The 72,089-nt window shown below is 35.6% G+C and overlaps 3 protein-coding genes and 1 long non-coding RNA gene across 12 annotated transcripts; 2 read left to right on the top strand and 2 right to left on the bottom strand.

Annotated features, from left to right (window-relative positions):
- Nucleotides 1-23,570: 23,570 nt before the first annotated feature.
- Nucleotides 23,571-28,017, bottom strand: asb1 (ankyrin repeat and SOCS box containing 1). Its single transcript, XM_042764234.1, is given in 6 exon segments — nt 23,571-24,208; nt 25,253-25,581; nt 25,583-25,633; nt 26,365-26,667; nt 27,224-27,365; nt 27,828-28,017. Coding segments are annotated over 6 exon segments (1,110 nt in total). The 5' UTR covers nt 27,982-28,017; the 3' UTR covers nt 23,571-24,077.
- A 3,159-nt stretch (nt 28,018-31,176) lies between these two features.
- On the bottom strand, nt 31,177-53,210 carry traf3ip1 (TNF receptor-associated factor 3 interacting protein 1). 9 transcript variants are annotated; one of them, XM_042764224.1, is made up of 17 exons: nt 52,900-53,204; nt 51,529-51,597; nt 48,578-48,739; nt 46,704-46,832; nt 46,050-46,481; nt 45,697-45,777; nt 45,535-45,555; nt 44,739-44,762; nt 44,438-44,513; nt 44,268-44,288; nt 43,522-43,606; nt 42,991-43,080; nt 42,132-42,264; nt 42,006-42,042; nt 41,808-41,881; nt 33,534-33,757; nt 31,177-33,121 (listed from the first exon to the last, which is right to left on the bottom strand). In XM_042764224.1, the coding sequence occupies exons 1-17, from the start codon at nt 53,020-53,022 to the stop codon at nt 32,956-32,958; spliced, it is 1,947 nt and encodes a 648-aa protein (XP_042620158.1). In that variant the 5' UTR covers nt 53,023-53,204; the 3' UTR covers nt 31,177-32,955. The 9 variants fall into 9 exon arrangements, with proteins under 9 accessions (XP_042620158.1, XP_042620159.1, XP_042620160.1 ...); XM_042764225.1 differs by having other exon boundaries at nt 42,991-43,077; nt 52,900-53,201; XM_042764226.1 differs by lacking the exon at nt 45,535-45,555 and having other exon boundaries at nt 52,900-53,203.
- A 2,949-nt stretch (nt 53,211-56,159) lies between these two features.
- Nucleotides 56,160-59,947, top strand: LOC109096841 (anterior gradient protein 3-like). The gene is made up of 8 exons (XM_042764223.1): nt 56,160-56,304; nt 56,873-56,992; nt 57,093-57,156; nt 57,244-57,296; nt 57,788-57,864; nt 57,951-58,014; nt 59,451-59,534; nt 59,782-59,947. The coding sequence occupies exons 2-8, from the start codon at nt 56,896-56,898 to the stop codon at nt 59,847-59,849; spliced, it is 507 nt and encodes a 168-aa protein (XP_042620157.1). The 5' UTR covers nt 56,160-56,304; nt 56,873-56,895; the 3' UTR covers nt 59,850-59,947.
- Nucleotides 59,948-66,521: 6,574 nt separating this feature from the next.
- On the top strand, nt 66,522-71,277 carry LOC109096845. The gene is made up of 3 exons (XR_006160862.1): nt 66,522-67,539; nt 67,813-67,926; nt 69,781-71,277. It is a non-coding gene; the product is annotated as an uncharacterized LOC109096845 (long non-coding RNA).
- Nucleotides 71,278-72,089: the final 812 nt, after the last annotated feature.

Here is a 72,089-nt window from a genome sequence, read left to right as displayed (position 1 = left end):
CTTTTTTGAAACAACTGGATAAAGTGTACACTTAAACACAGGGCATTTATTTAGACAGTGCTTTATTTCAGCAATTTATTTGGTTAATTTTATTTGTGTATTAAAAGTTCATTTAGGGATAAAAAAAAGGGAAAGTATGGTGGTTTTAAGTAATATAAACAAAATTGCAATAAGGATCAATGAAAATGTCATTAAACTCCAGTGGTAAACAAACTCTAGGTTAGAGAAATGTGCCCATCAGCTGGCATTTAAGAATTATTTTTTGAAAAGTAATCTGTGGTTTTGGTGGAGCTCTCTAAAATATCTCATTTAAAAGAGTAATGACTGCTCTTGATAGTTTTCCTTATAATGCTTTCCAATACCAGGATGCCAAGTATTGCATTGTGAAATGCTAGATATTTCTTTTGTTATATGAGGCCAAACTACAGGAAACAAACAAACTTATTATAAGATAATTTTTGCTTTTAAAACAGAAACACCTGTAATGAGTGTTTTGTGTATTAAAAGAACGATGTGACAATGCATGTATTAAATCTACAGTATATTGAAGAAGATTCTTTTAATGACTTCCAATGAATAATTCATTCCAGAGGAAAAACACACTTTTTTATAACGCCAGGCTGACATCTGAGAGCAATTTGGAGGTCTGCATGGTTTCAGTGGAAAGGATAAGTTTGCGGAAGTAAGTGGCAGGTCTCAGAGTGGGGTCTCTGGAGCCATTAGGGAGCTGTGCCAGCTTGTTTGCACTTGCATGCCTAAGATATGGCGAGGCATTTGCATGAAAGGCACAGATGCAGTAAAGCGAAAAAAGCCAAACATTGTGTAAACCTAACCTAACAGTGTTTCTGCAGCTCTGTATCACAGCATCAACCAGCACATACAGTGGAAAGTGGGGTAAGCCATTTTTTTTCTTGTACTTAAGTTGTTTTCTAGATAAAGAAAAATTAGTTATAGGCAAAACTAATAGTCAAAGTCAAGTCAAAGTATATTTGTATTGCGCTTATCACAATATGCCACGTTTTAATGCAGCTTTACAGAAAGTCATACTGTTTTATCAATAATGCAATTTTAGGGCTGGGCAATATGACGACAAAAGTGATCCTCCAGATTTAGATCTAGCTATATTGTAATTATAGTGTTGTCTATCACATTTATCAGTGCCACAGTGACCGCAAATGCAATTAAGAGATTTAAACATTGGTCGGTTTTCTTCTATTAAGAGATTTAAATATTGGTGGGTTTTGTTCAAAGCAAGAGTAAGCAATTCTCACTACTAAAAAAGTAATACAAAAAAGATAGGATGTTGCAGGTTGAAAAGTCTGATGCTTGATATTTATTATCAACTGAAATTATCCTCTGCATCATGTAAAGCTGTATTATGGTGTAATATTTGCATTTTCCATACTTTATGAATTCCCATTACTTCTCTAGGCCTTGACAAATGTAAAAAATTCTTAATATTTTAAGTTTTTCATGATTGTGGCCTGTTGGAAGCATATTAGCTGAGGCACTGGCTCAGCTTACCCCACAATCCCCTGCACATGAACAATAATAAATGATAATAATCATCATATGCTCATTTCAAATTGCCCTGCTCTTCTTAGTGTTAAAACAGACTACAATTTGCATGCTCATATAGTTTGCATTGTTGTTAGGACAAGTAATTTTGCTTCAAATATGCTGCAGTCTCCCCACAGACTCTTTCTTCAAGACCAACTCAAAGAAGCGTTCTCAACAGAAGCCAAACAACCATAATCGCTCATCACCACAACCCTCAAGGTCTGGGAAAAGGTCACGTCTATTGTGGTAAGACTTTAATTAAACTTGGTGAGAAGTTGTATACGACAAACTATACAAGCATGACAGAAAGAGCTGCTGTTTTTGTACAGCATTAGATCACTGCAGGAGAAATCAAGAGTGGACGATCAAGTCATTACACAGAAGAAAGCTAATTAAGGCCAGGTCTGCTACAAATTTAAGGTTCACATGCTCACTGATTAATTGCCTTCAATTAATGATGATGAAACTTAGTCCTCACAGCATTTCATCGTCTTGCAGGATAACTTTGTCTAATGAAGAACCAAAGGAAGCACAGCAATTATTGACATATCTCTGTAGACAAGAAATGGAGAATGTTATGTTAAAATAATCTTAACATTATTTTATAATGTTCTATATAATATATCTTAATATTTAGTTGGACTTTCCCATTGTACACTAAAAATGATTGTAATTTAACAGTAAAAGACTGTAAAAATGCTGATTAACAGCGAGTTCCCTCATACTATATGGTGAAAAACTGTAATAGATCTTGTGGGACATTTTATGCAGTTTTACAGTAAAATGAAATATCAAAAATTTTATTTTTAGCTAGTTGCCAAGCCAAGTTTTCCTTAATGTACTAACATAAAAATTACTAAAACTACATAGACATATTAAAAAAAAAATCACTGAAATTTTAAAATAAAATAAAAATTAATTACAAATATGAATAAAAACTGTAATAGTATTTAATTTTCCGTAATACTAATATTTAAGGTTTTTTGTCAAAAATTTATTTTCTATCAGCTTTATTTCAATAAAGAATTTTTTTTACTAGTTTTAGTTAACCATAACAACAGTTAGTAGTTGTTTCTTGTTGTAGTTATTTCTGTAAAAAAAAAAAAAAAAAAAAAAAAAAAATCCCATAATTCACTGTGACACTTTGCATTTAATGGTTTTTCATTGAAATAAATGTTTCTTCCTAGTTTTCTTATCATTTATGTACATTAGGGTTTTATGTGTTGTTAATTAATGCTTATTGCATTATTTTAATGTCATGATGATGTACGACAGTGTACACCTTCTAGAAAACAGATTTTAGTAATTTGGTATATGAACATTATTTCAGTTAATGAAATAATGTTTTTTTACTGTAAATTTAAGATAAAGGTAAAACTTTTTTTATATATATAAATTTGTCAAATTCTAGTAACCACAGCTTCCACTTCTTACCAGAAAATGAATGGATTTTGATCAAATATACTAGAATTCTCTCTTATTCACCCAGTCATGACAGACTCCAGACACTCAAAATATTTCCAACATTAGCACAAGTGCTTGCTTGAGTTTGTGCTGTTATATTTCAGTTTTGCATGTCAAAATGAGGACGTCAGAAAGCCTAGTCGGTGGTGTCAATCATGAAAGCCTTACATCATACAGTCTGCTATAAAAGTTAATGTTACACAATCTGACTTTTACTCAAGATCTCACTAGAGTCATGAACATTTTGACAAGTAACATCGTAAAAAAAAAGAGAAAAAACGCCTAGTGTACACCCAGCGTTAGATGACACAGGACTTGTTTTTATATTTAAATCATAAGCAGTCTGTCAGCAGTGAAAACATGCTATAAACTTATTACAGGGTTTAAGGTCTTCTGTTCATGTACTACACAGACCTTCACACAAGATCAGGTCTTCTGCTCTGAGACTCACAATCTGTTCAGAAGGTGTTCCTTTTCCTGTGTTTCAGTTGTTGCCAACACTGACAGGTTTTAATCCCACTGCAAAAAAAGAAAATGGATTCTAAGAAACAGATCACAAAAGGTAAACAAGGATCAAAAACAATGAGTCATTTCACATGATGCTCAGAGCGTGTCTTGCATACACAGATTTTTGACAGATTTTTTTTATTCTGTCCCAGAAACAAATACTTAATCAGGAAAAGCCTTTTTGATCGACATCTAAAGCAATCAAGCAGTCCTTTTTTTGTGTTTTGTTTAGTGGCAGTTTAATCAGAAATAGTTGATAGCACAATAATAGACCTATGTCCTCCATCCCGGATACTTTGGACCCTCTTCAGTTTGCTTATCGCCCCAACAGATCCACTGATGATGCCATCTCTCACATCCTGCACTCTTCTCTCACACACATTGACAGCAATAACAGGAACTATGTAAGGCTGCTATTTATCGACTATAGCTCAGCTTTCAATACTATAGTCCCCATCACGCTAGCTTCTAAACTCATGGACCTCGGCCTGAATTCTTCACTATGCAACTGGATTCTTGATTTCCTCACCGGCAGACCTCAAGTGGTGAAAGTAGGCCAGTTCACCTCTAACTCCATCACCCTGAACATAGGAGCTCCACAGGGCTGTGTCCTGAGTCCCCTGCTCTACTCTCTCTACACACATGACTGCGTGTCTTCCCACAGCTCCACATCTATTATTAAATTATCCTGATGATACTGTGGTTCTGGGCCTCATTCACAACAATAATGAGACAGCATACTTGGATGAGGTAGAGAAATTAACATCATGGTGCCAGGACAATTGTCTCTCTCTGAATGTGAGCAAAACTAAAGAGCTGATTGTTGACTTCAGGAAGAGACAGCAGCAGCCCTATACTCCTCTTATGATCAGCGGGACCCCTGTGGAGAGGGTGAGCAGCTTCAAGTACCTCGGTGTAAACATCTCCGAGGACCTGACTGACTTGGACTACACACATTCAAACACAGGTTAATAAAGCCAGGCAAAGACTGTACCATCTGAGACAGCTGAGAAAATTCAGGGTTTCACCTGCAATCCTGAAAACTTTCTATTCAGGGGCCATTGAAAGTGTATTGACTCAGTGTATCTCAGTGTGGTATGGGAACAGCTCCAGTCATGACTGCAAAGCCCTGCAGAGAGTTGTGCGCTTAGCTGAGCGCATCACAGGGTCTGCTCTCCCCTCTCTGCAGGACATCTACCTCAAACGCTGCAAAAGCAGAGCTGTTAAAATCATCAAGGACTCCATTCACCCCAGTAACCATCTTTTCACTTTGCTGCCATCTGGTAAGCGTTTCCGTAGCCTGATGTCAAAAACTGAGAGACTTAGGAGGAGTTTCTTCCCCCCAGGCCATCAGGCTCCTAAACTCAAAACCAGCCTCTTAACATCTTCATGTCTCCACTTAATATTCACTTTATCAGTAAGACATTCATCATTCACTACCTCACATTGACATACTGTAAGTGTCAACCTGTTTGCACATTTGCCTCTTGTACATTCCTGTGTATCTTATTATTTAAGACTACAGTTTACTTTCATGCACATTATTTTCCACTATATATTTAATTCTACAGTATACATCTCTTTATATATTTTATATTTTATTCTTATATTTTTATTGTTTACTTTTATTTCATTCTTTCATAGTTATATTTATGTATATTTTCATCTGTGTTGTATTCTTTAATAATTGCACTGTCCATGGAGCGGACCTGACTCACATTTCACTGCTGGTTATATATGCTCTATATAATTGTGTATGTGACAAATAAAAATCTTGAATCTTGAATCTTGAATCTTGAATGTTGATATTTTTAATTTTGTTTGTGAGATGTGTTAGTTTTGGATTTTTTATATTGAATATTGAATGGTTCGTGATATTGAACACATTTCCATCCACCCGAAGGGCACAGGCTAAACTCAACAGTGAATCCAAGTACTTTCTGTACATCTGTGGGTGATTTTACATGGCAGCAGACCTAAAAGTTTACGTCTTGCCAAAAACCTGCATGAATTTCAGCGAAGAGCGTACAGTAAGTGTGTGTCGACGTGTGATGAGATATTGTAATAAAATGCTAATCCTGTGCTGGCTGTAGACTCATCGGGCTTTTGGCAACAGGGCTTTTTTCTACAGCACGACATGCTCTGCTGACTGGTCAAATGGGAATGTATGTGCGTAGCCTGCTTTAATGGTGACATTTATGTGAAGTCTATAATAATTCAATTTCAAGAAAATGGAAGGAAAACAAAGAAACTCTTCAAAAGAAACCGCAAGCGCAAAGAATGCTGCCGAAATGACACTTAAGAATTATTTGCAGTCACATTACATCAGAAGTGACAGCTTACGTGGACACAATAGAAAGAAAACCAACTACAAATGAATAATATTGCACTTTATAACTCACAAAATAAAAAAAAATGGCCTGCTATTTTCTCTGCTGTATTTAAAAAAGAAACTGGATTAACATTATTATTTCTCCAGTATATAGTATTAATAATGTATTACACTGTATATATTATGGGTGCATGTAGGCTATGTGAATTAATTCTTGATGAAGATCAGAACTACTCACTTCTGTTGTATCTCGGCAGGGTTGAAGGAAGCCTATGGAGTGCCTGAGGGAGTGAAGGAGAGAGGACTTGGCATCACACCGGCAGAACGTGGAGCAACACCGCTTGGCAAGGCATTGCTCTTTCGGGGGCAATGAAAAATAATTTCCTCCTGAAAAAGCAGCACGAGGGAATACTTCTTGGACTGGACATGAAGAATATGAGCCATGCCGAAAGAATGCACGCTTGACTGTGACCGCCAGACTTCAATGTCAAAGACAGACAGCAATACTGCACATGCATGCCGTGAAATGTTTACTTAACCTTGATTAACGTATGAAGAATTCCTCTTCACCAGCTTGCACAGAGAGTCAGTGCATCTCAATGTCTGTCAGCCTGAAACACTGGAAGAATATTAAAAACCTCAAGATTATACCATATATTTACACATATTTAATCTGTGACCTTCCATACAGCCTAAAAAAGAGACTGTGGTAGTTTTGTGTGTATTCTTTTTTTAAGGTGTTTTACATCTCATATTCACGTCTGGATTATCCTGGGCTGCGTTTGATCACACTGAATGGGTAAATATATAGTTGGGTTCATAAAAACATGTTATTTTTAATATTTAGTTTCCAAACTTCTTTTTTTTATATACTCAAAATTAAAACAATTTAAGCAAAAATAAGAATAAGTCCTAGAATTCAGATTTTTTTTCTTTTTTTTTTCTAAATTCTAAGTTTACATCTTGCGATTCTGTTCACAGAATCACAGAATAAAAAAAGGGAACTGGAACTTTTTTTTGATCTCACAATTCCAAATTTTCTTCTCAGAACTGTGAGCTTCTATCTCAGAACTGCAAGGAAAAAAAATCCAAATTGTGAGATATAAACTTAGAATTGCGAGAAAAAGTCTGAATTGTGAGATAAAAAGACCTCAACAAGACCAAACAAGCCTTTGTAATAGTGCAAGTAATCCAAACATTTAGAAAAAACTCCTCCACATATGCTTTTGTTCTAGTGTCTTTATTCTTTGTCTGGTCTCTATGTAAACCGTAACCGTTAACTTCAATACACATGGTAATAGCATCTTGGTTTATGTTTCTGAGTTATGCTAGATTATCCTAGTGTTCAGCAAATGTTTTGTTATATAAAACCGCTGCATTCGGGTTCTCCATCTCTGTGCAGGAGCATTATGTTACAATCTTGCCATCCATTGTCATTAAGTCAGAGTTGGATCAAAGTCTTTGTATCTTGTCAAGACTAAAAGTTTTTGATGTGAACCATAGGCTTTGCTGCAATCAGCCAGTCTGGGGAAAAGGCGGCACACATTTAAGACAAACACACACACACTTCACCTGAAATTGTCATTTGAGAGTCCTCTTGGAGATCAGCTGCCCTCACCCACATACAGAAGAATATTAAAAGTATTGACCTCCACCTGCCCTCCCTTCCCCTAAACATTCACCAAACACTGCTCTCTCTCATGTCCTGGGCTGCTTTTGAGGACCGTATTTCTAACCTAAATGATCTTGTATGGAAATACGTCTGTCTGAAGTAACAGACCTGTCTGTGATGGTAACTGGCTTTGACAGAGCAGATATGAACGCCTGGTAAAGTCTCAGAGTTCTGCCTGTAGTTAAATCAGATGAACCCTTTAATGCTGGAAAATCACAGAAAGATATTCTGCAACATTTTAATAAAAGACCTATCCATGATCCCTGGAAGGACAGCCGTGTGTCACCAGAGCGTGACTTTGGAAAAAAAACACCCACAGCAATTAGGAAAAATGGGATAGCAGACTGTCCTTGCTGATCGTGGAAGAACGCAATGATCTTTTCAGACCACGTCCAACAAGGTTTGGTCCAAAACGACCTAGACCCTAGAAACCAGCGCTCTTTCTCAGAGCCTGTATAACCACGCAATATTCCCAGAAGCTCAAAGCCCATATAATATCAAAGACTTCAAACGCAACATGAAAGGTGTAGATATCTTCTCAACTACAGTCCCTGCCAGGCTAGAAGGAAAATGGGGCAATCTGGTTCGTATTATTTGATAAGCATCCCATTTTCAGAGGTATTTTAATAGCTGAGAACTATTTCTTTTCAAGGTTGGGACGTTAACTCCATACGGCCACAAAGGGGGCCCCGGCACAGCAAAGTTTGCAGGGGTTACTATATCTTTTATTATGTAACGACACCACTCAGCAGGAAACCTGGTTGACGCTTTATGCCACTGCCATGGCTGGGCAGGATCAGCTTTTCCCCTTCCATCGTACTGCTGCTGTTCATTACACCGTCTCCTTTCAGCACTCCATATGGGCGTCAGGGACAAATACGAATGTTTGAATTGATGTAAAGGTGAAGTCTTTTTTTAAAAAATGTAGTTAAATGTATTCTTTAAAAAATATATTCAAAAAATGTTAAAATGTAAGGTCTAAAAATAAAAAGAAAAAAATAGTGTGCATAACAGTTTCAAAATAAAAAATAATATTTTAAAATAATATTTTTAAACATGAATATTATTACATTTTTGGGGGATTATTCAACATCTGAAAAAAAAAAAAACATTTTCTGGAAAGAAAACACTTACACAAGATCAAGAGGGTCTTTAAGGTGATGTAATTTCCTGTTTATATAAAAATAATATATAAAATGTTGTATAGATAGAATGAATTTTTGATCAAAATAAATGCATCCTTGGGGAGCATAAGAGAATGTTTCTTTTAAAAACTAATAACACTGACCTGTAGTGTACATGCAATATGATGAGGTCACAGTGGGATCATGTGAGAACAGAGTAGCATACAGCAAACTAGCGTGATGATGCCTATTGTTTTTTCCATTTAAAAACAGTAGTAGGCAATATACATAGTTCACAGTCTTCAGTAAGTAGTGTAAAATCAGGCTGTGAGGTATTCTAGCTGTAATACAAAGCATTTTCTAAACTCCTGCACTCTGTCTGTTTGGTCAATGGAGGATCTGCACAATTGTGGCAGCAGTGATCAAAATATATTAGCATCAACCACTCCATTCCTGACAATGGACCATCTTCATTACCGTCCCATTCTTACAATGAAACGTCTGGCTTTTCTCATCCGCATTGATGCACAAGGCCTCTTTCAGCATATACTGTCACACCAGGTCAGAGGATCAGCATACGGCGCTGTTGTGCTCAGGGACAAACCACAAACCAAATGCCGGTTTTATTTTTTACACCAAATCCTAAGTCTTTGGATCATTTACCGACATCAGAGTTTGTTTGCCGGATGAGTTATTGACTTACCCCACGGGTATGTGCTTTGTGGTAATTACAAAGACTTTGTGTGGAAACTGTCGCATAGTGCCTCTTTTGTGTTTAGACAGGAATCGAGGGCCTTGGAAATAAACTTGTGTCAATTCTCAACTCGTAGGAAGTCAAACAATCAGTCAGGTTTACAATACGACAACTCTGGAATATGTATTGCCCATTACGTTAATGTGTTTTTGTTGAAAAGAGGGTTTGAAGATTCATTGTCCTCTTTGGGGAAAGTTAGTCATCATGCGGTTTATGCGAAAAAAAGAAAACCTGATATCTTTGATCCCATGTAAAATAAATCTAAATCTATCCGTGTCTAGTTTTGCTTAATCTGTTGGATTTTCACTTTTTCTTCTTTTACAAAGACGATCTGTTGTGAAACTTTGTCAATCGAGTAGAAAACGACAGCGTTTGTGAATTACGAGCACAGATGCATCACTCTGCAAGTATGCGCTGCGTGCAAAGTGTAGCTCCGGTCCAGATTTACCCAGAATCCTCTGACTACGCGTGGCGGATGTCTTTGTGATGGAAAAGACCTCACCCTTCAGTAGGATAATGAATGCCTGTCTGCTCAGCTGTGAGGCTAAATGAAGCAGGTTATGTCAGTCCCTTGCGATCTTTCGCAGCTGTGTTAAAGGATATCTTTGCAATGGTCACCAAATGTTCCTGCCCAGGCTGCGACGCCTTGAGAGCATTACCGACTTCCTGGTGGCCTGCACTTTATAATCGTTTATACGTCTGTGCCAACATCTGTCTTCGAGACCCCATTTATACATGTATAAACACACTCATACGCATTTTCCCAAAGGCTTGATAACAGCGAGTTATGAAAATGGCCCCATGCATGTTTGCTCCATAGGAAAGAGCGCAGAGGCGCGAGTCGAGGCCTGCCATCAGCGTCCGCTCCATCAATCCGGCACAGGCACGCGTTTGCCAGTGACGATATGTAGTCGGGATGTGGGATTTCTTTTCATTTTTTTATTTTTATGAAAGGCTCTTTACCCAGAAGGAATGGATTTGCAGGCCGGCTTTGAACCCTCCTTTATGATTCTTTTATTTGTTTTAGCCACATCCACTCTCTAAGCCGCACTTGGTGAAATGTGCTTTGAATTAGGAGTTGGGGGAAGCGGGGCGTGCAGCATTTTCACTCCGCCGCAGGAGGCAAAGCGGTGGGCCGGGGTGCAACTGATCACCATGCTGGACTGATAAATATATAAGTGATATTTTTAATGCTGGCACTATGTTTATACATAAAATAATTATATTTTAATAATAATTATATATATATTAATATTATTTACATGCACTATATTTAAAATAATTATTAATTAAAACATTAAAACCATTTAGATTCCCAACATACTTGGAAAGATTAAGATTTTGGTTTGTTAAACCATAATGTGCATAAAATAAAAATATAAACTTAAAACGTAATGCACATAAAATAAAAATTGATTGCAACTGAATCACAATTTTTTGTATTTGTACTGAACACTTTGTACTGAAAAATGTTAACAGTGCAATGCAAAACACTAGTGCAAATTCTTCTATTTTTGCTTGATTCAGTGCATAAAATGCAAAAATAAAATCTATAAGTGTGTGTGTATATATATATATATATATATATATATATATATATATATATATATATATATATCATGATGATCATTCATGATTGAACATAAACATGGCTACATGGTGCAGTCTTTCATTTTACTGTGGTTAGACTTTAAACCCATAATAGCTTCATTGTTTAATTGATTTATTTTTTTCTCATACATACGTTACACTCATCTAAAGCTATATATACTATGTAGCAACTCTCAGCTGCCTGATTTGTTTATTCTATCGCAGTATGTAATTATAATATTGCCCAGCTCTTTATGTAAAGTTGCATATATGTCCAGCTTTATCCACATATACTCTTGTAAGGCAATATATACTGATTGATTGTATCATCGCAAAATGTAAACTATTTGATCACCCAGCTATATAAAATATTAAGATAATATAAACATTATCATCATGATTTTCTGTAAAGATGCTTTGAAACAATGTGCATTGGAAAAAGTGCTACTTGTGGGTGTACATAAGACCAAAAGGTTGGAAAACACACACAAAAAAAGCCTAGCTGATGTTCAGCTCATGCCCCTGTTTGACACGTGTCAGGCCTTTCTGTAACGGCTCCCATTTTAGGAAGTGGTTTGCCATCACAGAGGGCAGTGTGTTTGCCTGCGCATGTGTGCTTACTTCAAAACTGCCCTGTAAACAAAATCATTTCTCAGCAGAAGTGAGCCTCTGGTGGATACTGTACAGACTAACGAAGTAAATAAACAAACTGCATGTATACACAGACTGAGAAAATAAACCTTCCCAAAGAAACACACCGCATCACAACATCTGCCCTTTGTCTCCGGCTGGCATCCAGACTGTTGGAGAAGGGTAAATGGGAGCATGTTGCATGTTGTGTCTGGGAATGAGCCAAGGCCGTGATCGCTCATCTTCGCTTTCCACTGACTACACCGGGAGAGCTATGAAGTCAAAAAAAGACAAAATGCCATGAGACGATGCTTTTATCACGGCCTGCTGGGCTTCCAGGCTTTGATGAAGTGGTGCTTTATGATACTGTCAGTACGCCACATTCTCTAGTGACTCAAATGGAAGAGTTTTAAAACTGGAGGTAAAGCACTTCAGTGTTTTTTTTTTTTCCTTTTTTTTTGGCAGGATGTAAATAAAATTTTAAGCAGGTATTATTATCCAGACAGTGTAGTTCTACGCTCAGCGGTACATAAGCAGCGACGTCAGTTCAATAAAGTCAAAGTATGGTGAGTTCAATATTATGTAACATGAAATGAAATACATTTAATTTCTTCCTGACCATATCAGCAGGTAAACTGTAAATAAATCAACTATAATCTTTCTTAACCATCTACTTTCAAGATTTACCAGATGCTGTTATATGAATAAATAAATAAAAATGTATAATTAAAGCCAAATTTTGATTTCATTCATGATTCTCCTGATGAAACTGAAAGGAAAAAAAGAAACCGCAGTAGCAGCAATTATTCCATTAAGCTAAAATGATGATCTCTTAAACTGGGAAGTCTGTGTAAACATCGAGAATTTAAACACTTCACAGAAGAGTGGTTTATTTGTGGCTTCAAAACCTAAAATGAACTAAAGTATTATCCCCATAAAATGAAGTCTCTTATGTTCAAGGCTGCATTTATTTGACCAAGTAAATTTTTTTTAAATAACTTGAATATGTTTTAAAATTTAATTTTCAGCATCATTACTCTTCCGTGTCACATGATCCATCAGAAATCATTCTAATATGCGGTTTCTTATTTTTATCGATGTTGAAAAAATGTTGTGCTACTTAATATTTTTTTATGGAAACCATGCTACATTTTTTTTTCAGGATTCTTTGATGAATAGAAATTTCAAAAGAAGTCAGATTATTCGAAATAGAAATCTTTTGTAATATTATAAATGTCTTTACTGTCACCTTTGATCAATTTAATGTATCCTTGTAGACTAAAAGTAATAATTTCTTAAAAAAAAAAAAAAAAATTGTACTGACTTTTGAATGACACATAAAAATGATCTGGGGAAATTTTTAAAACATTAAAACATCTGGTTAGGGTGAATCACTTGTGCATTCAAGTTGATAATGAATGTAAGTATACTTAAAAATAGTATAATTTAATATAATTTGCAGTAAAAAAATATATATAAAATAACCCTGACTATAGTGTTTAATAACAGTATATGGGTTTAATAGAACATGAGGGACAGTAAATAATGACAGAATTTTCATTTTTAGATGAATTATTCCTTTAAAAAAAATGATAATTCTACATTTAAAGCATATTATTTAGTTTTTAGGTAGGACAGTTGCTGTACACAACTGTCGTTCCTGTACACAAGCCCACTTTACCACCACCAGATGCATGAATTTCCCTACAGCCTGTCCATAAATCACACTGGGATTCACCCTACTCCATTAGCTCTCTGGCTCAGAGCTGTCCACTTGCTTTGTGTATCAAAATACATCCATAGTGAACAAATGAATGAAAGCCAGTTGGAAATGGTCTGTAAAAGTACTTGAGCATCACAAAGCAGGTGCACTGCACTGCAGAGGAGGAGGAAGACAGGCTGATTACTCCTGTCTGCCATAGAGATGCTTTTTGAGAGAGAGAGAGATGGGGCCGAACCAGACCTGAGCCTACATGTGGTACACATTTGACACTATAAACACACACACACACACAAGCTCTCTGGCAAACCTCCCACCCATCAAACACCGAGAAAAGAATAACAGCGTGGAGCGGCCTGTTGCATACAAAGCACACCCAACCTACACCCCGGCCCTTCTCTTCACCCACTCGCTTTTATCAAAGCAACATGCCACCCATTCGCAGAGGATGTGGAAGTGCGCTGCGATAAATAAAACGCCATCAGGGGTTGAAATGTTTATGCACAGAGATCGGCCAGTTTAGTTGGGCCAGACCACAGCTAACGCTTCACCAAACTGTCAGTTCTGACAAAAAAAAAAAAAAAAAAAAAAAAAAGAAAGAAAGAAAAAAGAAAAGAAATAACACACACCCACACAAAAGCTCAAACAGTTCAATAAAATGAACCCGAAGCTCCAGTTTATTTTTTTAAAAAAAGTTTGGAATGGAATAATATATTACTACTTGAATAATGTGCATTAGACACTGTACTTTGCATTAAGCAGTGATAAACATTTACGCTTAGAATACGCTATATTATTGTCACATGACCTCATCACATTGCATGATTAATTCAGTATTTAGTCATCTCAGATTAAAAATTTAAAAATGTATTTTGTTGTTAAAATGTCTTAATTTTGGCAGTGTTATTTTAGTATTATTTAGATTTTGTAATTTTTAGTGGGTTTGTGTATATATCATTTTTATTCATTTTTATTTCAGTTCTAGTTTTTGTTAATTTAGTAGATCAACTTAAACTAAATTAAAATGTGAAATGTTGCATTGGCAACAAGCCGAAATATTTTTTTCAGATATTTTATATCTATATTTTTTTATCTTATTTCAGTAAATATTTTATTTCAAGTAACAAATTTTCAAGTAACAAATTATAATAACCCTGCTTGGCAGTCTGTTTAAATGGAAATTGATAGTAAAGTCAGGCATACTGCACTGTGGAATACAGCAAGGGTTTTTCATACTTCCTAAAATATAAACTCAGGATATATATATTTTCATATAAAAACAATTTACATAAATATTTAAACAAATGATAAGAAACAACATGAAAAATAAATATAAAAATAAATGAATGCAATTAAATAAAAATTAACATTATATTTACAAAATATTTCTATTAAGCTGAAATTTTATCTTTTTTTCTACCCCACCATTAGAATACTGTTTAGATGCATAAAAATAAAAACATAAAACTGTCAATGGAATAAAATATTTTGTGATTAATCTGTGATGTTCAATCAATCCATAAAATGCTGAATAACAACTTAATATATACAATTATAAAATTTAGATTTTTTTTTTTTTTTTTTTTACATTTTATTATTATATACTTTTTATAATTATATTAATTTCTTTACTTACACTTTTCTTCAGACCCCAATTTAAAAACCCTTGGAAACCCCACTTTGAAAACCTCAGTACCTCAGTGTAATCTATACATTTAATGTTATAATGTTGTTTTGTCCACTGAATGGCTCTCTGCTCTCATTGTACCTCATAAAGCAGCTCTGCAAATACATAAAAACACATAAAGTCAAGATTGAGTGTATACAACTTTATAAAATGTCTGCATGATGTGAGCTGTTTGGACTTGCTCCTGATCATCAGCTTGATTTAGTGATGAACGAAAAGTCAGATGCTGTTTCGTCACGTCAAGGGATGAGCATCGTGCGAATGAGATCACAGGCCTGGGGACCACGCACAGTCCAGGCCTGTGACCAGCTGCTTCTCTAGATCCTGAAGAGCTGTCCTTCACTTCCTGCTGCAGCCTGTAATGCACTGAGCAGACGGTGCACAGCTTTAGCAAGGCTGCGTTGAAAACATGCAAACAAACACATCAAATATCACATCCTCTTGAGGGCTAATCACAGGAAGTCCCATCAATCAATTCACATTCGCTGTGGACTGCTGACATCTTCCTGACGCTCAGGCCATCCCTCAGCCTCAAAGACTTTCAGTAGGAAATTCATGATCGGAAACAATTACTTTTGAGAATGTAGGCACTATTTTTGCTGATAAAAATGCTGCACCTATTTTTTTTAACTTACTGCCATAGACAAGATCGGAGATTCAGTTAACGTTTTTCACTTAATAGTCCTCATGAAAGCTATGTTAGTCAAAACCACACCTAAAATTGTGCATTGTATAATGTTTGATCCTCTAATTTTGTGTTGTACAATTGTACAAGAAATGATTACCTCATTTCTCCATTTCTAGCAATTGCCCATCTTTCAAGTATTATGTAAACACACATGCATATTTTCATTTATACAACTGTATAATAATGCACAAATCTGTACATAAATCTTCTGTTCCAGATTTTACCACATTATTATTATTATTATTAGTCTTACTTATACAATTGTTCTTAATGTCTTATATTTATGTATGAATGAATGTACCAAGAGGTCCTAAAGAAAAGAAAACACACAACAAATTCCTTGTGTGTTTGCATACACTTGGAGAATAAAGTTAATTTGGATTCTAATTAGTTTGAATCTGCATGAATCCAATGGATGAGAATGAGTCAGTTTATAATGCTAGTTTTCAACGAGGTCATTTTCAGGCCATCTCGACACCTGACAGCTTCTTTTGCTGAAGGTTCAGTGAGTTGACAATAAAAAAATAAGCCAGAAGATAAGCAAAACCAGCTCAGTAAACTGGGGATGCTGCCCTCTTGATGAGTAAATTACAGAGTATGTGGATACTAATGAGCGTATGAGTTATTGACGAGAGGGAGGCACATATCAGGGATGAAACACTGGAGGTTTGGAGCAACCGAGTCATAAAAAAGTGGCTGTTTGTGTCTCCATGTGCAATTGCCTGGAGCATACAGTGAGATACACATCCTCATCAGTCGGCTCTTCATTAATCATACACTACGGAGTTTCCCTCACCACTTTTTGGGCCCAAGCATACTTCAAGATACAACACGAGATGCTGAATGAAAGTCAAAGTGAGCTGTGATTTTAAGGGTACATTTACAGTCGGGCCTTTATAACGTAGGCACTATAGCATGTGCATCACTAAAGCCAACCCAAAGCTTTGGTTGAATACTCAATGCGCCCATTTCTACAGGAAGCATTCATGTCGAATTGGGCTTGAAACGCAGGGTCTGTCTCAGCAGAGAGTCATATTGAAGGATGACATCTGAGATTATAAATCAGCAAGCCTCGCCATGACCGAATGAAACCACAAGAGCAATATACTTCATGATGGAATCCACCAAGGACCGGATCCTCACTCTGCTGTCACGCAATGCTGACGAGATCCAGCGAGAGATTGTGAGCTTTCTTAAAACACCATAGCAATCATTGCTCCAAATAAACATTGCATGTAGAAATTTATGCAACTACTACAGTCACGGGCTCTGCACTTTGTATTTTATCACAACTATCCAAGATAAATGTACCCTGCACTGTTTCAAAAGGTATCTCTTGATTAAATCGGATGCAGTTAGCCAAAAAACGAGCCTTGTAATAATATTTGGGTGTCAGGTAGAGGTGCATCAGGCACACACCTGACTTTCTTTCTTAATGTCAGAAAAAACAAGAAGCAGAAAGGAAATGCATGGTCCTGACAGGAAGCTAATGGGGTAAGGGCAGTCAGAGCTCTTTAGAGTTGGAGCCGAGGTAAACGAGTATGCCTGAACCGGGCCTCTGCTCCGCTCAGGGAGTATCAGGTTCTGCCACACTGGTCGGCTAGGTCGTGTTGTGTGTACCTTTCTTTTCAAGTGCTGACTTTCACATTTAGAGCCTCGTCACAGCTATCGATCCGATCCATCTGGGTTTCCTCGCAGGATTCTGAGTCTTAGGATGGATCTGCTTTAAAAACAAGCACTAACATGACATAGACTCTATGTATAGACTCTTTAAAAATAAAGGTTGTCGCAGTAATGCCACTGAAGAACCTTTTTGGTTCCCCAAAGAACTTTTCAGTCAACAGTTGTTAAAATAACCTTTTTTTTCTTAGTGTGAAGAACTGTTTTCTTTTAATGAATAGTTTTAATCAATAACATAACAGCCAATATATCTGAAATAAACCAAATTGAGTTTGTAATCATTATTGAATCTGGAAATATATTCCCTGACAAGTCAAAGTCTACCACTGTAAATGAAGATGGCTGAAGCATATGTGTCAGTATGCCTTTATTCAGAACAACGTGAGATTGAGGAGAACATCTCTCGATGCTGAAGAAGAAATAGTGGGAAGGAAGAACGATGGCCAAAATCATCCTCCACCAGGACTGATCCTCTAAACATCTCTTTTCCTCCTTTTTGGAGATCTGGGAAGCTCGTCTGAGCCATCTTATCATGGGAGGAAATGGTTGATTTGATGTGGCGTTGGGCCGTGGGCTTGGATCCTTTCCCACCCTCTGTCAGAAAGGTCATACTAGGAGGAAGAGCCAAGGGAATTGCTGCAAAGCAAGGCCCCATCCAAATGAGACACCCCATATCCTCCTTCTACGCTGTTCAACGGTTCCACTTCAGTTGATCCGAATTGCAGAAAGCGACACCCCTTTCAGAGTCTGCGAATGTGCTCAGAGTTATGTAACAGCATGATTCAGAAATCTAAAGGCATGTGGTGGACTTGGATTTGGTGTTAGGGGGTTTCATGACACATGATGATGCAATCCTGTGACTCTACCCGTTCTCACTGTGAACCAGCCTGCATGGCGTTCACAAGGCCTCTGGGAAGGCCACTTTCCATCCATTTCTGTGCCTGCAGGTTTAACTGTGGGATTCCAGGCTGCAGGAAAACACATTTTACTGCATTCCCATAGTGCTTGTGGAATTGTTATTTTCCTCTTCTTTTCCAGGGTTCCTGCTGATGCTGTTGTCTGATGGCGGTTTGTCAGCCAAGTGACAATTCCTGCTTAATTTCAAGAGGAAGCCCGAATGCCCTCAAACATGTCTGCTGATAGCTTTGTTCCTTGGCCAAGAGCAAACCATTCAGCTCAGCTGTGGAGCTGCTCCACAGAGCCAAAGCTTCACAGAGGCAATTAACCATGGGTAGTTTGGCTTAATGAATACTATCAATTACAAACCCTCTGTACTTACAGAGCTGGAAAAACTCTGGGAGTGTGTGGTATTTCAGAGGGGGAAAAATGTTTGTAAAACATTCATATCGAGATTATTTTTAGCAGTTTTGTGTTACTCAAGATTAATGTTTAGTAATAAAACAGCAATCTACAGCTAATCTCCATGATCTCTAAATCGACTAAGGTTAATGAGCACAAACCCAAGGCTACAAGGCTGCTGACCTGCAATAGGAGTTGGCAAATGCTCTCAAAGATGTTTTTTGTTTGTTTAGTTTGCTCATTGATTAGTTTGAGATCTGAACACTTCACAGGGCAAGATCTGAGAGTCTGGAACATTCATCTGCGATTCTATCTTCAGCTGCTTGCCGCAATTCACAACTGCCGGTGCCGCTGGAAAAAAGTCAAAGTACGTGGCATTAAGCAATTTTGGTTTCCTAATTAAAACAGATTTATTGGTAAATTTCCTCCTGTCTTAAACCAAGCCACGGATTTAAGCATCGCCTTCCTTTGCTGTTAACAGCACAGTCATGCTCTGCGATCAGACACGCAAACAGACGCTTGAGAGGAGAACTGCACCGGAAATACTTTTGTAATTGATTTTGCATGTGTATGACACAGAAATGAAAAATTACCAATATTTATTTAATCGCTACCCTTCCTGTTATACTGACTTGACACAAAACAAGCAAAAATACTGTTTTACTTGGACTATATATCAATAGTGTTTAATTTCTTGAAGTCTAGTGTGTTTTTCTGGCTGGAACGGCAAAGCTTAAGTGATACCTGATCTAAATCACATGTGATGTATAAATCGGAAAAGAAAAAACGCATTCTTTCTATTCTTTATGTGAAATACCCTGCAGTATGAAATAAAAACTAAAAACTACACAACAAAAAGAACTAGGCAAAGTTATGAGATCACTGTTTACAAAAAATACAAAATAAATGCAATAAAAGAGGAAAAATAAAGAGTAAGAGCACAAGTGCAAATTAGTCTGATGGAAAGGGAGGTGCGAGATTAAAATGAACTAAACTACATGCAGCTGTTACTCAATTTCAACAAAAAGGACAAAAGTAATTTTATACCCAACACAAACACACATGCACTTTTATAAGCTCATATAAAATCTTAAGATGCAGTTAATTGCATATCCATTAAAACCAAAATTAAATGCATGAGGAAACTGTCTTTTTTGTTGGAATCTTGAGATGTTTTTTTCTAATACATTTATGAGACGACAATGCAATTAGTGGCATCATAAAACAACAGAAAAACTACAACTACAGCTGATCGGTTTGGAGAAAAGAATTAAAAAAGAATTAAAAAAATCAAACAAATCAAAAAACACTTTCATCAAAATATCCGACTGAATCAGAATCCCTGTTCTGGGAATCTGAAGGCAGCTAATGTACAAATCTCAGGAACAGACAAACCAAAAATGTAAAATGCAATAGTTTGTTATAATATCAGCAAAAAAACCTACATTTGGAAAGGGTGAATGCAAAAGAGAGCAGAGGTATTGATAAAGACAAAAACAAAAACCCTGATGACCCCTAAAATGACCAAATATATAGCTAAATAAAAATATGACAGCAAATAAATAAATACAGTCAATGCCCAAGAGTAAATGTTTGTTCTAAATTATTTTTGGTCTCTGTGGAGAGAAAGAAGTCATGAGATGTTGAGGCTTCACATGAAGATAGTGCCATCTAGAGCCATCCTTCAGACAGCACTGAATCAATATAAACCCATTACAATAAACTGAAACTACTACAGCCAAAATAGAGCACAACGCCAGTCAGTCAAAGTTAAATGCACAAACAATGACTCACCAAATAGAATTCACTTGGCAAGAACTGAATTCTGTAAAGATGAAAGGGTTAAAATGATAGGACATGCCAATCCCAGGGTACCAAAAGATAAAGTTGAAACATGCAGCAAATTATAATTATCTAGGAACTACATGACAATTTTGCTATGTTTGTCTGTGAAGGTCACTGTTTGCTGGGGTGCAGCTCAGTTGTGAGTGACTAGGATGCCACAGAAACATTTGTACACAGCATTGAAGGTGTTTGAAGTTATTTAAATCGCTAACCTCAACCACATGCCTTTTCTATTAAAACCAATCATGCAAAACATGTCAGCAAACCCAAATGTGCAAAATAGGAGTTTAAACCTTTTTTGCTTAAAAAAAAAAAAAAAAAAAAAAAAAAAAAAAAATTGTAGGCTGCTTCCATGACCCTTCTTTACTTACAAATAACTTCAGCTCAGTTCACAAAGCCTAGAGCTGACTGTGTGGTCAAGGAGTAGTTCATACAAAAATGAAAGTTTGCTGACTATTTACTCGCAGGCCATTCAAGATGACTGTTCTTCATCTAAACAGATTTAGCATTATATCACCCGCTCACCAATGGATCCTCTGCAGTGAATGGGTGCCATCAGAAAAAGAATCCAAACAGCTGATAAAAACATCATAATAATCCACAACTAATCCACACAACTCCAGTCCATCAATTAACATCTTGTGAAGTGAAAAGTGAGTGTTTGCAAGAAACCAATCCATCAATAAGGTGTTCCTGTGGTAGAGCATTGCATTAGCAGCACAAAAGGTTGTGGGTTCGATTCCCAGGGGAACACATGTTAGGTTTAAAAAAATAAAAATAAAAATAAGTATAGCCTGAATGCACTGTAAGTCACTTCGGATAAAAGCCTCTGCTAAATGCATAAAAGTAAATGTGTTTTAAACTTCAAATCGTTGCTTCCGCCCAAAATACAAGCCCATAATTCATAATAATGCTTCCTGCAGTGAAAAAGTTAATTGCCTGTTTTCCCCTCACATCAAAATCCACCAACATATTGGTTTAGAACTGTTTTCACTTGTAAACAGTGCTTGATCTGTGCAAATTTCTCTCCTAATTCAGACTAAATAACATTCTCAATGAAAAAAGCAATGTTATTGATAGAGGACATGCTGGGAGCAACAGTTTGAAGTTAAAATATCTTTATTGGATTTGTTTTGACAAACGCAACCTGGTGCTTCACAAACCATTGTTAATTGATGGACTGGAGTCATGAAGGTTACTTGTGTATTACTGTGATGTTTTTTTCAGCTGTTTATACTCTCATTCTGACGGCACCCATTCACTGTAGACGATCCATTGGTGAGCAAGTGATGTAACGCTGAATTCATAAAAAACAAAACAAAAAAAAAACTCATCTAGGATCTTGGATGGCCTGAGAGTGAGTACATTTTCAGCAAATTTTCATTCTTGAGTGAACTATTCTTTTGACTTACACAAAAAGTAAATAAACTTTAAAAAAAGTAAACAAAAAATGCTTCTTGTAAGAACTGTTCACTAAACGGTTCTCTGTTATTTGTAGGCTACATCATAACGTGTACTTACATGTTTATTTTGGATGGGAAAAGTCCAAACAAGTCTGTCATTTCTTGACACTGCTTCCCGCTCCAATTCAAACCAAGGAGGTCATATTGGGTTTTAAAGAGTGCTTCGCCTCTGCCTGGAGATGGCCAATCACAGATTAGAAATTTGTGATGACACCTGGACTGGCCAATTAAACTTTAGGGATTTAGTGCCCACCCATCTGGACACGCATCCTTCGCTTGGAGTTTTGGGGTCGCTAAGTGGCCTCCTTCCAGATCCGCTGTTGTGAAAACAATTGGAAAAAGATGACAGTCAAGATCTGCTGCTGACATGCTGACATTAAACATAGGGAGCTTTGATCAAGATTTTGATGGCAGCGTAATAGCAAAAATGCACCGAGGGGATATGTTCACAGGGTACCCACAAATAAGAGTGCACTTAGTAGTGTGTGAACCTACCTTTCCCCCAGATGCAGATAGAGGGACTGCAGTTCTCCACAAGCCCACTGGTGATTCGTTGGCAGAGTCCGGCCTTTCCCAGGCTTTGCTTTTTCCACAGTTTGTGGTTTTCAACAAGATGTGGTTTTAATGTCACAGCACACTAAACTTATAGTCTGACAAGAAAAAAGGGCAGTTGTACCCAGAGAGTGATCCTGATGGATGAAGCCTGGGAAATCTACAACATGGTTAAAAACCTCTGTGGAATCAGTGCACCTCAGGGGTTATTATATGATGGTGAGATGTGATAGCTTAACATGATATCTTCCAAGATCCCTGAGAAACCTGTGGGCAGGGCCTCTGTGAAGACAGGCTCGGTCTTACAGGAAGTATAAATCACTTCCTGTGCTGAATGATAATTATGTTTTTTAATCATGAGCTTTAGAAATAATTTAAATGCTGAGAGTGAAGAATAATAACGACCCCTTAGGGCAAACAAACCATACAGCTAAATAAAAACAATAAAAAACAAGCCAATGGGAGCATAGAGCTGTCTGCAAAAGGTTTTCCCATAAAAGTCTTATAAATAAAAGATATCACATCTATAAATTAAGTAAGTTACATTTTAATGGATTACTTTTACTTTAGTAAAACATAATGAGATGATAATAACAATAATAGTGTAAAAGTAAAAAATGAGTTAAAAATTAAATTATTATTATTATTTTTTTAAAGAAATTAATACTTTTATTCAGCAAGGATGCATCACAATGCTTAAAAGTCGCACACCACTCCACTATTTTTGCAAATAATGAAACAAAACTATTGGGGTAATGAATAATGAGACAATCAGAATCTTTAAGAGTAAAAAATATTTATCTGATAAAAAAAAAAAAAAAAAAATGTAGTGAGGCCAACATAAAAGTTGCAACAAAATGTAAATATTCAAGCAACGTTGAAGCTCCTTCAGTAAAGTGCAGAGGTACTCAATGACACCACTATCAATGCAGAAAATAACACGGACTGTGTAAGGCAATTTTCAGCAGTATGAAGGTGATATAAGAACACATAACAAATATCATAATTCTAATATTTAATAGTCATTACTGTAGTGCTGTAACAACTGTTGGCACAAGCTAAAATAACAAAAATAAGACTAATCTCAATATGATTTTCTCTCATCAGTGGTGTTCAATATTGTCCTTCATTAAAGCAATAAGCCACAAAAGGCAGTGCATTACAGTGATTTTACTAAAGGTGAGCGTGTTCTTTGGCACAGTGCAAAGAAGAGTATCTAAAACTCTCTTAAAATAGCAGCAGCAGTGCATATATTAAACATTTTTGCTAATATACTTATGTATTCTACTCTCAATAAGAGTGCAGTACTCTCAGCTTCATTTAACACATTTTTACCAGGAATCCATTCCATAGATTTCCCCCCAAAATCAACACAAACATGCCATTACCTTGCCATTACAGCTGCCAGTCTTGTGGAAGTCACTGGTTTCCATGTAAGTAGTGCTGGAGAGTGAGTGGCCACTCATACCCTTGAGTTCATCGACCGTCAACATGGAGAAGCAGAGGTACATCAGTCCTTGTGAAACATAAAGTTTATGACGGTTTCAGGCAGCGGAAGGGAAGAGATACATGCTAGACGCTTCTTGCCCATGATCTTCCGGATAGTAATGCGGCACAGGTTCATCAGTCTCCTCGGGTTTCCTGTGTTGGAAAGCAACATTAGCTAGTACATCTCAGGCCTCAAAGACCTTTAGAAAGACATTTAGTAATTTGACAGTCATGGAAAGAAGTTATACCCTTAAATAAAACAATCAAGCCATTTTGAATCTCCTGAATTTCCTGCACTGCCTTTTTCAAGTTTACTGTTTTACATCATCTTCTCCTATTAAAAACATACCTTCAACAAAATGTTCACATCCTGTATATGTTTTTAGTATTTACATACTATATTATTTATTAATATTTTGAATTATTTTTCATGTTTATATATTCAGTTTTCATTTTAATTTCAGTCTAAGCTTTACAAATTTTATGTCTGTTGCCATTTTGTTCATTTTTTATAGTTCTAAATGGCTTAGATTTTTTTTTATTTCTTTCATTTTTTCGTAATTTTATTATTTTAACTTAAACTTATTTCAATTAATTGGCAAATCAACATTTCTAAATGTTAAAGTTTTCTTTAATCTAATATTTATTTATTTTATTTTATTGTAGCTTTATTTCAATTACCAAAAATTATTTCAACAGTTTTATTTTGTATGTAGAAATAAAATAAATAAATAAATACATATCTGAAATATTCTTTAATAAAACAGTTTTTTATATATTAAAAGTGTATAGCATGCGACTAAAATCCACTGAAAATTTAAAATGTTCATCTACCTGTGATATTGAAAAATGATCTTTCCATATTTATAAATTGTGAACTTCTTGGTCTTTATTTAACATATATATATATATATATATATATATATATATATATATATAAAAAAATGTAATATATGTAAATATATATATATATATATATATATATATATATATATATGTTTTTTTTTTTTTTTTTTGGCTATAAGACTTTCATAATCCTAAAACTTTCCATTTATGTCCAGGTTTAAATGAAAAAAAAAAGAAAATCTTGATTTTTGGAATTTTTACTGTAAAAAAAATTGCTTTTAACACTGCAAAAAAATATACTGCATAACAGAAGTGACCCAATAATGACATGACATCAAGAGTGCATCTTACTTTTGGCCTCCTGGTAGATGCGAAAGGCTTCAGCATTGACTTTTAAGCGAACCATTGTGTCAGGATCGAGCTCGTCCCAAGGGACTAGATACGGGTCAGCACCGTGGTCCAGCAGCAAGCTAACGAAGGCTGGTTCACATCCCAATTTCAGAACTGCATCCAGCATACAGGAGGCCCGGCCCCTGACCAGCGCTTCCCTGCTCACGGGGCCATTGTAGTTGTAGTTGGGGTTGGCACTGGCATTCAGAAGCATCCGGAAGCAGGGGAGGTGGTGGTAAGCAGCGCTGATGAAAAGTGGACAGGCTGCCAGAGTTGTCAAAGTGCGGGTGCCGAACATTAACCTCTGGTCCAGCCGGTGCAATATCAACATCAGCATTGAACCTGTGTGTATTCCAAGACAATCAACATAATCATAATTCACCTTAAACAATCCATGAGAACATACACCGGCAGCCAAAAGTCTGGAATAATTAAGATGTTTTAATGTGTTCGAAAGAAGTACATTCTGCTCACCAAAGCTGCATTTATTTGATCAAAACACAGTAAAAAGTGAAATATTACTACTTAAAATAACTGTTTTATACTGCAATTCATTCATGTGATGTAAAGCTGAATTTTCAGCAGACATTTTTCCAGTCTTCAGTGACACATGATCCTTCTGAAATCCTTCTTATATTCTGATTTGGTGCTCAAGAAACATTTCTTATGTTTATCAATGTTGAAAACAGATGCACTGCTTAATATTTTTATCGAAACCGTGACACACTACAGTAGACATTTGTCATATTACAAAAATTAAATTTTAAATAAATGCTTTATTTAAGAATTCATCAAAGAATCCTGCAAAAATGCATCATGGTTTCCACAATTGGTTTCAACATTGATAATAATCAACTAGCACTAATAATAATCGAGCACCAAATCAGTGATTTCTGAAGTCAAAAATTCAGCTTTGCATCACAGAAATAAATACATTTTAAAATATATTTAAATAGAAAAAAGCTTTTTTTTAAATTGTAAAAATATGCCACAATATTGCTGTTTTGTGATTAAATAATTGCAGCCTTGGAGAGCATTATTTCTATTTTATGGAGTTTACAAGATATCCCGACCTGATCAGCTGTAGTAGGATGTCCACTCGCCCCACTTGTGCAGCGTGGTATATTGGGGTGCTCCGGTGATGAATGCTGCCGTTCGGATCAGCACCGGCTTTCAGAAGGATCTTCACACAGTCCAGGTGTCCATTAACCACAGCCATGTACAGAGCAGTCTGACCCTTCACATCCACCAGGTCCACTGCAGCTCCCTGAGAGATCAGGTAGTCCACACACTCGCTGTGACCCATCATGGCAGCGATACGCAGGGGCGTGCAGGGCAGCAAACCACAGGACCAAATCAACTTCTCATTGATCCTCCTAAAAAATAATTCAACCTTACACATTGAAAAAAACAATCGTATATTCTGTGTTATGAATATCAGCTTTGAACTGCACCTGAAATGAGGATAAACACGGGCTGTGAGTTTTGTCCAATGCAAAACGTGGGTCCTACAGCAAAACCAGTGGCGTGTAGGCGCTCTTAAATGAATGGTTCACCGAAAATGGAAACCTGCTGAAAACTTACTCACACTCAGGCCATCCGAGATGAGTTTAATGAGTTTGTGGAACAGTGTGAATTTCTTATTCTGACGGCACCCATTCACCGCAGAGGCTCCATTGGTGAGCAAGTGATGCAATGCTAAATTTCTCCAAATCTGCTACCATGAAGAAACAAACTCATCTACATCTTGGGTGGCCTGATGGTGCGTGAATTTACAGCAAAATCCATTTAAGAAATTTTTAATAAACATTTTGAAATCAAAAAAAAAAAATTATGAATTGGTTACAATAAGATCTACAACGTGAATTTAGAAAACATTGCAAATTTTCATTTTATGCCAACTTTAATGCATCATGCAGAGAAAGCCCTCACTGTCTGAAGCTGTCTTCTTGTAGGAGGGTCTCGAGAGTGTGTAGATCTCCTACATGGGCAGCATTATGTAGACTCGTGTCCTCACACTGTTCCAGAGGCCTGTCCCCGAACTGCTCCTGAAGCCATCCTCTCAGGTTACGACCTAACACAGAGACAGACACCAGATCAGGTCAGTTACATAAGCAATATCTGATGCTTGTGAGAACAAGGTTCATATTTCAATTTCAGTAATGCGTTGAATAATAAATCTGTAAGCTTATTAAAACACTTAGAGACACCATGGATGTGCATAATAAGCACAAACACTTTTCCTAGGTTTTGTGGCGCTACAATGACTTCATATACAAGAAGAAAGTTGAAAACAAGCGCATATTATTTTTGACGTTCCCTCACAGTTTAGCGCGAGAACGCGAAAGTACTGTGGCAGCCGACAAGCTGCCATTGTAAAATAATTTCAGCATTTTGAAGAAGAATATCTCGTTAGTGTTTGTCGTCAACAATTATGGTCTGAACAGTCCCTAACCGACCTGCATTGATCATGATGCTGTATGCTGAAACATTTGTTTGTTCTGATATGAATGTTTTGACATGAATAATGACATACCAGCTGCAGAAGTGTTTGGGATCTGTGGCTCAGGGACCGGTGGGACCTCAGCAGCATCCCCTTCAACAACATTCTCATCTGCCATCGTGTTTAGTACTGCAAGTATGCTTCTATAAATGTATACTAAACTAATGCTGTTGTTTAGTAGCGGCATGGACTCTTGGCTGCGTGACTGTATGAGCCGCTCTGATTGGCTGAACAGCAGTTGTCTGTCACAGGCTCATCTGGATTTAAAGTGATAGTTCACCCAAAAATGAAAATTCTGTCGTCATTTACTCACCCTTATATCATTCCAAACATGTATGATTTGCTTTCTAATGTTGAACATAAAAGATATTTAGAAGATCATTAAAACAGTTGGTGGTTGCCATTGACTTCCATAGTATTTTTTCCTACTTATTCTAGTTATTCCAAAAAAAAAAAAAAAAAAATAATAAAAAAAAAATTCTCGTTACTAGTTACTCCTTTTTTAAAAGTTATATTATTACTTATTACTATCTGGCAACAGTAATTAGATAATTTTAGCTATAATTTCTCTGTTACCCATTTATGATCATATTTCATGAAATATTTTATCAAAAGAAATCACATACGTTTTTTACAATTTATATTGGGATCAGAGGGATGTGGTCGGGCAAGCCATGTAATGCCAGAGTAAAGTCAGGGGAGCAACTGCACATTTGATGAGGGGTTTGCACCCCCCCCCTGTATTCTAGCCCCTAACACTAACTCCCACAGAAAACTTTCTGCAAGTCAATGACCAAAAGCCCATTAAGTAGCTTGTGCATGGAAGGATACAAACACATCAGGGGTGAAAAAAAGTGACAAAACTCCTCACCATTTTCAATACCATAAGGGAAAAAAAGTGTTGTATAACATCCCCTTTAACTCCAGCTGGTTGACCCCAGATAGTAGTAGACAATATTTTTATTTTTTTCAAACACATGTAATATCGCTCACTTTTTAGTTAGGTAATTTTGGACGGATTTATAATATTTCAATATAGATAATTCATGGAAAATTTGCCATGCGTAAATGGAAGACTGGTGGAAAAATAAGTACTATTAAAATGGATGTCATGATATTCCTACTATGGCCACTAGATGGGAGCAAAGGATCATTCATTGTCTCATTTACCATTTCCACTCCGTAATATAGCTCTTTTCTCAAGTTTTGCTTTTGGATTTATATTTAGACATTATAAAATCACTATTATAAAATTTTTGTCAAAGTTCAACATTGTTTTGTACTGTATGTAGTAGTATGTAGTAGCGAGGTTTCTACATGAATCACACAAATGACCTATTTTAAATTTAAAAATTCTTCTCTTCTCCTTCTCATTTTCTCTCAAATGTAAATCAAACGCCCATTCACAAACATATCCTGACTTCACTTTTTGAGCAATGGAGACAGCAGAAATTAACTGATATTAACGTTAATCACTTATTTGCCACAGGCACAACGTCAAATCTTGAATGACTGCATGACTTACTTAAAATAATAATAATAATAGCTTGCCAATTTGTGTTAGTTCACTTGTACATTGCTGTATTTTAATGCATTGTTTTTCTTTTCCCCTTTGTCTTTTCTGTTCTGCGCCCCAGAGCGTTTCTCTCCTCTTCATTTTTGGTCATGTGACTCTGTCTGTAAAGGTAATGTGTCGAAGGGTGAGCGGTTGACATGTACTCCGTTCATAATAAATCTCATTAAAAATGCTAAAAACCATTGAATAAAAATGTTTCATTACAATATTTTGAACAACTAAACGTTTGATTATTTATGTTTTATTAAAGAAGATTTTCACACAATGATTTCGGCAAAATTCCCCCTCCATCCATGCACTGCATATTCTGCATACTGCATATCTCCCTGGGATGCATCCATATACTCACAGACCTTCTGCTCATTCATTCAGAGACACGAGGAGCCCCAGAGCAGAGCAGGTGAGTGCAGATCTCAGTCCAGTACACTCTCTTTAGGCTCAAGACAAAGCCTGAATGTCTTTAACTGTGGTAGGTGACTTGAGTCTGTCATTGTTGGAAGTTTATACTGAAGAGCCGCAGAGGCATGCTGTATTGCTGCCTGACGACAGCTGATCCATGAACACTGGCCTAACAGGCCTGAAAAATAAACAGTGAGCCTGATGGCCTCATGTGTCTCTGAAGAGAACTGGACCGCAGGGAGAAACACCATTCAACTCTCTAAAAAGTGTTCTGAGTGATTTTAACAAGTTGATATGCAGTTGCAGAAGTGTTCTTAAAGTTTTTTAAGCATTGTTATGCAGTTGCTTGTGCACTGCTACAGTGTTCAGGGTAGTTACAAGGTGGTTTTAAGATCAGGCTCTGCTTTATGGTCTGCCAAGTCAGAAGTAATGCTAACTGATCACTTAAAAGTAACATCACACCTCTTTTGAGCATAACACACAATTTGATTTGAGAACATGCTGAGAACATGCGGGAGTTTAATACTTGTGGTTAGTGGTTTGTTTAAACCCCTATCCCTAAATATGAGCAATAGTAATAATGAATTGAGGTTTACTTTTTAGAACGATCCTTTGTTAATAGCATTTTAATGATGGACTGGCTTTTTCTGGAGGTCAATCACCAAAGCGTTTTCCTTGATGGTTATGGTGCATTGAGTTCCTTTTGACTTAATAAGTCCCCATTAATAAAGCATAAACTAAAAAAAAAGGACTTATTTCAATGTAGGAAACCGAAGAACACAAGTTTCACCTGTTCACTGGTCTTCTTGCTAAAGCAGCACAATCATTTCTGACAGTCCTGAGGACCCTCCGGTTGGGGTTTTCACAGCAGGAGAACACTCAGACAAAAGAGCCCCGCAGGGCACGCGGCCTGTTCACTCTGACCTAATCCAAATGTTCGCTCAGGCAGGTGCCCAGGTTTTCAAGGGCCCCCAAATCCTGATCTTAAATGGCCCGGTCGACTGTTACTCAATAGGCGTTTGAGTGCTCCTGCAGTATGTGTGTGTGAACCTGCAGTGCAGCTGTTTCAAGCTCTGCCAGAATAAAAATCAAAACTGATGTGCTGATACAGGCTTTTAAAATGTTATTCAATGTTTTCGCTGCGTCCCACCGGGTCAGCTTTCCAGAGCGCGGTGTGTGACACGTTAAACACGTCCAGGCCTTTTTGTGAACTCATCAGAAACATTCACTTGGCATGTTTACCGCTGCTCTGAAATGCAAGTCAAAACAGTCATTAAAATGTCACAGTGTTTACTTAATGGTGACGTGTGTAATTTTTGTGACAAACAGAATTGGAAAAATAATGACTATGTTACAAGTACCGTAGCCCCCAAACTGCATGCATTATTAAATGGTCACAACTTACACTTTTAACAGAAATGTAACTGTTTATTAGACTTCACTACAAAATTAATATTCATCTGTGAACTAAGATACAAACAACATATACACAAAATGTACAGCAAAAAGTATGGATATGGTAAAAATCGTTTACAGTGTAAATGGTCGTCTCTTTTACGAAGTAAATGGAAACGCCAATATATTTCATTGACATTGAAGAAGTTGATTTTACTTAAAATAACTAGCAAACTATTTTGTGTCATGGTGCACAGCTGATAATACTGATGTAGTATATAATCTGTATATTGAAGTCTGATTCTACTGACATTCATGCTGTGTGGTTTAGTTGTAAAATTAATCTAGACACTGGTACAGTACCACAGTATCCATAAAGTGTGACTAGGTATACACGCTGAAGATTTTCTACATGTTGTGCTCGACCAGTGGATCAGATTGGACTGTTATTGCTTCATGTAACACAGTTTTTCACGTCATAACCTTTCCAAAATAAAAACTTTTAAATTGCTTCATGGATCTCAGTTTGCAGTAGAAAAAAAAGTGTCTTGGAAAGTTTTTCAGTCATGTTTTCTCAGATGAAATATCAGTTGAACTTTTTCATTATTGATATTAATTTGAAACATACACATATACAGTTGATCAAGGTACATTTCTTGATTTATCCAATAAATTGACTTAAAAGACACTTATGCAATCTAATCTTGTTTCGTTGAACATATATTTAGCTAATAGAGGTTTTTGATGCGTACAGGTAAATGATGTGCTGTATTACAGTCTCATTTATCAAAGTGCAGAGGTGCGTGTGTTTCTCCAATTTTTGGCAATTCTAATGCTCATCTGTAAAATTCTATTGCTTTCTAACAGCTTTAGAAAATTACATTAAAATATATTTATATATCATATACATACATACATGTCATATTATATTTCTGTGATAGCTTGTTTCTGCCACAGCATAAACAAATAAAAAGGTAACTGACTTTTTTTCTCACAATTCTGAGAAATGCAAGACAAACTCTTTCTCGCTATTACAAGTTTACATTTCGCAATTCTGTCTTTTTATCTGAATTCGAAATTTACATCTCGCAACTGTTTTTTTTCTTTTTGCACTAAATAAAAAAGAAAATCACAACTTTCTCTCACAATTCTGGCTTTTTTCATGCAACTGCAAGTTTATGTCTCACATTCTGACTTTCCTTTTCAGAATTTCATCAAAAAAGTCCAAACTGCGAGATAAAAAGTCGTAATTAACTTTTTATTATTTAATCTCAGAAATTTAAAAAAATGGTAGAAACAAGCTTCTATAGTTTTCAATGCACACATATACATATATAAATAATTATATATTCACATATGTGATATATTGCCAATGTTCTCTCGTGAGACAAAAACACCTGTCAGTCTGAATGAAAAAAAGCTAAATAAAAATAAAATAAAATGAACCAGTCATTCTGTCTTCCTAAGAGAACATGGAGATCAACTGAAGTCCTATTTAAAAAATACAGGACACATCAGTATGGTGACCACACACATTTATCTTTCAAGCAAGTGATGAGTGCAAATCTACTGCAGACGTATGAGTGTGTTTGAGAATCCCAATGGACCAGCGCAAACAGATCCTGGGTCTTACAGAAGGCACCATACATGAAGGGGGTTTGAGGAGAGGGACTCCTGACTGTACCTGCACCTTCTGAACTCTCTCCAGTGCTGCTCAAAGACATCAGGTGTATTAGACAGGAGCTCTCCCTGTTGCTCAGTGCTTCAGGTTTTTTTGGGATGTGCTGGAATTCACGTTTGTGAGGAGAAGCTAATGCTGGATACCATCTTCTGGATCTTCTCCTCGTTCTTCAGGATGCTGGACTTGACTGCACAGATCTTGTCCTGCTGGTCTTTGATTAACTGCTCTAGTTCAGCGAGCTCAGCCTTCAGAGGTTCCACAACGCTGTCTGTGATTCTGAGATATAGACGGAGAAACGGCTCAACACAGAAGAACAAGACATTCAAAAAGCAGCTGGAGATTTAAATCATGATAAATATTAGGATGCACTGATATAGAGTTATTAAGTAATTGTAAATACAAAAAATTAAAAAAATTAATAAAAAAAAAAATCTAATAAATTAATACATACCAAATTTTCCAGAATATAAGTCACCCTTTACATTTAAGACATGCTGTGATTTACATTGCATACAACATAGCAAATTGGTAATGCTCTATTTAAGTCAATTTTGAATCAATCGGAGCATTATTTGTAAGACTTCTGAGTTCCAAATCAATCATTTAAGAGGTTTCAGTTCAGTTAGGATGCTGTATATGTAGGCAGTATCCTTACTAGGCTTAGGACAGAGCTAACATGCATGTGCACCTTTGTTCCTGTAGCAGAGCCTGTGCATTCTCCTTGTTCTCTTTGTGCCACGTCTGCAGTTCGTTCTGCATGGAGTCCATATCCTCCTGAATGTAGTCCATGATCTTACCCAGAGGCAGAGCGCTGCGACACACTGTTTGTATGGACGAACGCAGGCGCTCGATCTCCTTCGCCACCAATTCACGTTCCTTCTTACGAGACACCTCCGACACCAGTGACCGATCCTGCAGACAGACAGAACCCCAGGAAACAGATCAACACTAGCAGTCTCAAAACAATGTCACTCTTCCTGACTGCCATTTCTTCTGTCAGAGTCACTTATGAACAGAAAAGGGGTGACAGGATTTTCAACATGAAGCTATGATTTTGTAGAAAAAAAAAAACTGTACAAAAGTCCAAGTGCAATTCCAAGTGCAAAGCCATGTAAACAAATGCTAATTATTGTCTACACACTGGAAAAAATTTACAAAAGCTGTCACTGGTGTACATTTTCAAAAGGTACACTTTTGTACCTTAATTACCCCTAAAGGGTGCATATTAATACCTAAAGTGTACATATTAGTTTCTTTTGAAAGGGTAGCATGCCAGTGACAGCTTTTGTACCTTTTTTTCTTCTTGAGTGTGTGTAGACAACAATTAGCAGTTTTTTATGTGGCTTTGCACTTGGATGAGCATCATATACTCACTCTCATGTCATTTCAAATCTGTATGACCTTTCCTCTGTAGTACAAAAAAGAAGATATTTTAAAAAATGTGGGTTTGTCCATACAATGAAAGTCAATGGGGTCCAATGTTGTTGTTTCATTATTTACACAAAAACAGTTGAAACGTTCCTCAACATTTTTTTGTTTTGTTTTACGTGTCACAAGTCAAATACATGTAAATGACTGAAAAATGACTAGTGGGAAGTCACTCCCATAAGGGAGCACTTCAGATAAATGCTATAAATGTTATAAAGGTTAGAGGAAATCTATACCTACCAACAATATACTTTTGGGAAAAAAAGCAGCAGAGAGAAGTCTGCATTTAGTGGTTTTCAATGTCAAGGCTACAAATGTTTAGAATTTCAAGGCAGGAATTATACAAACCTTGCAATGTATATAAAGATAAAAATGGGATCCATAATGTGAGTGAGTGGTTACTGAAGGCCTCCACTGTATGCGGTGTGGTTGGGGGGTCCTGGTCTGCCCCAGTCACCATTCAGTCGTGCATAAGAAGGCCTCCCCCAGCACACAGGGCCCGTGTCTATTTACTCAGCTGGGGCCACAGGCTGTGTGTGGCACTAGGCCAAACAGGCTTTACTCTTACTGCCTCAGTCCCACACACACACACACCCTCATGCAAGACATGACTTTGTTTATTTTAGTAACAGGCTATGGCAGTGAAGTTATTTTACAACAGTATTCGGTAACAACTAATTCACATTTACCTCAATTCAAGCTGAACTCCTCAAGCAATTCAAGTCATTCTGGTCATAAACACCAACATCTTCCTTTCTAAAGCCATGTTCAGACCACCAGGGACGTTGTCGCTGTATGTCGCTACACTCTGTACTGTGAAGATGCTTTGTGGGCATTCCTAGTGGTGTTACTCTAATGTTATTGGAAGACTGCACGTCTGGACATATCTTTAGAAAATGCAATCACAACTATTTATATTGCCGGTGATACAAAGATATTCTAATTTAAATAGGAATTAGACTTAAAAGAAATAAAAGTAGCATTCTGCTGTTAGAGAGTGTCGTTATATAACCTACAGCAGACTCAGTGCATTAAATCATTAACCAGTGCTAAACAGCTCACTGCATCATATAATTAACAACACTAACCATCAATGTATGAATCAAACTGCTGACAGATTCTCTTACACGCATCATTTTTTATATCCATGTATGTGGTTACATTCAAATCACCACTGACAGATTATGCACTCCTATTGGTTGTCGCTTGCAAAATTTGCTGTTCATTTGCATAGAGTTAAACTAATCTTAACTTTTGCCGTGTGACTCGCGTCACTTGACACGCCTACATTCTGTCACCAAAGGTTCGCCATGTTGCTTTTTCGCTGTGTGTTTCTGGAGGTGTGCATAAAGGGATAGTTCACCCAAAAATGTAAATTACCCCATGATTTACTCACCCTTAAGCCATCCTAGGTGTATATGACTTTCTTTTTTCAGACGAATCCAATCAGAGTTACTAAAAAATGTCCTGCCTCTTCCAAGCATTATAATGTCAGTGAATGGGTGTTATTTTTCAATAGTCCAAACGAAGTCCAATAAAGCGCATTCATCCATCATAAATAGTGTCCCACACAACTCCGGGGGGTGAATAAAGGCCTTCTGAAGCAAATCGATGCATTTTTGTAAGAAAGGTATATCCCTTTAAGGTGGGACTCGTTAAACCTGAGCTACACGACAATACAATAACTAGTAACTTCCTTATCAAAACAGGCTTAGTATTATATTAACTCAACAAACATTGTGTTAGATGAAATCACCATGTTTACAATATATTTGCAATGATTTTCCAAAGATATATAACTGAACAAAATTTTAAATACCTTGATGATGTTTATTTGCCAATTAAGCGTCATTAGATTGGTATTGCAATCCCTCTGTCTATTAACTTCTAAGTATGAGAGCGTTAAGGTTTAATTTAATTAATTTAATTTGAGTAGCAAAAATGGTGTTAGAGGTTGCAAGTTTGATTCATTTTATGTGATTCAAATTCTCTGCTTCCATAAATCAATTTATAACCCGATTCTCAATCAATTCATAATCTATATATTTTCACACACTTTAAATACACGTATACAACACACACACACACACACACACACACACACACACACACACACACACACACACACACACACACACACACACACACACACACATATATATATAAAAGAGAAATATAAATGTGAAAATATAAATATGCAAATATTGACATTTATTTCTATGCACAGTTACATATACGTATATATGTGTGTGTGTATAATATTAATATTCATTAATTTATTTATTTACTAATATTACTTAATATATATAATATTACTTTATTTATAAAAAAATAGTACACCTAGTCCTACATAGATATACAGTTGGTCAAACGCTATTAAGATTTTAAATCTGAAAATATTTTCATAAAGTGCCGGTCTCTAATCATCTGTGTTTTGAAACTGAAAGTTTATTGTTACAACTTTACAGAGTTCAGTAACTCTATTACAAACACTTCAAAGGTTAACTATGCCGCTTTACTCTAGAACTCTAACAAACACGTGAGAAGAAAGACTTAATTTTTCCCCCTCTCTCTGTGGTTTACAAGTGTGTTCGGATTGAAATGTCTAAAAGTTGCCTGCAATGTGGGTGGTTTCTCTGGCCCCTAAACACCTCCTCTACACAAACACCGGCCAGCACATTCAGCCCACTGTTCTTGGAGCGCAAAGGCCAGGCCGGATTTGCTCTGTTTGCCGTCCTCCTGCACCTCACCCCTTAGTCAAAAAGAAAAGAAAAACTCCAGCTTTATGTCTCTGTCTGACATAAATCAATCGTTTATAGGGGCTCTCATTTTCCCCTCTCTTCACTGGACCCAAGAAACATATTTGTTTTGCAAGAGGCGGCTGAGGACAGGTTTTCCCATTATCTCAGACAGTGACACAAGCGGGACGTGGAGTCGGTGTGCCTGGGGCAGGTGGCTTCCAGAGACGCTGATGCATTGGGCCAGAGCCTCTTGGACCAGGACGCCTCATTACCCTGCTATGTAGATCTGAGCCTTCAGCTGCAAGCCCAATTTGCTTAATGAAGAAATGCATGCAAAATGCATGATTTATAGAGTGCTAATAAAGAACTACGAAAAGAAGCAGAGCAGCACTGTTCAAATGAGAGTTTTGCAGTCCTCCTGAGAATGATAAACATGCTGTAGTGCCACATCACGGTTCTGTGGATCTGAAACGTTGATATCAAATGTGATTCACAAAATAAAATGGGCTTAATTGAAAACAAATTAGTGCAGTTAGGACAAGTGTGACAACTTTAAAACTTAAGTGAGTAATTAATTTGCCATTAGCAACACCAAACAGAATTAGAAAATGTGTGCTGTAGTTTAGTTTGATACTTCTAGTGGGACAAAAATCTAAATGTAAACAAAGAAGCTTTATCTTTCTAGCAGAGTGTAATGGGGGTTTTCTTTAGTTCTGAATGATAGCACAAGCTATTACACAGAGGATTCGTTTCACACATCCAGTCAGAACTTAAGTAATGTTTCCCAAGCCTTAGTACTTGCTTTACTTCAATAAGGACATCAATGAAAAGAACGATAACCTAACCATAATGAATCCAGTGAGTTATCCGTCAGACTGATTCAAATCACTAACGTGAGTGAAAATGATTCATTAAAAGAAGCTGCTTAAATGAACCATTTGTTCATCAGTTGAACTACACTGGTGTTGCATTTGTTTAATTTGCATGCATTAAATCAGACTGCAAAATTACATTGACAAATCTGGTAAATATGATTTCTTTTTTTTTTTCTTTTTTATGCTGGACAGTAATTAAAAACTGCCAAACACTGAGATTGACTGTGACAGAAACAATACTTGAAAATAAATTTTTTATCAGTTTATTGTTTAAACTTGTTAATTGTTTAAATTCACGCCTAGTTTACATTAGTTAACCTTTTTTGATAAGTCTTCACTTGGGAAGGGAAGTAAATGTCTACCTGAGCACTTAAAAGTATCAACAATTATCAATAAAGTGTTATTTGCTAAAGCCAGTGCATTGGCTGGACACTTTCAAAATATTTCATTTATGATTTAAAACTATTTCAACTTGACATGTTAAAAAATGCTGTTGCATTTATTGGTTAAAGACACACAAAAAAATAGTTAAAACTGAATACACAAAAAGCAGTAAAATGCGTGGCTTCAATGGTCTATTTTAGACAGCTTGCTACTGGTCTAAAACTCCATGGTGGGTCCAACACTGACTCATAAGGGTAAAGATTAATTGTTTAGCAATGTTTAGGGGTTTCCTCCTTGGGGAAAACATGGACCTCATCCAGCAACATCATAAAAATAGCTGGGATGAAGTGAAGTGCAGAGAGGTCAAGTCGTGTACACAGGATGGAAGGGTCAGTTTGGCCCCGTGGAGGTCACCGCTGAGATCACTGTCCTGCACTTGCGTGCTAAGCAGATCACCACAGAACCACAGTGTATGACAGTTTAGCTTATGAGAACCAGACAGCAGTAGGACTAAAATGAAATGCAACCAATTATGCTATCAGACTTCAGAGACCCATACCGTGGTATTTCACCATAACTCCAGGGTCATTCCACAGAGATGTCAATCGTCTCTCAGTGAGGGCACAATGTTGAGAAATGCAACGAGAGTCATTTCCTTTACATTTCCAACAAAAAGGTAGATGTTTACAAAGACACAAGCCTGAAGGGATGATTATTTATTTTCCTGCCTGTTCTGCAGAGCGTGAGCTGGCGTGCCGTTCACTCAACAGCCATCCATTTGTGTGCCATGGGGTTTATTTATACATTGCAAACCTTCATCAGGCTAATTTGATGGTGCAAAAGAGGGGAAAGGAAGGAGGAAAAAATGCTTATGAAAACGCAGCTGCTGTCAGGGGCCAATACTCTCAAAAAAAAAAAAAAAAAAAAAAAAAAAAAAGACGCCCTACAAGAAGTATCTTAGAATAATATACACGTGATCTGGAAGGTCACAACAAAGGTCAGCTGCAAAATGTACGGCAAATTCTTCAGGAAAATGCACCATGATGGCGAAACGGCCCTTCGTAATATTGCATCTGGCTTGTCCTTTCAGTCAAATGAAACAATAAAGGCCTAGCAGATCTTAATAAATGAAGTTCTGTCGACCCTGGCGAGGTAAATCTTCACTTACGAAGCGGAACGGAAAGCTCAAGCTAATAAAGCCACAGAATGAGTCATTGGCTCAGTTTCACCTTTGGAATTATTAAATGGTCAAAACTCTTAATTCTGTGGTCATTCCAAAGAGATTAAGTCATACGTACTTGATGTGGGGATCTCAGTAACCTCAAAATCCTAGAGAGATTTGAGAGCGAAAGCTCATATTTGTAGAATGAGTTATGAGTGCAGTAAATTCAAACCTGTCTGGGAGAATATGGAAGCTCAAAATTGACATTTTTAACCCTGGATGTTACACCGTGATTACAGGAGAGCAGGCGCTTTATTGCACTGACCTTCACCCCCCTTTCAAGTCAGGAAGGAAGTCATTACAGATTTTTTTTTCCTATACAGCTGACTAGACAGGAGAGGTGTGGTGTGCTGGTTAACATGTACTGCCCTAAAAACACACGCCCATTTCATGCACTGCAATTAAGATGGAGAATTTAGAGAGCTGATGAGGCTAAATTAAGTCAATTAGGAGAGCACGGCCAGCAGCGCTCAGATTCCAGCCCAGAGTTAGCTTGCGTTTGATGGGGGAAATCTAATTTGATTATTTGGGACTGAAAGGAAATCCAGTCTGATTGTTTTGAAATCAAGAACACAGGAGGGAGAAGCGCTGGCTGTAAGGGCCAGCTGGGAGCAGCTCACTGTGTGCGGCTGAGGTTGAACACCAAATGGGATTGTGCCAGTGACGAAGCACACAGAGCTCATGCCTTCTATGAAAAAATACAGTAACTGAATGAACTAAATGAAACTTTTGTGAACATTTACTCACCCTTATGTCATTCCACATCTGTATCATTTTTTTCTTCCATGCAACACATAAGTAAAAAAAATTGATGATCTTATTAACAACTCTTTTCCATATAATGAAATGTAATGGGGACTCAAATCAAGCTCCAAAAAGATGTGCCACTTCAGTTTTGCCATCAAACCTACTCGACATTGCTCATTTACTTTTATTTTATGACAAATTGACAAATGAATTTTTAAATATAAGAACTTCTGAATCTTATTTTTAAGCTTTTGAATTAACATAAGGTAATGGAAACTTCATATCCTGTACTCTACCGTTAGAAAGTTCACCTTTTATATATGAATAACCTTTTATCATTCATATTATTAGTTCTATTATAATTCTTTTGAAATCTGAAATTTCATTTAAAGTACAAGACAGTTTCTTGCTGAGAAAAGTATGAAATAAAATAGTTCTTTACTGCTTCAAAATTACTAAATAAATAATAATTCAATGAATCATTAACGAACCAGAATTGTTATATGAAACTGGCAACTGAGTCAATATTCCTTACAATTCCCATTTCTCCCTACTGCTGACTCACTCTTTGAACATGTAACTAAGGTGGGAAGCTGAACTGAAAGGGTGGGGGTTCTGCATGAAGGCCAGCACCAAACACTGCATCCATCAGGCCTACAGCCAGTGACAGACAGATAGACCGGAGCATTCGTTCCGGCTAGGGTGGACCACCCAGTGCAGATGGCCCCTTCCACCAGGGCATGGACAGGATGCCTTCAAAACTCAAATCACATCGTTCTCATCTTCACTGGCTCACAAACACCCCAATTCAAGATTAAAATATGGGAAGACACTGTTAAAGTGCCACTTTGGAATGACAATCATTCCAGCAGTCCCGAAAAATCATTCCACAAATTTTATGGCCATAAAAGAAAAGTACACAGCCTGAGCCAGACTGAAACTGCGGCCAAAAAGTGAAATTGGTTTTATTGCTTTTTAGAGATGAAATACTATCTTAATATTAATCTATATTCCATTGATGAATTGTTATACTCTCATAGGCCAAAGGACACTTCAGATAAAATCCCCCCAAAATTGTAATCTTAAAACAATTCAGACCTAAAAACAAATTCACAAGCAAGCTCCAACTCCAAGCCACCAGCACATGCTGGTTTTCAATTTGCAATTCAGTAACCAAAACAAACAACATTCACAAATAAACAGGCCACAATAGTTAACCACGTTAAATGTCTAAACAGCATGAATGGTGCCATCATGCTTGTTTTGCCCTAATTATTTAAGCTCCGTTGAAGAAAATAACACTTCAGTGGCTCTGAGGGACCGCAATTACATTTCTCCACTCCATTTGCAAAGTTGCTTTCTTTAGTAAACTGACGGTGCACTGGGTCAGGCGTCCCTGAGGTATTGTAGAGCACAAAAAATGCTGATTGCCTTGATGAAGAGATTTTGAAATGCATTTACTCATGTTACAGGAATTTTGTTGTGAAAATCAAAACTTAGACCGTGTAAGATGGAATAGCACTGCCACCTAGTGGTATTAATGGGAACAAAAGATAGCATCATACCTGTTCTTTTGACTTTGTGGCCGGGGAGGATTCATAGTCTTTCTTTGTCTCTAGGATTTTTTTCACAAGTCCACCTATGAACAAATGAAAACTATTCAATCATTTCTGATCTTAAGTGTGCCTTTAAAAGGTTCATTCACGTAATTAATTTACGGCGGAATTTTATTTCAGGATGAATTATTTTTGCACATGGCTCACCGTGTTTGTCATTCCCTTGCAGGTCAAGTGAATTACGCTGTAATGAAACATAAGTCAATTAGTCCAAATCATGATTTTTTTTTTTTTATCTGAATACTACATACGCATATAGAGCATCTGCGCTACCTCAATTTCAGGTATGTCAGGAGGAGGTGCAGCTGCCTCCTCCACCACAAACTGCCCATCTTCATCATCCTCATCTTCAGAGAGCTTCTTGCCATCCAAAATAACAGTCGCAGGGGTCTTGCCACTGCCCAGCCTTAGAAAAACCCAGTCATGTTTAAATACATTTTTTTTTTTTTTTACTCAACAATGATATATTTTATCATAAGTTCCTATTCAAAAGTTTGGAGTCAGTATGGCTTTTATAAAAAATAAATGAATACTTTCATTTAGCAAGGATGCAGCAAAGTAACAGTAAAGATATTTACAATATTACAAAATATTCCTATTTCAAGTAAATATTGTTCTTTTGAACTTTCTCTGTTCGTGAAAGAATCCTAAATGTATCATAGTTCAAAAAAAAATATTAAGCAGCACAACTGTTTTCAACATTGAAAATACTAAGAAATTAAAACTAAATTACTAATTTAAATAATTAGGATGATTTTTTTTAGAATCATGTGGCACTGAAGACACTGGGAATTCAGCTTTGTCATCACGGGAATAAATTACATTTTATAATAAACTAAAATAGAAAATAATTATTTTAAATTAATTTAAATTGTAATAATATTTCACAATATTACTATTTTTAATCAAATAAATACAGCCTTGGTGAGCATAAGCGACTTAAAAAAATTTTAAAAAATGTACCATGCCCAAACTTTGCATGGTAATGTATATCCCTATCACAAAATGTTAAGGGGGTATTACAGGTTAGAACCCCTTACCTAAAGTAAAATCACTGTAACACAGCCAGCACGTGGCTTACTTCTTTAATACTGAGTGAGAAACTGAAAGCCTGATGAGCGAGATCTCTCACCTCTCTGCTGGGGTCACATCAGCGTAGCTCTCCTGTCGTTTGACGCGGGGGGCTGCCGGTCGTGCACTGCTAGGCCGTGGTAATCGTCTTTACATAAACAAAAGAAGAACAAACAAAAGAAGAATAAGTTCACACAGGAAATCCACAAGCACTTTTTGTAAAGTATGCATGCGATTTTATGCGTGGGGAGTTTAAGTAACAGAAAGTTCCTGTATGGCTAAATGCTTACAAAAACAGTCCTGAGAACCAAGAGTAATGATCTGGATGAGAGTGATATCTTGTGGTTGGATCTTGCGGTACAGTGCAGTGAAAGCGAGGGATTTGCATCAGTGGCTTCCACTGCCAGGCAATCTCTCAGGGGGGCATGTATGATACACTTCATCCAGCCACAAACACCTCAGCACATTGTCACAATGACTTACTTTGTTATCACTGGACGGAAATGTAGCCATTTTTGATCTTTAAATCAACACACTTATGAGATCATTACCACTAATTAAGAAAGAAAAAAAAAAGAAAGAAACAACAGACCTGTGTGTTGTTTGAGGTGGCACAGAATTCACTGTGTCTCCATTCTCAATGTGGACTGGTTTCTCTGCTGAAGGGGCTTCCCCTTCTGGAAGAAAAAATTAATAAATTTGAATAGATGTTTACAGAAAAGGTAAACAATAATTTTTTGTCTTGGAGCGGCTCTGTCCGTAAAAAGTGCTGAAAGTTTGAGTCACTTATAACATGTATTTCAAAACGCAACATGCACCATCAATCTTCCCAAATTTTTAATTAAATTGTATTTTTTAGACTTTTTTTTAAAAGTATTTTTATTTAATTAAATAATTTAAGTTGGTTTCATTTGATTTATTTAATAAATGTAACAATTTATCTATTTTTATGAATTGCTATTTCTATTATTTTTGTTATGATTGTACAGCCATTTTAAAATGGGCTCTATAAAACAAACAGTATGAATATGACCTGAGACAACTGAAGTGGAGAGAGATTTTATGAACTATATTATGAAAGAAAAAAAAAGACAAAATAATCACAATATGATTTTATGGTTAAATCATGGAGCCTTACACACAAGCATTATGAATTTTGATTGCAATTTCTATTAAAGAGAAAAAAAAACCAATTAGATTTGTTTCACTTGTTAAATACAGTTTCCTGGCTGGTAAAAATACGCAATATAAATAATAGTCACCAGCCACTGGCAGGTATATTAAAAAGTTAGTTTTGGACCCTATTGAGAGGTGTTCACTAAAGAAAACAACACTCACCTCCTTCACTCTCAGTCTCATCTGAAACAGAGATACACAATCAATCACATTAAACAATATCTGCTGTGCTGCTAGAAACATATAAACAGATCAGCTGGACATGCAACAAAGCATTAATGTACTGTACATCAATAATTAATAGGGTCTGTTAAGAAAGATATGTTCAGTACCTTGACCTCCTGTTTTGGGCCACCGCCGCTGTCCTTTAGCTGATGAGGGCCTTGGGATCCGGGAAGGACTCTCAGCCTGAAAGGAATGAGGAAAGACATTAGTTTCACTAGTTTTTACTAGAGTTCCTCTCCTGTGGAGCACTTAAACAGACATTAGCCAAGAAACACGTGAGACCGCTTCCTTTACAAACACTACAATCATCTGGGCTGTTGTTGCACATGTGAAATATCACAGACAAATAGTCAGACAATGAGAAAATGTAGGAGGAAACAGATTTCACTTGGGACAAACAGAAATTACCTGGATTTCAGAAAGATCTGTAGGCTGAATAAAGACAAAACAAAACCCAACAAAGAGCCTTAAGACTTTAACATTTATGTTTATAGTACACTCATAGCCACTAGCCAAATAAAAAACTCACTGCTCCAAATGAGATACTACTGAAGCTGCAAAAACACTTGGACATGGAGCGACAAAACTATATAATACATGAAGATACAAAATCAGTCAGTCAGAGGTTATGTAAGGGCACTTGCTAAAGCAAAACTTTTAGGTTTAGGGATCTGAACAGACCCTTAAAACACACAGTACCAAAAAAAAAAAAAAAAAAAAAAAAATGAAAACTGGGAGAAACTCGGCCAAAGATGTTCATCTGACTTAAAAAAAAAGCCTAAACTTTCTATTCATCAAAGAATAAATTCATCAAGGTGTCTACAAAAATATTAAGCAGCACAACATTGATTAAATATTTCATAAGCACCAAATCAGCATTAAAATAATTTCTGAAGGATCATGTAACACTGAAGAATGGAGTACTTACCCCAAACTTTGGAACAGAAGTGTATATTGACACTTTTAAGACTTTTCAAAATGTTAAAAAAAAAAATTTAAATTTTGCCTCAGGACAACAGAAAATGTTACCACGGCAGGTAAAATTCTTAACTAATGTCTCAACCCGAGTGTCAGAATCCTAATTGTTGAGGCCTGATAAGTCAACCTCCACCATCAAGACTGTCCTTGTGCAATGCTAAATATGCAAACACCCATTACTCTACAGCGAAGCAAAGCAGGCACTGACATCACAACAGACTCGTACCTCCAGTTCACCGCCCTCAGCCTCCAATTCAGAGGAACAAAGACAAGAACAATAAACTATGAGGAACATTACATCAACACTCAACAAGCCTTGATGATGGACCATACCTACAGAACAAACATAAAGTGAATAAACAGAGGCTGTGAGAGAAATCAATCTTACCTCATCTGCTTCGGCTTCATGTGTTTTACTCACAACCTCTGGGGGAGGCTTTGGCTTGCTGATCTCCTCTGCTGCCTTGATCTATAGAAGAAGACAAGCTGCTATTGAGTATTGAACGCTGAGAAAGACTTATAAAAGACTTTTTTACAGAAATTTGCTATAAGGTCTCGAAATAGCGCAGAATGTTAAATATTTCTTCATTTTTGTTTGTGTTAAAATGTTCACAATTCTAAAACTTCATTTCTAGGTTTAATTGGGATTTTAAATGCAACAGAGTTGGAAAAAAGGCTGGTAAAACTGGTCATTCATCTGTCATTGAGCACTGGTGAGCTCATAAAATGGTGTGAGCAAACCTTTCTATCGCCTCTGTCCTTTGGCTTCTCGTCTGTCTCTCGGTGTCGTTCTTTATCTTTTTCTCTCTCCCGTCGTTTCTCACGCTCGCGATCTCTCTCCTTGTCTCGTTCTCGGCCTCTGTCTCTGTCTTTGTGAGGTTCCCGTTCCCTTTTCTTATCCCTCTCTTTATCTCGTTCTCTCTCCTTGTCCCTGTTACGGTCCTTCTCCTTCTCACGCTCCTTCTCTCTGGTCTTGTCTTTCTCCCGATCCCGGCTCTTTTCTTTGTCTTTGTCTCTGTCTCTGTCTTTTGTCCGGTCTCTTTCGCGTCCCTTGTCAGATCTCTCGGCATCTCGCCGGCGGTCCTTGTCATCCCTCTTGCTCTCTTGATCTTTCGGTTGATCTGGATCTTTCTGCTCTCGGCTCCCGCTGCTCTCCTTGATGCCCTTCCTCTCCTGGACAACAGCCAGAGACTACATCAAATTTTCACTTTCATAACAATAAATCTAACAGCTCCATGAGCACCCAAAAGTATTAAAAACAGATTTCATGAGTGAAAGAAAAAGGCACAATAAAAAAGGCCTAAGAGGGACAAGGAATTATTAGTTATTTAAGACAACAGAAAAATCTTGCTTGACTGAAAATATCACTGGGTCAAAGGCTCAAACCGGTCTCACCTCTCGGTCTTGGTGGCGCTCCCTGCCCTCTCTGTTCTCCTTGTCCTGGGACCTGGAGGTGCTGGGCTTCCCCTTCTGATCCAGCTTGTCTCCTGCTAACACCCGCCTAACAGCCTCGTCACTGGAGAGCTGGAACAAGGACAGGACACGCTGTTTAACAGCTTAATATAATGAACACAACTCCCAAACAACCCTCAGTATGCTCTCAGACCAAACAAAACTGGATTCAGAAACAGATGGGAAGCATGGTGGTTAATGATCTGGGCTGATGACAAAAAAAAAATGTAGGTGGATAATGCAATCCATTAAAAATCCATGGGGATTCTCCCTGGAATAAATGGACACTCTGGATAAAAACATCAGCTAAATATGTATTGACTAGCTGACAATTTACTAACAAGATATTTACATTTTCTGAAGAAAACATGTTGTGGGGCTTGATACAAAACTCACTGTTACCAATAGAGTATTGTGGGTGATCTATATGTTGTAAAGTGTTATTTTAGCATTATTTAGTTATTTTATTATTTCACTATTATATTATTAATATTTTAATCAGCTTTTATTTTTATATTTTTAGTTTTCATTTTCATTTTACTTTGTTTAATAATTTTGTTATGATATTGTCATTTTCTATAGTTTTTAAAATATTTACATTTAACTTTAATTTAGTTTAAATTTTATTAGTTTTAGTACTTCAAATTAAAGTTTTTAAATTTTATTTCAGTTGCCAAGGTAACATTTCTAATTTTCATTTAAGTTTTTCAAGTGTACTTTTTTTTTTTCGTCTAACGTTCAGATTTTCTTTAATTTCAGCTTTATTTAAATTAACAAAAACAATTTTAATAGTTTTAGTAAAAAAAAAAAAAGAATCCTGGTGTTTTTCTGATTGTGTTGATTTACAGTTGGTAGGGTTCTGCTTATTGGCACAAGTCAAATGCAAGTCAATGGGATTTTTTTTTTTTTTATTGCCCTCCAGGTCTAAAACTAAAAATGAACAGCACCTCTCCTCAACAAACCATACAATTTATGTATAATTTATGTCCATAGCACAAATTAAATTTAAGAGTTAATTTTTTTGTTTTTATTTATTTATTCAATGTTGATGCCAATGCCAAAAGTTTTTTCAATATTCTGTTCACAAATGCATATGAGATTTGAAAGTTGGTCACATGGAAAGATTGTCAGTGAAAAATGACTTCCGGTCTGTTCTTCATTGAAAGCTATTATTTGACTTCTGAAGACTTGGAACAGAGTCATATGGGCTATTTTATGATAATTTTATGGTATTTTTTGTCTTTTTTTTGGACCTTGACAGCCCCTTGTCATTATGTAGGATAAGTGCAACAACAGCATTTTTCAAAATACATTCTTTTGCATTCCACAGAAGAAAGAAAGTGCTGCTACTATTCAAAGCTACCTACAATCCTCTTGAAGCAATACAAGGTTAAATGGTTTGCTTAAAAGTGACAGAGCAGGATTGTCGATTTTCCAGTACCTGGGTCACCCCTATAATCTTTGACTTTAACCACCCAGCAACTTTCACCACTGTGGTGCTCTCATGTCTTTTTCTCTTGCAACCTATAAAATATCCCAGTGTGCTGTAGAGCAGCAGAGCTGTCATTCAGTTTAATGTTTCGCACCTGCTCTTTGCCTTGCAGGCATCAGTGGGTTCCCCTGATAACGCTGCTGGCGATGTTCCATCGCTCCTTAAACTTCAGGAAAGCTCAAGGGTGCAATTAAATGAATACGTCGATAAATTACCCCCTGCTTGGAAATCATTAGTCTTGAGTCATTCACTAGTTAAATGGCTTTGAGCGAATCCTGCAATATAGAAGTATAGTAGCTGAGTGATCTTTAATCGCAGGACTGACCTTGTTGAGACAGCACTTAGCAATGACCTGCAGCAGCTCGTTGGTCTTCTCTGGTTCGTGTCCGGCTACGATTCGAGCAGGTTTAGCGGCCAACGGCTCTCCGCTAACCAGCATCACCACATCAATGGCCTTCTGAAGGAATGCTATTTTTGAGTCTTTGTCCTGAAAGGTACATGAAGAGAAAAGAGTAGTTAAAACAGAATTGCAAGCATAATGTCGGTTTTCAAACAAGGTTCAAACACTCCCCCAGTCTGCCATTGTTCAAACGAACAGGGAGTTTGTCATTGTTCAAACAAACAGGGAGTTCCGCACGAAACACATTCTACTGGATAAGCCAAGGTTGTTACTGCTTGCCCAGTTGGACCACTTTAACAAACAGATTGGAATTCTGCTTGGAGCCACTAAGGATGCATTAAACAGCCATTGGGCAAATATTAAGGCAGCGATTTCCAACCTTCAGCCCAGAATTCGAGCAGTAGTGTATATCTTTCTCCTGGGTTTGAAAAGAGTACATAAAACCACTTGAGACTCCACTAATCAATGCTGATGGTGATGCTGCTTTGTGAAAGCTTAGACAAACACAACACAACAAGTACACACTTTATAGTAACACAATTGAACAATCAAGATGATATGTAACTTATTTGAATCATTTGTGGTGTTAGTCTCACTCTCTTCTTAAAACGTGTGCCACTTGGGTGTACATACATTATCACTTGCAGCTTGATGCGTCCACTCCTTTTAACCTGTATTTCTGCTTTGCTGGTTATGATGAAGTGCAACTGTCCATATTGTCATTTAATGCTTTCATACTTCATGAGGTTCCTAATGAGGTCCCAGCGGCAGAACAACCTGTATGCTGATGTAATCCGTTATGATTTTACACACTCAGCAGTGTTTAATATCCAACTACTGGCTAAACAATATCCATGCAATAAGAATGTTTTATGCAGCTAATCACTAAAGGCCAATTTCATGAAAACATGTATGTGTCATATACATTGCAAAAAAAAAAAAAAAAAAATTATATATATATATATATATATATATATATATATATATATATATTGCATAAAATGAAGCCCATTTTAGAACCATTAGAATTTTATGCAATACTACATTTTGACTGTAAAAACTGTAATATTGTGAAATATTATTGCAATTTGATATATATTTTAATATATTTTAATATGTAATCTATTCCTATGACAGCAAAATGAAAATTTCAGCATCATTACTCCAGTTTTTAGTCAAATTATCCTTCAGAAATCATTGTAACATGCAAATTTCATGAAAACACATTGATGTCATGAATGATTTCTGAAGTGCTTAAAATTAAGCACATTTTAGGAGCATTAAGATTTTATGCCTTATCACATTACAGCAAGTTTTCCCTCCATACTTTCTTAAGCATGATGGGTCCAGACTCTGAATATTTTGAGTATTTAATTCCCATTATTCTGAATAGTGAAATTCATTAATGCAATACAATATAATTCACAATTATTTTTTATTTAAAATCAGCATAAATCAGAATCAGAAAGGCAATACAAAAGTGAAAAAAACATTATACTATACTATACTATACTATACTATAATATAATAACTCAATCACATGAAAATGTCCCAATGCAATGCAATTTTTTGGCATCAAAATACTTCCTTCTGTCCTAGTTATTATGTATAGACAGCTATAAGTAAGCTATCTGTAGGTAGATTCCCCTGAAAAGTGTTAAAACTGTGGCACTATCAAAACATTATAATGTCATGGTATACCGTCGGGCCGTCCTGCTTCGCACAGGTGTGGGGAGGTCATTTATTATGCATGCTGGGACATCAAAGGCCAGAGCTCTTTCAGACTGCCCCACGTTTGGAGAAGGATCAGACGTGAACTCCTCACTTTGCACACAGAGTGCTGTGGTGAGCTAGTTACCTGCATTCTCTTACAGGGTCACTGATACTGATCCAAGTAAAGCTAGTTAAAGGCACGAAGCTTTTAACAGGGAGATGTATCACACCTCATGACTCCCCACAATGTGGGACTTTGGCACGCTAATTAAATGGAGAGTCTTGAGTTACACTTAGTTATCTGATCAATGTCAACACCTTAACAGCAAAAAACACCACAGAGTGGAAGTCTGAGATACTGTGGCTATAGACTCCAAGAACACTTAATGAGCCAGAGGATCAGGCTGATACGAGAGGTCAACTGTAACATGATGTATCACTGCCAAGTAGGTGGATTAATTGGCGTGGAACATAAAACTCTCAAACGATTGTATGGTAGTACTGCAATAAGCGAGAAATAAGTGTTTGGTTTGCACATTTACATATGCACACATATATAGCCTAAAATTCCTCTTAAAGGTGCACTCAAGTTATTTTCCCCTTATTAAAATAAGTTTTTAAACAAATAAATGTAAGTGTGAGAAATGATTTGTGCTAAACTACTGTTAAAATATTTGGGATTTTAAGATTTTTTCATGTAAAGAAGTCTCTTATGCTAACCAAGGATGCATTTATTTAATCAAAAATACAGTAAAAACAGTAATATTGTGAAATATTATTATAATTTAAATTTAATGTAATTTATTCCTTTGATGGCAAAACTGAATTTTCAGCAGCCATTACGCCAGTCTTCAGTGTCACATGATCTTCAGAAATCATTCTAATATGTTGATTTACTGCTCAAGAAACATTTCTGATTATTATTATTAAAGTTAAAAGCCGTTTTGCTGTTTAATATGTTTTTGGAAAACCATTATATGTTTTTTCCTGTATTCTTTGATGAATAGTTCAAAATTCAAAAGAAGAACATTTATTTGAAATAGCAATCTTTGTAACATTAAAACATCGTTCTGTCTCTTTTGATCAATTTAATGATATAACTTACAAAAACTGTGCACCTGATCGCTCCTCTAAAAGTGGACACATTTTTATTGGTGATTTACCTTCACATTATCTGCCTTCATCTCCGCTTCTCCATAAAGTCCTTTCATAAAGCCTGTGGTACGTATTACCTAAAAAAAAAAAAAAAAAAAGGGAAAACAAGTTTTTACAACCAAAATTTTAATCCAAAAATATAAAGGCATAGAGTCTGTTTCAAAAGTTAGCTGCCCTGTTGTCCACTGCCTTCTAAAAGCATACAAACAGAAATAGAATCTTATAAGTGATTGATTTGGAACACAGGCTGAAACAGTTATCATCACTTTTATAAACTTTTCACATTAAAGAAAACATATAACGATGGAGAAATAATTTACAAAATATTCAGTATGAAAACAACATGTGATTTAACACAACTTTACACTATAAAAAGCAATGACATAACTTAAGAAGTGAGGACAGTATGCATACAGTGGACCGCCGGTATAAATCTGTCTAGCTAATCTGAGCTGAGCTTACAAACCTTGGGCCTATCACTTCATCCTTAACTGTCCTCTTCCTTTACTTAATACTGTCTACAACCAACTCACCTGTAGACAGCTCTCTCTCTCTCTCTCTATATATATATATATAAATTAAATGAAATTATTATTATTATTAATCATCATTATCATTACATTTCTGCTTTGCCATTTTAATTTTTTCAGTGTGTGGTTTTTTAAAAATTAACAACTGTTGGATACTGGTGTTTGTTGCCAATTGTTGTTGTTTACTGGGGGAATATACTCCTAATTACAAAATAAAATAAAAAAAGTTGCCACACTATTTTTTTCTCGATATTCTGCCATTACACTGAGAAATATATCTCTGTTTTATCCCGTGAATATGTCAAGATCATCTATATGGACACCTAGTTCGCAAACCCTTGAGTTTTGTTTGCATAACCATGTTGAGCTATGCCTAGTAACCAGGTAAACAGTTCAACAAGAGCTCTGAATTAAATTACAGTAACGTTTTATATATATATATATATATATATATATATATATATATATATATATATATATATATATATATATATATATATATAAAATAGACAAAAGAAAGATGATATTGTTGACAGTCAGTGTTTTATCAGTTTTTGTATTAGTGATATATTAGCTTGCTCGCCACCATTAAAACACCCACATCATCTAAACCCTGAGAGCAAAGCTCCGGCCATTCAAATATTAAAGCTCATATGAGATATTTACACACCAGGCAAACATATATTGAGATTTATCTGCCAAATTGTGAAGACTATACGCAAGCTACATTAGCCGACTAGCGTTTTGAGATCTATAAACTGGATTTGAAGCGTATGAAGGTAAATATGTAGACGTTGAGCGAAATAAAACTGCACCTATGTCATAAAAATAATGTTTTTAATAACTCACCTCACTGAAGATATCGTGCAGGTATCGAAACGGCGGTTTGCTGAGCAGTTTCTCTGTCAGTGGAGGCTTTTTGATCACTTTTCCCAGAGTCTCTTGCGTCTTTTTGGCGACAGATTCGTTCATGGCAACAAACTAAAACGGTTTTTGGTGTAAAAGATGTTTGTCTGATAATTACCCGACCTTACTGTTCTGCTAGCCGCAGATTTCCGCTCGCTAAACTCTGCTTGTTGCCCTGGCGATAGCTTTCTATCCCACAATCCTCCGCTGTGCGGATTCTGCGCTTGCGCGGAACCTAGGCGGTCGTCAAGGTCTACGGGTGTCCATGACAACAACAAACAACAGTAGAGCACTGTAGCTTTCCAAATTTATGTCAGTCTTTCTTCATGTTTAGACCAACAGAGACCAATATCGTTCTTCCCTGCACAAACCGACCAGATGAAAAAGAAACAATGACACGATAATAATAATAATAATAATAATAATAATAATAATAATAATAATAATAATAATAAAGATAACAAAAAACAAACAAAATCTAAAAGATACAGATTAGATTACAGAATCCAGATTATATTATTTTTAACTATGTATTCATCAATATTTTTTTATTTATGCATTAGTTAAAAATAACTATATAGAAAAGATTTTAATAGTAAATGTGTAAAAAAAACGAACCAAAAAATAAACGAAATACAATTAAATAATAATAATAATAATAATGCAAAAATAAACACTTTTTAAAAATCAATAATTAAAAATAAGATTTAAATTAATTTTAAAAAAATCATTTTTAATTTAAATTGATTAAAAAAGAAGCAAATACGTGATACAATAAATAACTAAAATAAAAAAGATATACAGATTAGATTACAGAATACACATTATATTATTTTTAAATAATTATTTATTAAGAAACAACAATATAATAATAATAATTTTTAAAATAATCAATAACTTAATATAATAATAATTTTAAAAATAAATAATTAAAAATAAGATTTAAATTACTTAAACCTTTTCATTTGAATTTAAAATGAATTAAAAAAGAAGCAAATACATGATACAACAAATAACAATAAAAAATAAAAAGATATACGTATTAGATTAGACAGATTACAGAATATATATTATATTATTTTAAAATATTTATTAATACATTAGTTGAAATAACAATATGAAAATATAATAATAATAATAATAATAATAATAATAATAATAATAATAATAATGTTAATTTAAAAATAAAAAAAATTGTAATTTTTTTTTTTTAATAATAATAATAAAATAGAAAACCACTTATCTGACTTATTTTAATTTGCTCACAATAGGGCAGGGGTTTTCAAATTTTGCAAAACAAAACAAAACAAACAAACAAATAAAATTAAAATAGATAAAAACTGAATAAAATAGATTTATTTTTACATTTTTACCCAGCTACTCTTTTCAGCTGAGTGGCTCTTTAGATGTTACTTTCATGTAGTAGACTCTGACTGATACCACTGGGTCTTCATTATTAATATCCTCAAATTACAAATATACAGATATAGGTTAATGATTAAGCATACAGGCCTCCACCCAAAAAATGTCAGGTTGCTGGGCTTGTTGCATAACCCTGTGTGCATTTAAAGCTCATTCCTGGAATAGTAAAACAGCATGTGGCAAAAAATATTTTCTATAATGAAATTACTTAAGAAAGCACAGAGATCTTCAGAAAAAACCTGTTTGCATAGGCTACTACATACTATACAAAATATCAGAATCAGAATCAGAATCCGAAAGAGCTTTATTGCCAAGTATGCTTGTGCATACAAGGAATTTGTTTTGGTGACATAAGCTTCCACTACACAGAGACATCAACAACACACAGACAATAAAAAAAAAGAAAAAAGTTTTTATTTATAAATATATGTATGTTATTATTAGTAGAATATTGTTGAAATTATTTGTTGAATAAATAAATTGTATGTACAGCTGTGCTAAAGATAATAGAATGGAACAAAATAGAGTAAGATGCAGGGATGTACTAGGATGGAGGTGGTAAGAAATAAATAAGGTTATTGCACATTTTTATTGCATAAGTGGGGAACATTTAACTGTTCATGAGGTAGATTGCCCGGGGGAAGAAACTGTTCTTGCGCCTGGCTGTCCTGGTATTTGTGGCTCTGAAGCGCTGGCCAGATGGCAAAAGTTCAAAAAGGGGGTAATTTGGATGTGAGGGATCCAGAGTGATTTTCTGAGCCCTTGGGTTGTGTTCTTGCGCCTGGCTGTCCTGGTATGGGCAGGGAACACCAATAACCCTTTCAGCAGTCCGAACCGTTCTCTGTAGTCTTCTGATGCCTGATTTTGTAGCTGAACCAAACCAGACAGTTATTGAAGTGCACAGTACAGACTCGATGGCTGAGTAGACCTGTTTCAAAGTGGAGTCAATGTGATTGTCCCACTTCAGGTCCTGAGAGATGGTGGTTCCCAGGAATCTGAATGACTCCACTGCAGCCACAGTGCTGTCTATGATGGTGAGTGGGGGAAGTGTAGGGTTTATCCTTTACCAAGTCCTGAAGTCCACCATCATGCTCCACGCACCGGTCAAGCCAGCTAGAGCGCTTGTTCAGATCCTCGGGGTTGTTAAGGCTGCACCAGACAGCCAGCTGCTCAACCTCTTGTCTGTAAGCAGACTCGTCGCCGTCCTGGATGAGACCAGTGACTGTAGTGTCGTCTGCGACCTTCATGAGGTTGACAGAGGGGTCTTTAGAGGTGCAGTCGTTGGTATACAGGGAGAAGAGCAGTGGGGAGAGAACGCATCCCTGAGGGGCACCAGTGTTGGTGGAGCAGCTCTTAGACACGAATTTCCCCAGTCTCACTAGCTGTTGCCATATCTGTCAGAAAGCTGGTGATCCTCTGACAGAAAGAGGTAGGAACAGAAAGCTGAGTTAGTTTGATCCGGAATGATGGTGTTGAAAGCCAAACTAAAGTCCACAAACAGGATCCTCACATAAGTCCATGTTTTGTCCAGATGTTGCAGGATGAAGTCCAGTCCCATGTTGACTGCATCATCCACGGACCTGTTTGCTTAGTAAGCAAATTGCAGGGCGTCCAGTAAAGGGTCCAGTGATGTCCTTCAGAAAAGCCAGAACCAGTTTTTCGAACGACTCCATGAAGACAGACATTAGAGCCACAGGTCTATAGTCATTAAGTCCTGTTATCTTGGGTTGTCCATTGTGCAGAAATGTCCATTGAGCTGCTGTGATTGGCTAAACAAACGTTAGAGGGATTCTGTATTGCCTGCATGCTAAACCTGTTTGGGAGGTTACACATAGTGAGACTATAAAACTGCCTCACACACAACATAGTAGTTGCTGTCGGCTTGGAGAGAGGGACAGTAAATTCAGTTCACCCGTTTCACTCCCGGTAGGCTCTCTTTTACTTGCTATTTTCTTAATTTCTTGGAATTATTTAAGAACCGATCTGAATCTGATTTTATTATCCACATCTAAGGCTGGTTTGTTTGTTGGAGCACTGAGAACTATCTTAGTTTCACATTACTCTCAGTTGACATGCTTGAGTTTCTTTTGCATTTCATTCCAAACTTGCCAGCAAGAAAAGCATGCCAGACTGCAAAACTCTAGTTATTATTAGAATATCAAGAGAAAACTTAACTTTCAATTCGTAATTGCATTTGATACAGGACAAGGTATGTGTAAATTATTTATTTGTGGAATTATTAGTTGTCATTAATATCATCAAGTTATATTATAAAAGATAGTTTCTCAAAATAAAATGCTCTGTAATAGTCAAGTGAACATTTGTTACTCGTTGCAGTCAGAACAAAGTTTCGCAAGCTCGTTTGTCCAGTTTAACAGCTCTTGTTATCTATTTAAGAGTATGTCATGCAATGTAGGTTGACCCAACCTTAAAAACAGTTGAATTAATCACGTTTGACTTTCCTTTTTATTCTCTCTCTCTCTTTTCCCCTCAGGACTAATAGCACATACTTTAATCATGCAGCACTGGATTGTCTGCGTATTACTTTTATTTCTTGTGTTCTGTGATGTCTCTACTCAAAGGAAAAAAAAGACAGTCCAAACTCTCTCAAGAGGTATCAGTGAATTGCATACATATAAACAGACCCAAATAAGTCCATTTTGATCTTATACTAAGGTAAATTGTTCATAAAAAAATGTCTAAATTTCTTTCAGGTTGGGGAGATGACATCACCTGGGTTCAGACTTATGAAGAAGGACTGTCTAAAGCAGTCGAAAGGTGCCTAAAGATTATAAAATCACATTAAACGGCAATCTCACTTGTCTTTTATGTATAATCAGATTTTTAATATCTGTTTTATCATAGTAAGAAGCCTCTGATGATCATTCATCATTTGGAGAATTGTCCGCACAGTAAAGGTTTGCATCTTTTGGATTCTGCATCAAACAGTTTACATGATCTGTAATCAAGTAAAAATGTATAGATTAAATCTTTGTGTCACAGATCCATGTAAAAGTGCTTAAACAAATAGTTCACCTAAAAATAACAATTCCAAACATGTATAGTAAACAGAAGCATTGTTCCTTCAAATAAATGTGAGGGACCCCATCATCAAATTTAAAAAAAGAAACAATATATTTTCTTGTAATATATATATATATTTATATATATATATATATATTATATATATATATATATATATATATATAATATATATATATATATCTATGATTATTTATTTATTTATTTGATACTTTTTAAAATGGTCTTTAAAACCCCAGTTTGAAAACCCCTGGTTTAAATCACAATCTGAAAGTAACAAGTGTTTGTCTTTGCTTGTGGTTTGTATAAAATGCAATTGCATGTCACTGTATTAATCTATTTCTGGACTCTATTTGCTTCCTTTTAGCTCTGAAAAAGGCTTTTGCTGAACATCAAACCATTCAAAGGCTGGCCAAATCAGATTTCATCATGCTCAATTTAGTGGTAAAGTACTGTCAAATATTCAACAGATATTGAAGTGAGAAATGCATCTAAAACTGCAATAATAAGCTTATGATTGTGTTTTTTAGCATGAGACCACTGATGACAACTTGGCTCCTGATGGCTTCTATGTCCCCAGGATCTTGTTTGTTGGTGTGTTTTTACATTATTTCCTATTAAACAGCTCAGTGTAATGACCAAGTTGGGATAACATGATAATATTGTATAATCGTAACTCTGTAATTAATGGGATTTCAATAGCAGAAGCAATTAATATTAGGTAATTATGTCAGTGTGCAGTCTCTGATGGAACAAAAACAATGCACACTGACAGTCAAAAGTTTGAAATAATTCAGATTTTTATTGTTGTTGAAGGAAGACTATCATGTTCACCAAAGCTGCATTTATTTGATCAAAAATATAGAATATTGCTAAATATTATTACAATTTTAAATAGCTGTTTGTTTTATTACAAATAATTTTAAAATGTCATTTATTCCTATGATGGCAAAACTGAATTTTCATCAACTATTACTCTAGTCTTCAGTGTCAAATGAAAGAAATCAATATGGAACACATTAAATTGATCCAAAGTGACAGTAAGGACATTTATAATGTTGGAAAAGATTTGGTAACAATTTACAATAAGGTTACATTTGTTAACTATATTTAATGCATTAGCTAACATTAACTAACAATGAGCAATACATTGTTAAGATTATTTATTCATCTTTGTTAACATTAGTTAATAAAATACAGCTGTTCATTATTAGTTCATGTTAGCTCAGGTCAATTAAATAACATTAACAGATTAAAAATGTATTAGTAAATGTTGGAATCAGCAATAACTAAAATGAATAAATGCTTGTGAAGAAGTGAAGTACTTTTCACTGTTAGTTGATGTTAACTAATGTAGTTAATCAAATGGAACCTTATTGTAAAGTGTTATAGTTTTTTTACCTATAATAAATGCTTAAGTTTATATTCACCAATGAATCCTGAAAAAAAAAAAAAAAAAAAAACCAGACCAACTGTTTAGGACATTAATAATTATTTTTGCATTGATTTGCATTGCATTGATTAGAATTATTTCCGAAGGATCATGTTACACTGAAGACTGGAGTAATGATACAAAAAAATCAGCTTTGCATCACCAGGAATAGATTACATTTTTAAATATAATATCAAATAAATGCAGCCTTGGTGAAGAGACTTCTTTCAAAAAACAATAAACAAATCTTAATTATGCCAAACTTTTGACCACCAGTGTAACTAGTATAATATTCTGATATTAGGAAAATATTTGTGCAATTATTATATTAATTATATTATATTATATTATATTATATTATATTATATTATATTATATTATATTATATTATATTATATTGTTTATATGTTTAAAATTGTAAGTAATTACATATCATATTAGTAGGCCTATTTGTTGCACTGCCCTTAAAATCTGATGGGCCTGGTTTCATATACATTATGTAAAATATGTTTGAATTATTTATTTTTGGCTTTGATATTGTGGTGACTTATGTTTTCATAAGATTGCCTCTTCTCCGTCTTCTCTCCTCATCATCCAGATCCCTCACTGACTGTGCGAGCTGACATTATTGGAAAATACGCCAACCGAAAGTACACATACGAGCTGGGCGACGTGGACTTCTGTGAGTGTCTTTCTTCTGTCTAATGAGCTCCACTGAGAGGCACGAGCTCTATATTGTCAAGTGCTTTCTGACTCCCAAAAGCAGAACCGAGCTGTTCATTGTTTATTCACACTCATCCGTACCACATTCTCTGCTACTTTATGTGCTTGTGAATGTGAACGTTAAAAAAAAATCATATTTGTTTTACTACTAATTAGTTAATCAGCCATTAATCATATCCCTTGCCAATATCTTTGTTTGTGCGCAGTGGCAGAGAACATGATGAAAGCCAAGATCCTGCTCGAGAATGAACACGAGGGACATGAAGATCTGTGATGCATAGATGACAGCTTACCTTTTTTCAATACCTGAACACAATACAGGTTTCTTTGTGCAACTAACAATATTCAGTTTTGAATAAAGTCTTAGTTATAGTAATGTTTCTGTGTCCATTCCTTTAACAGCAAGAAATAATACAAAGGTAAAGCATAGCATAGCATGGCAAAATCAGGTAAAACACAGAGATCTACGAGACTAAGATCAGCAGGAATAAACAGTTGCTTCAATTTAAAGTCCATTAACTAGTAAGCAACGCAACGCCGTCCTCCATTGTACAAGGATTAAGAGCCATAACTTGTCTGTAATTTGTAAAAAAGGATCAAAAAAGCTAAATAAGAATCAATGTGTAAGTAACAATGAGAAAGAATGCATCTTCCATTATGCAGTGCCACAGAGTAAACACTAGATGGCAGAAAACACTGTGCACAGTAGTCAGTAACATAACCATCAATTTAAATGAGCATAAACTCCCAGTAAATTACAAGTACAATATCAATTAAACAATCTATTCATTAATAATTAACACAATAATAATAAAATTAATTAATTAATTAAAAGGTAGACTTCAGCAGATAAATATTAAATGACTGGCAAATATTTTTGCAATGTCCAGTTCCACAAGTAAACATACGAGTTATGAAATAATCACTTTTGGACAAACAAAAATTCAAATTGCTAAAGTGATTTCCAAAATTGCTTATTTCTGGAGACATTTTTCCTAAACCAACTAGCAAACACACTATAACCACTGATTTAAAGCAAAGTAAAGCAAAGCAAAATAAATGAAATGGACAAAAGTACTTTTTGATGAGTGAAGGAACTCATAACATGATTTATTATAAATGATTATGAAAATTCTAATTGCAATTGCTGTGCTTTTCAATCCTATTTCTGGAAGTATTTTTCCTAGATAAACCAGCAAACACACTACAACTATAAATTTAAAATAAAATTACATTAAGAAAAAAAATAGAATAAATTAGACAACGGTGCTTTTTATGAGTTAATGAACTCAAACTACGAAGCATTATGAATGATGTAACTGAAGTCTCAAGTCTTTAAAATAACTCTGCACAAACAAACTGTAGTCAGTCACTGTACATGTGGATCATGGTGCCTAAATAGGTGGTCAAAAGTCTGGCAAATTTAGAATATGTTACTATATATATATATATATATATATATATATATCTATATATATATATATATATATATATATATATATATATATATATATATATATATATATATATAAATATGTATATAAGTATCTTGGAGCATTTATTAGCACCTTAAACAGTAGAGCATGGTGTTATAAACACCTAGATCTGCAAAAAGCATCTCCCAAATGCATTAATGTAAATTAACTGTGTTCTTATAGAAAGTATGTCTGCGAGAGCCTTTGCCAAAGATATGGGCCTGAAGCTCAGAAAAGGCTGGAAAAATGTCAACAGGATTTGAAAAAGCAGCTTTATGACTAGGAGTCAGGAGTTGCTGAGTGCGCTGAATGAAGGGGAGGTGAGATGACAGACTTTAATCCTGCGGCCATCCTCCTCCGGCCCAGGGTCACAGAGAGTAATGGAGCGGAGCAGGATGGTCATTCCTCCGCTGACAGGGTGATTTAATGCTGTACGCCTGGTTACGGCTCTGACTGACAGCCGCACGCTGGTCACACAGGCGCGGGAACAGTCTTATTAATGCCACAGATGAGCACACCCTCTCACCTCACCAATAAGATTGCCAGCTCTAGAGCCGCTGTCAATACACACACACACACACACAGTAAGCCCTTGACAAAGGACAGCAAGGATGGTCACAGTCAAACCAAAGAAATATGTACAAATAATAAATGTGTTCAGTGCTCACTTTAAAAGTGACTTACTTGAGTGGCTTAGAGGCTGATATATGCACACACACACACACACACACCATTCAAGAGTTTGGACATTTTTTTTTTTTAGAAGGGACACATTTTACTTATCAAAAAGTGACATTAAAGACATTTATAATATTATAAAAGATTTTTACTTTAAATAAATGCTAAATAAATTAAATAACTTTTTAGTCATCAAAGAATCTGGAAAAAAGCAGCACAACTGTTTTCAACATTGATAATAATAATAAATGTTGCATATTAGAATGATTTCTGAAGGATCATGCGACACTGAAGACTTTGCATCACAGGAACAAATTACATTTTAAAATATATCAAAATAGAAAACAGTTGTTTTAAATTGCAATAATTTTTCACAATATTACTGTTGGTACTTTATTTTAAATGAAAAAAAAAAAAAAAAAAAAAACAAAAAAAAAAACTCAAGACTATTTTTAGTCTGTTATGCCAGAAATTTAGCAAACCTCAAAGCTGAAAGGCATGCATTAAAAGCTATAAAACTGCTATTTTGATGATCTCAAGAGATATTTAATACTCCCTGATATTTACAGGTTTTCTTTTAATGTATAAACATGACATTTGTTCCTTAGAACATCCTGAATGAGCATGAAAAAAATAAAAAATAAATTATCAAGTGAAACAATAAAGTCTCAGACAGAGAAAAACCACGGTCAGCAAGTCTGCCTGTCTTAAAGCACATCCTCACAGAAATATGATTCATGTTCTCAGTGCCTGATACATAACGCACAGGCTCTTGTGACCTGCAGTATGCATCACAACAGAAAGCCACTCTTCAAAAACGAATGTGTCAGACAACACCACATCCAGCACAACGGTTCCAGACGAATCCCATTCGTCATATTCTCTGGCAGATGCTCTCACTCAGCTCTGCTGTGATATTAGTACAGCACCAGTCAGAAAAACTGTTGTATCTACTGTAGAAAGTGTATTCTTCCTGAAGGCCATATCATATTATCCATTATCTGCTGTAAACTATTCATTTCACGGTGAGAAACTAGTATTTGCACTGAGAAAAATCAATACCACTCGGTTATCTATTAAGTTATTTTATTAGGTGAATGCAGTGATAGTTGTGGATTCTGGAGGATGTTTTTGAGAGCTCTACTGTTACTCAAGGACAGATGTGAGACAGTCATGAATACAATCTAAAAGCCAATTTAAAATTTCAAAGGCTGAGGGTTACTCAAGGTTGACTTTGATTACAATTGTAGCTATTAATGGTGAACAAAATTATGAAATGCAAGAAAATATTAATAGAAGAGTTAAAATGTAAATACTACATATTTTAATTAAAAAATTAAATAAAATATGTATATATAAAAATGATAAATTAATAACAAATTAAGCTCATGATAATACAATTGAGGCTAATATTGAAAATATTCTGAGATTGTGTAAAAATATAAATAGGAAGGAAAAATGCTATTTGCACCCCAGTGTAAACACAAAAATAAAGTAACAAATATGTATATGTATATGTATATGTATATTATATAAATAATAAAAGCAAATAAAATAATAATAAATCGAATACTTAAAATAATAAATAAATCTAAATATAATAAATTATAAATATTATAAATTACAGTAAAATCTATATATTTACAATACACAGTTCACACAGAAATTGCTACTGTACATTCACATATTAAAAAGAAATGTATTTCTTAGTATTTTCTTGTAAAACTTGTGCCAATAATCTCTTTTATTTACAAAATCCGTTAAAAAATAATATTAATGTACATTACTATAAAGTTTTGATTTAACAATTAAGTTCACACTTGCATGTTGTTTTCACACTGCTACCATAGGGGCATGTTGTCACAGATCATCATGTGTGTTCAATCAAAAAAAAAAAAAAAAAAAAAAAAAAAAAAAAAATCCTGCAATAATAGTGTAAATATTCAACAGGCAGTTTTTTTTTTTTTTTTTTTTTTTGCAGCCATCAAATCTTCTATTAATTTAAAAACAAACCCCAAGATATGTTTGCTGAAGTAAAAAGTGTGTCAACAAGCCACCAGTCTTATCTACAGTATAAACTGCATTTATAGAGTAGGGTCCAAAAGCATTGAGTATAGGCCTATTATATACAGTATTACAATGCGTACGATTATAAAAGGCTAGTAGCATATAATATTTGAATTTTTCTGAATTGCATGATTAGGTAGGTAGGTATGAGGAAGCTGCAATAGTTACACATTTAACGGTGAAATTCTGCACTCCTTTTTGACTTGCTGAAATCTGACAAGGACAAAGACCCATTAGCTGCCATTCCAGCTCTGCACAGACAATTTAGATATTCAAATATGCCCTCGCTTTGTGGAAACTGTTTGCAATGAGAAGCAGAATAGGTAATGTGACATTAATCTCTCTCTCTCTCTCCATTTGTCCCATAATGCACCTTTGCCAAAGCTAGGTCTATGATGTCTCTTTGAGTCCACTGTGTGCCCTGGAAAGAAAGGGGCATCCATGCCATTGAAACAGGAAGGTCAAAATGCTAATTCACTCTCATTCTTCCTCCACGTCTCCCACTCCCATCAATAGAGACCAGGTCGATGTTTTTAATTATTCTGTCAGCTTCAAAGAATTCCTCGTCAGAATTTTGCGGTGCTTGCGAAGGCCTGAGCTCTCAGATAAATGTTATCCATTGCTGTGACGACGTCTCTTGGTGGGCTCTCAGGTTGTACCTCAAGAGTAATTACTATAGATCAATATGCTCAGGGTTGGCAGAGGGAACGGGGCCAGTTAACTCTCGGGACATTAGCTAAATGCTTGTGTGAAGTGAACGGGCGTGTAGTGTTTTATTTGACATCAGGAAACAATGTTATATTCACAGGCCGGCTCAATCTAGCACACACAAACACCAACAGATCTCTATTGTGAGGTGAGGGCTCTGTTCTCAGCACCGCTGCAGGAAAACTCACTGTCAATCAAAATGCAATGCAAAAGTCCACAATAGCAAAACATGATAAAGATTTCCAAAAGATCAGAATTTGCATGTTAATAAAAAGTCCATGTTATCATCTTCCAGGCTAAATATCTTGCTCCCAAAAAAATTAAAACTTCTCAACAAGCTGCATAATTAGAGGTCTTATCCACATCTGCAAAATAAACAAACAAACAAAATAATAATAATACATTTAAAAAATAATTTTAAAAAAATGTTCAAAACCATAACCCTTATGAAAATTATGAGCAACAATAGGCTATTACAAGGGTTTTCAATCCCATTCTAAAATGTAAAGGCATCTATAAAGTTTCTTCTATAAAGACTCAATGTGTACTGTGAAAAACGAATATTATAAATATGTCTAAATTATTACTATTATTTGGAAAATATTTAGTTTCTATAAATTTACATCAATAGAGTACCGTACTCTTTTATTTACCTATTTTAATATACCTTTTTATTTAATTAGTTTTATTAATTTTAATCTTTGATTTTTACTTATTACACATTTATTATATATTTAGTTTGAATTATTTTAATCTATTTTTACTTGTTTCAATCTAATTTTTATTTATTGAATTATTTTAATCAGTTTTATTTCTATCTTTTTATTATATCTTTTTATTTTTTTATTCAATTTGTATTTATTGCTTTCAAATTATTTTGCATTTAGTTTAACCTAAGCATAATTTAATTATTTTAATCCTTGTTTTGTATTTTTTTACATTAAATTATTGTTATTATTAATTTTGTACTTTATTCATTTTTTTCTCATTTTTTTTAAAAATTTACTTTCTTTCTTTCTTTCTTGATTGATTATTTTTCTCTAAACTTTTTCACAGACCCCCTAGCACTCCACAGCTACAATGACAACAACCAATGAAATCAATAAGGACAAAAAAACTACATATTGTTTAATCTCATCTTCATGCATCAATACATATCGGAGGCAGAAAAGCGCAGACACATTTCTTCATCCATCCCTGCTATCTTCTCCAGGGAGAGTGAAAGTAAAGTTTAACCAAAATGGGGGCCAGATGCAGGGTCCAGACCAAATTGAAGTGTGCTGGATTCAGATAAGTGTAATGTCCTGGGGTTTGCGGCCCGTCTCATAGCGCGGCGCTTCTCTTTGCTCTCTGTGACAGCAGGTGTGGCTTCAACGCGCGCGGGGAGACAAGGTCACCGGGAATCCAGGCTAATAAATGGTGTGAAGATGGAACGGGCTGGTGGAGAGCGAGGCTGTGGAGCGATTCGCCACATACATCAACTCCACTGAGCAGAAAATTGAAATGGAAATCTGGGCCTTGAATGAGTGCAGATCCCATTGTCCCCAGAATGCAATCTGATGTATGATATCTTTTAAGGCGGCTGGTCCCGCTCGCCTTCTCATTTTGAACCACAACTGGACAGGTGAGCTCATGTGAAACTTTGCAGGTGCGTCTGAATGAGGTTCCCCAGACAGAGTTTGATGACTCCTCAGTGAAAATGAGTAGATAGCCTATATAAGCACATTATGGATTCATGAAGATCAAGATGGATGTCTTAAACGTGATGTAATAAACACTTGAGGTTCGAGAGCTATGATGGGAAAAGTAATAAAAGCACTTAAAAGCACACATATAAATCACAGACTCGACTGACACAGCAAATTTCAACACGAGACTTAAGATTTAAGTGTAAACCAGTGTACACCTTCAGCGCCACAGAAAAATAAATCATTCCTGAGCTGTGAATGTGAGTTGTTGATGTAATGCGATTCAAGACTTTAAATGCAAATATTTTTGTTGAATTGTTAACCAGAGCTGCATAGAAAAACGAACACACAACATGGCCAGTGTAGCGCGATTCCTGAACGATTATTCTAATGAGCCGGGTCTTTTTAACGAATCAAAATCATACAGCGCCGCAAACAGTATAGTTTTATTCCAGAACAAGTGACTCTTCTGAGCAGATTCCTTTTAGTGAATCAAAAACATACAGCGCGGCCAACGTTGTCTGATTACCAAACAAATTACTCTTCTGAGCAGGTTCTTCTGAGTGAATCAAAACCAAAGTGTGACCAGAGAAGCGATTCCTGAATAAATGACTCAATATTGTTTTTTTTTTTTTTTTTTTTTGGGTGAACCAAAAACTTATACCACAACCATATGGCCTGATTTCCGAACAAAAGACTCTTATAATCGATTCTTTAATCTATTCAAAAACATATCTAGGCCTACTAGTCTAGCCTGGTTACTGAATGACTGACTTTTATGAGCAGATTCTTTTAATGAATAGTTCATAAAACCGGTATCTGGATTGAATCAGTTTGACTCCTTCACTGAACTGAACGAGAAAGCGGTTAATAAATCTATATTTTACTGACTTAATGAATGCTGGCCATGCTGTTTTTGATTCACTAAAAAGAACCGGCTCAGAAGAGTCACTCATTTTTAGAATCGGACTATACTGGTCGTGCTGTTTGATTTTGATTCATTAAAAAGAACTGGCTCCTGAGAATCATTTGTTCGGGAATCGCGATACACTAGCCGCGTTGTGTGCTTTGGAGTTCACAGGTTTTAAAGATTTTCAGATAGCTTACGACAGCTGCCATGTTGACAAGGATGCATGAAAGAAACATCCTTAAACAAGTAACCTTTTCATCTTTCCGTCCATCATTTGCGGATACAAACGCAAGGGCAGGTGAAAGCTCTTTGTTGGAAAATGATCCAACAAAACTGTGTCAGCAAAGAACAGTGTTCGTCATGAGGACAGGTGGTCAAGACAGACGAGAGGAGAGCCAGAAACTCCCCAGCTCATAAACCTTCCAAACCAGAGGGAAGGTGAAGAACAAAGTTTACTTAGTTATCCACAGCATAAACCTATATCTACAGTCCTACTAAGTTTTTGCCTCATACAATAGAAGTAGAATTTCACCCCAAAATTCAAAATAAATAAGATTGTTACATTTTAAATAATTTTTTTATGACAGTCTCTCCCCAATTTTCATTACTGTAATTTGTAGTCTTAAATAAAATAATATATGTGCAAAATATATTGTATTCTTTATGTTGGTATGAAATGGGATCTGTACATATTTCCTTATGCACCTGTAGTTTTTATACACAGACACAGGGCTGCTGAAGCACTGATGGGGCTCCGGCTCCATTAAGCTGATCACTGAAGAAAATCAACGAGCCAACGCAGGGGGAAGCAAACTAATGGCCAAGGTAACTTCATTATGTATGACAAACTCAGTGGTTCTCTTCAGAGAAGTGGAATGAGCTTGAATCAAAATGTACAGCAGTCACCATAAACAGACATCAAACCTTTAAAACTTATATCGGCTTCAGTGACACAGATCTGCAGAGGAGAACATGATTAACGCTGTTTCTGGAAATTAGTTGGGGTTCCCAGACTTCCAGGACTGATCCAACTATCATTAACAACGGGAAGAGTCATGGAAACGATTGTTAGAAATTATTTTAAGATAGCCTTCACTCTTAAATAGCGAGCTAAGCATAGTTTTTTATCACGAGACCCATCATATGCAGCTTTTTTTGATGCACATGGGAAGATAATTTTTTTTACTAAATGAAAAGGTGACGTTTCTCAAAGTACAAGTTTTCAGTTCTAAAAATATACATCACGGTTTTTGAAGAATTAGCAAAAAATAAAATCATGTCCATTATTTGGCAAAAGATTACCCATGAATGATTAAAGAAGCATTTTCTCTGAAGCTGTGGGGAGGCACAGGGAGAGTGTGGCCATATTTCTTTGAAGAATCAGAAGTAGTGCTAGCAAAGAGAAACCCACAATTCAAAGAAAATGATCAATGATTTTCCCCATGAAACTAAGCATTGAAGGAGATACCTTAGCTTCACAAAAGGTGTGAGAACTGCAAGGAAGGAATGTTTCATGTCTCTGCAACATTTATGGTCGAATACTTATATCGTTTATTCAGTCCAAAAAAGGTAAACTTCGATTCTAACACTGAAAAAATCAAAATGTTGAAAATTGTTCAAACATTAAAGCATGCACTGAAAACAAAATAGTAAAATCTACATTAACATCTTAGTTTTTATTCAAGCCAAAAATATTATTTAACATCACTGAACCAGTCTATAGACAATTTATACAGGCAATTTTTATTTATTTATTTATTTATTTTTTTTTACAGAAATAGAAACAGCTCTTTAAGGTAACCACGTTTTATTTTGTCATTCAGTCACCTTGTTAACACTCCTTACTTGAACAAGAAATCTCTGGAACTGTTGGTTTAGATTACATTCCAACTACATATTTTAAATATTTTTTTCTTATATAGAGTAGTACAATAAAATATTCTGAATATTCTCTGTCTGGTCCATTAGCATCTTTAATAATGTGCAGTGAAGTAAGTCTATGAAACTGAATGTTTCAGTATTAGTTCCTATTTGATGTATATATATATTTTTTTTACATATACAACTTTCACATATTTCCAATTTTTTCGAAGAAAGGTTATATTTCTATATCTGTTATAGACATTTTTCTATTCCAGTTGATAGACTTTTTGAGATATAATTTAGTTTCATATCTCATGTTTCTGATTAACTAGAGGATTTACATCATCTTTCTGTCATCATTTACTTCCCCGTCATATTTTGCAAACCTGTATGTCTTCTTTTCATCTGGAGAACACAAAAGAAGATCTTTTAAAAAAAGTTGGGGTTCAAACAACACTGGATTCTATACACTTATTGTATGGACCAAATTCTAATTTTTTTTAAAAAAAATTTATTTTTATTTTTTTATCTTTGTTGTTCCACCGTAGAAAGTCATACAGGTTAAGAACAACACAAGAGGGAAAAAAAAAACTATGGCAGATTTTTTTCAGTAAAAATGTTTTTGAATTAATTTAAATCTACTGTACAAATGTCTTAAACAAGACACTTAAAAGTTGCCTTGTGAGCCATTTAGCCAGTGAAATTAAGCAGTGCAATGATGCCAATTTGGAAATTTTCTTGCATTTCCAGGCTTTTTTTGTGAGTGCGGGAACCTGTTGCAGTGAATTTACCTCTTATTTTTTCACCCCATAACAGCTGGTGAATAATTCCCTCTATCAATCCAGATGAAAGTGAAACACCCAGCACACATGGAAGGGAAGAATCAATCTCGACGTGCTTAAGATCTCAGCAAGTGCAGAAAACATCAGGGCTTCCCTGGATGACTGCGACTTGAGAGGAAGGCCAACTCCCAGCTGAACATCATAAGGAGATCCCAGTGTTTTTGAGCATGTCTGTGCTACTGGTTACTGATTCATTATTAATTAGAGCACTATGCATCTGATAACTCAAACAGACTCAGTTGAGACAGTTTTTATCAGACAGAGAGTAATTAAATATAATTTGATGATTGAAGCTGAATTCACGGAGGAAGTGCATCCAACCTTTCCGATCAGGAAGAAGTTTTGGTAGAAGTTCTCTAGCAGTGCTGTCCTGAAAGTACCTCACCAAACTTCACAGGGGCTTGTGGGAGTGACTGCGGAAGACTCCTAAACCTGACAGCAGCAGAAGCGGGGCTCGCTCAGTTTCTGCCTGTGCGAAGAATAAAAAGCAAACAGACTTTGTGCGTGGCAGCGCCTAGATCTGTAACAATAGCGAGTGTCAACAGCACTGATCACAGGAAAATCACATTGAGTTTTTGTTTTACAGTGTACAGGGACATTTCAATGCCACACACACACACACACACACACACACACACACACACACACACACACACACACACACACACACACACACACACACAAACTCTGTTCCAAAACTTCCACTGTGTTCCAGATGGTATAAATGGTGCCTTCACAAGGCACTTCAAAGGGAGAAAAGTCACCTCAGTCATGGGTTGCTCCAAACAGAAGAACATTTTTCAAGTAATGTTTAAAAAAACATTACTTAACCCTCATGTTGTATTCTTTTCATTTTAACTCAGAGACGATTTTCTTTTCTCCAAAAGGCCAGTTAATGTTACTAATTTTTTGCTCACACAACATATAAGAACTTGACAAAAATGTTTAAATGACCGGTCTAAAAAATTGCTTATAAATTTCTTATGCTATATTATTACCACATACTGGATTCATTGTTTTTATCAACTTGTTTTCTTTCAATTAGCACAGGTTTTGTATTTGGTTTTTGCATCTTAGCTTATGCATCTCACTTTTGAGTGAACACTGTCAAAATTAGCCACAAAAACTGAGTTGCATAAGCATAAGGAGGTGCATTATTTACAATTTGGTGATAATAAAACGTAATGGATTTACAAGTAAGGGTTAATTCTTAGTGCATTATGAATGACCAAATTATTATTTATTTTTTTTAATTTACTTCACACATCACAATTTATATAGAATTTTAACACTTTATGTCTATAATATATAATTGAGTTTAAAAGTAAAAAACATTTTAGTCAATGTTGGAAATGTGACTTCCCCCTTTTTGTTTAAATGTAATTTAAGGAATACATAGATTGTTTCAGACACATTTCAATATAAGAACATTAAATTTATCATCTCATCAATTTAGTATTCTACTTTGACACTTTTCTTCCCCACAAAATATACATGCATCATATCAGAAAGCATACATATATGTTGATTTGGTGTTCAAAAAACAAATTTTTATTATCAATGTTGATTTTTTTTTTTTTTTTTTTTGCTGTTTAATATATTTGTGGAAAAATTATTTTTTTCAGGAATCTTTGATGAACAGGAAGCTTAAACAAACAGCATTTATTTGAAATTGATTTTTTTTTTTAAACAATTTACTGCCACCTTTGATCAATCTAATGCACTCTTGTTGAATAAAAATATTAATATATAGCATATAATGCATTGTTATACTCTACACGCTAAATTTATTCAGTAAATGCACATTGTTTGTAATGGGTTATGCTGCCTTCTAAGAGAACTAGTTTTAGAATCAATTTAAAAATGCATTAAATAAGTAATTCTAGTTCAACCTAATAAAAAATTTACTAGTTTATATAATGAGACATTTTAATGCATAGATTATCAAGTTGTTAGCTTAACAACAAGCCAAACTCTACTGAAATTAATGTTGAGTCTCCCATGACAGCAAGGCAGCTCACCAGAGCCACAGAGATATATAATAATTCAGTTAGTTTTCTGTGAAACACACACACACACTCTTTATATAAATCAGAAAGTAAGAAAAAAAAATGACACCAATATGCAAAGGTAAACTAAGATTGTTTTTTTTTTTATTCCTTTCTTTTTTTCTTATGTATATATAGATCTTTTTTTTTTTTTTTTTTCTACATACAAGTCCTTATGTCGTCATGCTGGGTGCAGCTTGGTGAAGTAGCTCATGCAGGTGACCCATGTGGATAT

Source organism: Cyprinus carpio, chromosome A9 (assembly GCF_018340385.1).
Source record: "Cyprinus carpio isolate SPL01 chromosome A9, ASM1834038v1, whole genome shotgun sequence".
In the NCBI taxonomy this organism is placed as follows: Eukaryota; Metazoa; Chordata; class Actinopteri; order Cypriniformes; family Cyprinidae; genus Cyprinus; species Cyprinus carpio.
Note: the sequence above shows the minus strand (reverse complement) of the source record. Positions and strands in the feature narration are given on the sequence as shown.

Coding starts and splice junctions, on each gene's coding strand:
- LOC109096841 (XM_042764223.1), top strand. CDS start 56,896: ATGCAGCACTGGATTGTCTGCGTATTACTTTTATTTCTTGTGTTCTGT. Junction 56,993..57,092: donor AGTCCAAACTCTCTCAAGAG/GTATCAGTGAAT, acceptor AATTTCTTTCAG/GTTGGGGAGATGACATCACC. Junction 58,015..59,450: donor CCCCAGGATCTTGTTTGTTG/GTGTGTTTTTAC, acceptor CTCATCATCCAG/ATCCCTCACTGACTGTGCGA.
- traf3ip1 (XM_042764224.1), bottom strand. CDS start 53,022: ATGAACGAATCTGTCGCCAAAAAGACGCAAGAGACTCTGGGAAAAGTG. Junction 51,598..52,899: donor TGCACGATATCTTCAGTGAG/GTGAGTTATTAA, acceptor TTTTTTTTTTAG/GTAATACGTACCACAGGCTT. Junction 46,482..46,703: donor AGCGCCACCAAGACCGAGAG/GTGAGACCGGTT, acceptor GCTGTTGTCCAG/GAGAGGAAGGGCATCAAGGA.